The 61652-nt window shown below is 46.1% G+C and overlaps 2 protein-coding genes across 2 annotated transcripts; both read left to right on the forward strand.

Annotated features, from left to right (window-relative positions):
* Positions 1-13343: 13343 nt before the first annotated feature.
* Positions 13344-23458, forward strand: LOC116520535 (stonustoxin subunit alpha-like). Its single transcript, XM_032234779.1, has 3 exons — positions 13344-13389; positions 20972-21103; positions 21717-23458. Exons 1-3 carry the CDS (start codon positions 13344-13346, stop codon positions 23456-23458), a joined length of 1920 nt encoding a protein of 639 aa, XP_032090670.1.
* A 26728-nt stretch (positions 23459-50186) lies between these two features.
* LOC116520536 lies at positions 50187-57855 on the forward strand. Its single transcript, XM_032234780.1, has 3 exons — positions 50187-50283; positions 53634-53688; positions 54393-57855. Exons 1-3 carry the CDS (start codon positions 50187-50189, stop codon positions 57667-57669), a joined length of 3429 nt encoding a protein of 1142 aa, XP_032090671.1. The 3' UTR covers positions 57670-57855.
* Positions 57856-61652: the final 3797 nt, after the last annotated feature.

Genomic DNA, 61652 nt, shown 5'->3' on the forward strand with positions numbered 1-61652 from the left:
ACTGTAGAGGGTCTCCTTGAGTCTAGGGCAGCGAGTCATTCGATGGGAAAGTTGCCTCTGGGAAGGAATGACCCGGATTAGCTCTCGCTTCATCTCTCCTGCTTTGTCTCTCCTGCCTCTTTGCTTCTCCGTTCAGTCTTTGGGCGGCAGATCGAAAGCGGAAGCCAATGTGGGTCATTCCTTCCAAGAGGCAACTTTCCCATCGAATGACTCGCTGCCCTAAACTCAGGGAGACCCTCTGCAGTCCCTCTCATCTGGCCGGGATGCCGAGTGTGTTGGGCTGAAGGAAGGAGGGATATTCTCTCTCTCTCTCTCTCTCTCTCTCTCTCTCTCTTTCCCTCCCTCCCTCCCTCCCTCTCTCACTCTCTCTCTCTAGAAACATATATCATGTTTGCAATAATTTACCTTCTTTTCTAAATAGGCACAGTTCCCTTATCGGAACCCTTGCTCACTCACTCAAACACACACACACACACAGACACACACACACACACACACACACTCATGCACAAAACCATTTTTCTCCATTCCAATTCGGATCCTATAAATCAATTGCTCTGTGAAACATCTGTGAAAAAAATTCAGGTGCTCAGACATGAAAATGTGCCGCTCAAACACTATACTTTTCCGCACACACTGAAAAAAAATTAGAGGGAACATTGAGCTGCAGTTCACTTGTCAGCCACTAGGGTACATTGCAAGACTTGGAGATGTAGCCGTAGTTCACTTGTCAGCCACTAGGGTGCATTGCAAGACTTGGAGATGTAGCTGCAGTTCACTTGTTGGCCACTAGGTTGCGTTGCTTAACTTGGCGATGTAGATGCAGTACACTCGTCGGCCACTAGGGTGCGTTGCAAGACTTTGAAGAGATAGGTGCAGTTCACATGTCGGCCACTTGGGTGCGTTGCAAGACTTTGAAGATGTAGCCGCAGTTCACTTGTTGGCCACTAGGATGCCTTGCTTAACTTGGTGCTGTAGACCAGTGGTCCCCAACCTTTTTATCGCCGCGGACCAGTCAGACGAGCCTCCCTCGGCCTTCCGGACCGGCGGGTGGGAAGGCGGCCATCCTGGGCGCCCGTTCCGCAGGGCGGGGGGGGGGGCTTCCTTCACGCCAAGGCTGACAGCCCGCGAGGCCGCCCTGCCTCCTCCTCCTTGGCCGTCGGGGGAAGGGAGGGGGAACCGACCCCACGATCCGCTCGCTCGGGCAGCCCTTTTTCCTCACTGCAGTTTGGCGGGGGAAAAAGATGGCCCTGTGTCCTACTTCGGGCGGGCGGGCGGCTGGCGCGGCGGAGGCCGGCTGCTTCCGAGGGGGTGGGCCTCCGCGCCGCGCTCCATGAAGGGAAGAGGGGGAGAAGGCGGGCTGCGGCCGAAGGGCCCCCGAGAGCCCCGCCGGCCTGACACACAAAAAGCGCTGCGGCGGAGGGGAGGGGCGGGAGGCAGGTGACACTCCAGGAGGGGGGGCGAGTCTTACGTAAAGCCCCCCCTCCCCGCCTCGGCGGAGGAAAACATCTCCCACCTGGGTGGGGCTGCGTGCGAAGCGCCTCTCGGAACGGCAAAGCTCCCCAAGTTCCCCCGAAACGGCCGCGCTGCGCCCCTCCCCCCCGCAACCTTAGTTTCTCCTTGGGAGGAAAATGCAGCGCCGCCGCCCCCTCCTGCCCCCCCCTCGTCATTCCACGGGGCAGGCGGGCCGGGTGAGTCCACGGACAAAGTTTCGTCTCCCAGGCAGCCTCTGCCAGCAGCATCCCAAGTTCGGGCCGAGGCCGAGGCCGCCGCCACCGCCCCTTCCCTCACGGGGCGAGCAGAGCAAGAGGGCGGGGGGGGGAGATCGGGCCTCCCCTCGCCCCCCCAGCCCCGCACATCTGGGGCGGCGGGGGGGGCAGAGAAAGGGCGCGTTCATGAGGACTACAAAGTTGCAAATATGGCCCCCGGCCGCTGCAGCGATCATGGCCCCCGGCCGCTGCGCGGCCCGGTGCCAGGTACTCCACGGCCCGGCACCGGTCCGCGGACCGGGGGTTGGGGACCACTGCTGTAGACGCAGTACACTTGTCTGCTACTAGAGTGTATTGCAAGGCTTGAAGATGTAGCTGCAGGGTGGGCATAAAACCAGGGACTCAGCATCTCAGTCCTTCCTTCTCTTCTTCTCCACCAACATTGAAGCATCTGATCCCCCTTTTCTGTTCAGGGCTCAAGCCATGTGGTCCTGTCCACCAATAAACCATCTTTCCAAGCATCCTCCATGTCTCCAGGGTGTTTTCCCCCACTTGGAGCCGAACCCAAGAGGACATTTCTTTCATCAGAAGGAAAGAAGGAGAAAGGGAAAAAGGAATAGGAGGAAGGGAGGAATGAAGAAAAGAGAAATAAAGAGGTAGGTAGGAGGGAAGGACCGAAAGAGAGACGGAGGGAGGGAGGGTGGGAGGGAGAAAGGAGAGGGAAGGAAGGAAGGAAGGAAGGAAGGATGGAAGGAAGGAAGAGGAGGGAAAGACAGAAGGAAGGAAAAGGGGGGCGTCGGAAGGCTTGTAGACCGGGTCGCAGCATGATCGCATACTAACTTGAAGCCGGTAGACCGGGGTCTGTCTTCACAAGTGGTAGACCGGGTTCCACCATACCGGGTACTTTCATGGAGGCTGCTTGGAAAGATGGTTTATTGGTGGACAGGACCACATGGCTTAAGCCCTGAACAGAAAAGGGGGATCAGATGCTTCAATGTTGGTGGAGAAGAAGAGAAGGGAAGGCAAGGAAGGAAGAGAAGCTGAGTCCCTGGTTTTATGCCCTCCTTGCGGCTACATCTTCAAGTCTTGCAATGCACCCTAGTGGCCAACAAGTGTACTGCGTTTACATTGCCAAGTTAAGCAACGCATCCTAGTGGCCAACAAGTGAACTGCGCCTACATCGCCAAGTTAATCAATGCACCCTAGTGGCTGACAATTGAACTGCAGCTACATCTCCAAGTCTTGCGATGCACCCTAGTGGCTAACAAGTGAACTGCGGCTACATCTCCAAGTCTTGCGATGCACCCTAGTGGCCAACAAGTGTACTGCGTTTACATTGCCAAGTTAAGCAACGCATCCTAGTGGCCAACAAGTGAACTGCATCTACATCTTCATAGTCTTGCAATGCACCCTAGTGGCTGAGAAGTGAATTGCGGGTACATCTTCAAAGTCTTGCAACGCACCCTAGTGGCCAACAAGTGTACTGCATCTACATCACCAAGTTAAGCAACGCACCCTCGTGGCCAACAAGTGTACTGCGCTTACATCGCCAAGTTAATCAATGACCCTAGTGGCTGACAATTGAACTATGGCTACATCTTCAAGTCTTGCAAGGCACATTAGTGGCCAACAAGTACGCTGCGCCTGAATCTTCAAGCATTGCAACGCACCCTAGTGGCCGAGATGTGAACTGCGGCTACATCTTCAAGTCTTACAACGCACCCTAGTGGCCAACAAGTGAACTACACCTACATCTTCAAGTCTTGCAATGCACCCTAGTGGCTGACAAGTGAACTACGGCTACATCTCCAAGTTAATCAATGACCCTAGTGGCTGACAATTGAACTATGGCTACATCTTCAAGTCTTGCAATGCACCCTAGTGGCCAACAAGTGAACTGGGGCAACATTTTCAAGTCTTGCAGCGCACTCTAGTGGCCGACAAGTGAACTACACCTACATCTTCAAGTCTTACAACGCACCCTAGTGGCCGACAAGTGAACTATGGCTACATCTTCAAGTCTTGCAATGCACCCTAGTGGCCAACAAGTGAACTGCGGCAACATCTTCAAGTCTTGCAACGCACCCTAGTGGCCAACAAGTGAACTACACCTACATCTTCAAGTCTTGCAATGCACCCTAGTGGCCGACAAGTGAACTATGGCTACATCTTTAAGTCTTGCAATGCATCCTAGTGGCCGTCAAGGGCACTGCGCCTGCATCCCCAAAGTTTCTCAACGCCTTGGGTGAACTGGCCTTGACGCCATGTATGATGGGCCCCCCTGTATGACCGCTTTTGTCATAATGGGTGTCCCACTATATTATAGTTTTGGCAGCTCCCCAGCCTATTGACCTTAGCAGGGAGCCTCTTTTGTGAGAGTGAGAAGAATTGACGGAGAGAAGTTGCCTTGGAAGTTGAGGGAAGTTGATCCCTGGAAGGAGAGTCAGGACTGTCATGTGTCAAAAGTGGTGCATTGCAGGGATGTAAAAGAGAAAGGCCACAGGGCAGTTGTGAAAAATGTAAGGAGCCAATGTGTGACGGGTTGGCCCGGGGTATGAAGGGCACCTGTGAAAGTAGACCAATTTGAAGCAAAGTGGCCTTCCAGTTGTGGAGACACGACCCGGTCTACCAATTAGGGAGACAGGACCCGGTCTACCAATTACAAAGAAGGGACCCTGTCTACCAATGACACAGACAACTCCCGGTCTACCCCTTACGAGAAGGCTTAACATGGCGAGACCCGGTCTACCACGTGTGAAGACAGACCCCGGTCTACCAGCTTGGAGGCAGTACCGGGCAGGCATGATGCGACCCGGTCTACAAGTTCCCGACGTCCCCCTTTTCCTTTCCCTCCTCTTTCTTCCTTCCTTTCTTCCCTCCCATTCCTTTCTCCCTCCAACCCTCACTCCCTCCCTCCTACCTCCCTCTTTATTTCTCTTTTCTTCATTCCTCCCTTCCTCCTATTCCTTTTTCCCTTTCTCCGTCTTTCCTTCTGATGAAAGAAATGTCCTCTTGGGTTCGGCTCCAAGTGGGTGAAAAGACCCTGGAGACATGGAGGATGCTTGGAAAGATGGTTTATTGGTGGACAGGACCACGTGGCTTGAGCCCTGAACAGAAAAGGTGATCACATGCTTCAATGTTGGTGGAGAAGAAGAGAAGGAAGGACTGAGATGCTGAGTCCCTGGTTTTATGCCCTCCCTGCGGCTACATCTTCAAGTCTTGCAACGCGCCCTAGTGGCCAACATGTGAACTGCACCTATCTCTTCAAAGTCTTGCAACGCACCCTAGTGGCCGACGAGTGTATTGCATCTACATCACCAAGTTAAGCAAGTCTTAAGTCTTGCAAGGCACATTAGTAGCCAACAAGTACGCTGCGCCTGAATCTTCAAGCATTGCAACGCACCCTAGTGGCCGAGAAGTGAACTGCGGCTACATCTTCAAGTCTTGCAATGCACCCTAGTGGCCAACAAGTGAACTGGGGCAACATCTTCAAGTCTTGCAGCGCACTCTAGTGGCCGACAAGTGAACTACACCTACATCTTCAAGTCTTACAACGCACCCTAGTGGCCGACAAGTGAACTATGGCTACATCTTCAAGTCTTGCAACGCACCCTAGTGGCCAACAAGTGAACTGCGGCAACATCTTCAAGTCTTGCAACGCACCCTAGTGGCCAACAAGTGAACTACACCTATCTCTTCAAAGTCTTGCAACGCACCCTAGTGGCCGACGAGTGTATTGCATCTACATCACCAAGTTAAGCAACACACCCTAGTGGCCAACAAGTGAACTGCACCTATCTCTTCAAAGTCTTGCAACGCACCCTAGTGGCCGACGAGTGTATTGCATCTACATCACCAAGTTAAGCAACGCAACCTAGTGGCCAACAAGTGAACTGCGCCTACATCGCCAAGTTAATCAATGCACCCTAGTGGCTGACAATTGAACTATGGCTACATCTTCAAGTCTTGCAATGCACCCTAGTGGCCAACAAGTGAACTGCGGCAACATCTTCAAGTCTTGCAACGCACCCTAGTGGCCAACAAGTGAACTACACCTACATCTTCAAGTCTTGCAATGCACCCTAGTGGCTGACAAGTGAACTACAGCTACATCTCCAAGTCTTGCAATGCACCCTAGTGGCTGAGAAGTGAACTGCAGCTACATCTCCAAGTCTTGCAATGTACCCTAGTGACTGAGAAGTGAACTGCAGCTACATCTCCAAGTCTTGCAATGCACTCTAGTGGCCAACAAGTGAACTACACCTACATCTTCAAGTCTTGCAATGCACCCTAGTGGCTGACAAGTGAACTACGGCTACATCTCCAAGTCTTGCAATGCACCCTAGTGGCTGACAAGTGAACTGCAGCTACATCTCCAAGTCTTGCAATGCACCCTAGTGGCTGACAAGTGAACTATGGCTACATCTTCAAGTCTTGCAATGTACCCTAGTGACTGACAAGTGAACTATGGCTACATCTTCAAGTCTTGCAATGCACCCTAGTGGCTGACAAGTGAACTACGGCTACATCTCCAAGTCTTGCAATGCACCCTAGTGGCTGACAAGTGAACTACAGCTACATCTCCAAGTCTTGCAATGCACCCTAGTGGCTGACAAGTGAACTGCAGCTACATCTCCAAGTCTTGCAATGTACCCTAGTGACTGAGAAGTGAACTGCAGCTACATCTTCAAGTCTTGCAATGCACTCTAGTGGCCAACAAGTGAACTACACCTACATCTTCAAGTCTTGCAATGCACCCTAGTGGCTGACAAGTGAACTACGGCTACATCTCCAAGTCTTGCAATGCACCCTAGTGGCTGACAAGTGAACTGCAGCTACATCTCCAAGTCTTGCAATGCACCCTAGTGGCTGACAAGTGAACTATGGCTACATCTTCAAGTCTTACAACACTCCCTAGTGGCCAACAAGTGAATGGCGGCTACATCTTCAAGTCCTGCTATGAACAATAGTGGTGAACAAGTGCACTGCGCCTGCATCTCCAAGTTAAGCAACGCATCATAGTGGCCAAAAGTGAACTGCACCTACATCTTCATAGTCCTGTAACGCACCCTAGTGACTGAGAAGTGAATTATGGCTACATCTTCAAGTCTTGCAACGTACCCTAGTGGCCAACAAGTGTACTGCATCTACATCACCAAGTTAAGCAGCGCATCCTGGTGGCCAACAAGTGAACTGCACCTATCTCTTCAAATTCTTGCAACACACCCTAGTGGCCAACAAGTGTGCTGCATCTACACCACCAAGTTAAGCAATGCACCCTAGTGGCCAACAAGTGAACTGCGGCTACATCTTCAAGTCTTGCAATGCACTCTAGTGGCCGACAAGTGAACTGCACCTACAACTTCAAAGTCTTGCAACGCACACTAGTGGCCAACAAGTATGCTGTGCCTGCATCTTCAAGTGTTGCAACGCACCCTAGTGACCGACAAGTGCACTATGGCTACATCTTCAAGCCTTGCAATGCTCCTAATGGCCAACAAGTGAACGGGGGCTACATCTTCAAGTCTTGCTATGCACCACTGTTCCCTCTAAGGTGCGCGGGTGCACAGCCGCGCACGTGGCAAGAAAACCCCGCGCAGCAATTTCTAACTTCCGCGCAGGGGCCAGACAAAATCTAGGGTTAGCACCGGCGTGGGGATGGCAGCAGGAGCTTATACGGCACAGCTGGTCTCCTAGGACCTCCTCCACTAATTACCCTCAGTTGCCCCGTGTTCAACAAAGCAAACATGGGGAAGTCCTTTGCAGGCCCCTAGAACTGGCCGCCCGCAAAGGACCTCCCCAGACTTGTTTTGGTGAGTTGCCCATGGCAGTGGTGCCTCTCCCTCCACGTGGACACTTGAGCTGGCCCCCGCTTTATCCCTCCCCCTTCCTCCTCTGCCGTGCTTTTGAGGAGCCATGAGGCCGCGGAAGCTAATAGGAAGGTGGCAGAGGTGGAGGCGGTGGCAGGGGTAACCCGGAGACCAGCTGAGATGCTCCGAGCGGAGGGGGAGGGACCACCGCTGCTGCTATGGGTGGGGGCGCCAGCGGGAGCTTTGGCGGCTTCTCCTCAGCTGCAGTGCTGGGCAGCAAATGTGGTGGTGCTGTTGGCGGAGGAGGAGGAGGCAGCAGCAGTTATTCTAGTGGCAGCGGGGGCTCGTTGGCATCTTGAGCGGCAGCCCTGCCCCCTGTGAAAAAAACCAAAGATGGAGCAGATCCACGCCGATGACATCGCTGCAACATGACTGGAGGAGGAATTCTGGGAGTTGAAGTCCACAGTTCTTAAAGCTGTCAGGTTTGAAGACCCCTGGGGATTTTTCCCCCCTAAAGGGTCATGGGTGCAAGGATCTTGTAACTTGACAGCTTTAAGACTTCCATGCTTCAAATGCCAGAGTTTCTGAGCCAACCTTTTGGTTGCTAAGCAGGAGTGTTGTTAAGTGATACTGATATTATATAACACTTTTAATTAAGCGGGTACCTTGAATAAACATAACTTTGAGTTTCAAATAATACTGATTTCGTTGTTGTTTTAGGTGACATCTGTGAAAAAAATTCAGGTGCTCAGGCATGAAAATGTGCCGCTCAAACACTATGCTTTTCTGCTCACACTGAAAAAAAATTAGAGGGAACATTGTACTTGGCACTCTCTGCTTCTGCAGCTGCCTTCTCTGCCTGAGCTTTGGCTGCTGCAGCTGCCTTCTCTGCTTCCATGGTTGCCAACTTTTCTTTCAGCAGCTGCTCTTCTCTTGCTGTCTCTAGATCCACCTCTGCCATCTCAGCTTCTATTAGTGCTTCTCCAGCTGTAGATATCCGTGACCTTTGGCTGTAACGGGAAGATTGCTGCGAGACGCTGCTACCTGTTCGAGATCAAGTTGCTTTTGATTGGAAAGATGAGGCCTTTCTGGAGACGTGGGAGGAAGCTGCGTGTGAGTGTTGAGATGTTGTGTGTGAACGATGAGACCCCACAGATGCGGCCTTCTCTCCCTGTGTAACTATGGGACCAGATGAGGATGTCCTCTTAGAAGCGTGAGAGGGGGCTGCATGTGACCACTGAGATGGTGCTCGCGAACGATGAGACACTTCGGATCTGGCATTTGTCTCTGATGTGTCCTTGGGATTGGACGAGGATGCTTTCTTGGAAGCATGACAGAGAGCTACATATGACTGTTGAGATGCTTCAGACTCAGCCTTCTCATCTGGGGCTGTCTCCCTCTTCAGAATAGATTGCATAAGGTCTTTGCTGCATCAAAACTGCTTTTTACGTTCTTTGTTTAACATCTGAATGTGCAGCATTTCCTTCTGGAGTTCTTCATCATCATTTAGTTGTAACCGGATGTCTTTGAGGCGGTCTCCATAAGATCTCCATAGCTTGTAAATTTCGTCCATATCTTTACTCAATGAACAGAGGCGTTTGGGGGGGGGGGTAGATCGTCTTCGAGTTTGTCGCAGAGATGCTGCAACTGCTTCCAGCCACTTTCCCGCTTTCAATAAACCCCGTCCCATTCCTCTAAGAGGTTTAACTGCATAATCTGCGTAGGCTTTCTATGCTGTCTTAGGTCATAGGTTATTTGACCTGTTTCCACCTTTTCTGATAGTGGGACATCCAATTCTGAGTTTTAGATGACCAATTCTGAGTCTGTGCTGGGTTCAGGCATGGGTTTCGGCATGTCTGACCCTTCTGCCATGGTAAGGAAGATTCTATAACAAGGATTAACTCAGAAAATTTCTAGAATGTGTTATCAATTCTTTGAGTTCAATTCCCTTTTTGGACACTAGGGTGCGTTGCAAGACTTGAAGCTTCAGGCACAGCATACTTGTTGGCCACTAGGGTGCTGTTAGCCTCTGTTTTGCTGCTTGCTTTTCGGCCGCCATTGAAACGGGGAGGGAGGGCGTGGTATTTGGGTGGGGGGAAATGATCTGTGCAGGAGGACTGTTAATTGGGAGTTGTTTTCACCATCGTTTGCGCATGTGGAAGGAGGGGAGTTTCCCGCCAAGGCCAACTGTCCAGCATTCCAACCTGATGATGATGTTTGAAGATGTCTCCCACCTGACAGTTGTGGTGATATATGATTGGGCTGTGGACTGGGGTATCAAGGGGAGGGGAATGAATCATGTATTGATATCTGTTGCTTTGGCGCTCTTTTACTCAGATCCAGCTTTGCTTCACTTCTCATCGTTTATAATCAGTAAAAGTACACTTAATTCTGAAACATGGAGTTGAATGGTTTCTTTCTTGGTTATTAAGTGAAGGGGCTGTGACAGGTGCGTTGCAAGACTTGGAGATGTAGCTGAAGTTCACTTGTTGGCCACTAGGGTGCATTGCAAGACTTGGAGATGCAGGCACAGCGTACTTGTTGGCCACTAGGGTATAGCAATAGCAATATAGCAATAGCAGTAGACTTATATACCGCTTCATAGGGCTTTCAGCCCTCTCTAAGCGGTTTTACAGAGAGTCAGCATATTGCCCCCAACAATCTGGGTCCTCATTTTACCCACCTCGGAAGGATGGAAGGCTGAGTCAACCCTGAGCCGGTGAGATTTGAACCGTTGAACTGCTGATCTAGCAGTAGCCTGCAGTGCTGCATTTAACCACTGCGCCACCTTGGCTCAGGGTGCGTTGCAAGACTTCTATATGTAGCCGCAGTTCACTTGTCGGCCACTCGGGAGCATTGCAAGACTTAAAGATGCATGCACGGCATACTTGTTGGCCATTAGGGTGCATAGCAGGACTTGAAGATGTAGCCGCAGTTCACTTGTTGGCCACTAGGGTGCGTTGCAAGACTGGAAATGTAGCTTCAGTTCACTTGTTGGCCACTAGGGTGCCTTGCTTAACTTGGCGATGCAGGCGCAGTACACTTGTTGGCCACTAGGATGCATTGCAAGACTTCTAGATGTAGCCGCAGTTCACTTGTCAGCCACTAGGGTGCATTGCTTAACTTGGCGATGTAGGCACAGTACACTTGTCAGCCACTAGAGTGCGTTGCAACACTTGGAGATGCAGGTGCAGCGTACTTGTTGTCCACTAGGGTGCGTTGCAAGACTTGGAGATGTAGCCGCAGTTCACCTGTCCGCCACTAGGGCGCATTGCAAGACTTGGAGATGTAGCCGTAGGGAGGGCATAAAACCAGGGACTCAGCATCTCAGTCCTTCCTTCTCTTCTTCTCCACCAACATTGGAGCATGTGCACTGTTCCCTCTAAGGTGCGCGGCTGCGCGGCCGCACAAGTGGAAATAAACCCCCGCGCAGCAGTTTCTAACTGCCGTGCAGAGATTTCTACCAAAGCAAACGTGGGGAAGTCCTTTGCAGGTGGCTAAAACTGGCCGCCCGCAAAGAACCTCTCCAGACTTGTTTTGATGGGCTGCCCCTGGCAGTGGTGCCTCTCCCTCCACGCGGAGCGCCTGAGCTGGCCCCTGCGTTATCCCTCCCCCTTCCTCCTCTGCCGTGCTTTTGAGGAGCCATGAGGCCGCGGGAGCTAGTAGGAAAGCGGCAGAGGTGGAGCCGGCGGCAGGGGTAACCCAGAGCCCAGCTGAGGTGCTCCAAGCGGAGGAGGAGGCACCACCGCCGCTGCCATGGGCGGGGCCGCCAGTGGGAGCTTTGCTGGCTTCACCGGCAAAGGAGGAGAAGAAGCAAGAGGACTGGCGGCTTTGCAATGCAACCCCCTGGTCCCGCCGGCCGCGGATTTGATTCGGCGTAAGCGGGGGCCGAACACATGCTGAGCCGACTTTGTGCCGCTTCTTTGCTGTGAGGCGGAGTAATTCAACACCCCCCCAAAAGAACGTGTGTGTGTGTGTGTGTGTGTGTGTGTGTGATTCCGCTTGATGAGATGGTGGTAGAAAAAGTATACAAATTGCGAATTGGATCAAAATTGGTGGCCAAAGGAGTGGAGGGAAGGAAGGAAGGAAGGAAGGGAGGGAGGAAGGAAGCCCTGCCCCCTGTGAAAAAAACTGAAGATGGAGCAGTGAATGAATAAACCATAAAAGCAACAAACAGTTAATGCGTAAGTAAGCTGAGGAGCAAGTTCTCAACTAAGGAAGCAATATTAGAAAGAAATATAAAAAGCTCAATATGCCAAAACACTTATTTTAGTCTTCATTTAATTACTTGTATTGTAGTCTGATGTAACATCTTTTTAAAGTTAACGTTAGTTAGAAAATATAGGGTACAAAACTTAAATAATAAAAAAATTGTACATTCATTTTCATTTTCATTTTAATTTCATTTTACTTTATTTGTATGCCGCCCTTTTCCCTGAAAGGGACTTCTTTTGAAAAATAAATGCAATACTTGATTAATTTCATATCTTTATTTAAAATAGTTTTGGCATGGCATACAAATAATAAAATTCAATTCAAATTCAATTCAATATGATTTTATTGACTCAGTTGGAAAAGATGTGGATGTTGTATCTGATTCTGAGGTATATATATATTCTTAAGTAACATAACATATAGCATATTGTCCAAACTTGCTAGACTATTTAATTGATCTTACTACTTTAAAGGGGGAGAGTTTCGTGATAAATTATTTTATTACATTTATGTTGCATTTATATATTATATTTATTACATTTATATTCCACATTATATATTTGTATTGTTATTTTAGTGTTTATTGTCAATTTTGAAAGATATTATATTGATATATCAATACTGATTTTAATCATACTAAATAACAATTACTGCTATTATTTATCAGCATTACATATTTACAGTTTTTAATATCGAGTTAGTCATATTTTAGAATAATAGTGTTATCTTTTAATAGGATAATTGGCAAGATCTAATTCAAATGTGATGGGTTGCATTCCAAAGGAATGTGAGAGGACGGGTTGCCTGCAAAATGCCAGGACCCAGGACCCTGTTGGTGCCATGTCTCTCTCTAGCCAGTCTAACAATCTAAAAGCTGAGCAGAGAGCCTTTTTTTTTCCAGGGTGAGCGGAAAAGTATAGTGTTTGAGTGGCACTTTTCATGCCTGGCATTCCTCAGGCTGAAACCTCGCTCGCAATCGGCGCTTGACGCTTGGAAGGTTGCGCAAATGTCCAGCAGACGTGACAGCAGTTGAAACTGTTGCTCTCTTAGGTGCTCAGGCATGAAACTGTGCAGCTCAAACACTATACTTTTCCGCTCACCCTGAAAAAAAATTAGAGGGAACATTGGACAAGTCTAAAGCCTGTCATTTTCTGCAACAATTACTTTCGCCATTTGAATTGAACCTATTGTTTCTACCATCTTCACAAATTTCACTCTGAATTGCATGTTTTTTAATTGTGTAGTAATGAATTTCCATTTCAAGTTGTCAAAGGCCTTTTGGGCATCCCAAAAAAATCAGTGCAACTTGCTTCCTGGGATGTGCTTAATAATATTCTAGTGTGTTTATAATTATTTTCATATTATTTTTCAATTGTTGTTTTGGAAGAAATCCATTTTGGTCTGTGTGAATAGTTTCATTTAGTTTTTTAAATATCATTCCGCAATTATGGATGTAAATATTTTGTAGTCTGTTTTCAATAATGAAATGGGTCTGTAATTTTTTATTTGTTGGTGGTCTGAATCTTCTTTGGGTATAAGTGTTATGTATGCTTCCATCCATGTTTTCGGTAATTTAGCCTCTGTAAGGGCTTCATTGTACAAATCCAGCATGACTGTTTCTATGGGTTCCTGTATGTTCCTGTGGAGTTCAACAGGTATTTCCCATCTGGGCCCGGAGTCTTGTTATTTTTGTGTCTCTTCACTGCCTCCGATAATTCCATCATTGTCATTTTTCCATTTAACATTTCTCTTCATCTCCCCAATTTTTTAAAAATTCATCTTATTGAAGTATTGTTTTCATGACTGTATAATTTTTCAAAGAAACTTTGTATTATATGTTTTTTCTTCCCTCTGGTGTTGTCTGTTTCCCTTTTCATCTTGTAATTGATGTATTATTCTCTTCTCTTTTTCTTTTTTTCAGTTTGTGGGCTAACCATCTCCCCGGCTTCTTTGCATTTTCAAAAAAAAATTGTTTACCTTTTTTAAGTTTCTGAACTTAAACTCTCCTTGTGTCATCAAATTAAGCTTATGTTTTATCAAATCCTTCTTTTCCTTTATTTTGATTTTTTTCTGGATCGTTTTGCAGATCCGCTTCCAGTTTTTTTTAGTTCTTCCTCTAATAGTTCTTGTTTTTGTTTCTGTTTCTTGTTTTTTCTTGCCAAATATGCTATTGTCAGTCCTCGAATGTTTGCCTTTGTTGTATCCCACAAATTCTGTAATGTTTTTTCTTCTTCTTTTATTTACTTCAAAGAAGAGTTTCATTTCTTTTTCTACCATTGTTATGTATTCTTTACCTTTCAATATATTTTGGTTCATTGTCCATCTCTTTTTTTCTTCGGTCGTTTCCATATCACTTTTATAGGATTGTGATATGCCCAGGTGTTAATCATTATTTTAATCTCTTCTCTATTTTTTATTTTCTCTCTTTCGTTTTCTGGACGCCCTGAAAACAAAGCAGAAGACGAGGGTCTCCTTACAATTCCCAGGCTGAGCCTTGAACCCGGGACAGGACGGGCAGAGCAGAGGTCCAGCCTTTGGAGGAAGTGGGCTGCAGCTGATCCCTCTTGCCAGGCTCAGAGGGTCAGGCAGGTAAGGGGCTTCCCAGGGTCTCCTGATTTAAGGAAGACCCTCTGCTTCCTCCGTCCTTTCCCCCAGCCTCGCAGGCTGGAGCAGGCCCTGAAGAAGACCTTAAAGGATGGGGAGGAAAAGTCCCAATTTCAGGGAGGCTTTTTAGGGTGATGAGACTGGCAGATCCACTTGCTGCCCGGTATTCCAGATCCCTCCAACCAGGGGGACCCCACAGGACCCCCAAGTGGGCATTTCTCAGGGCCTCAGGGTGGAGTGGGGTGAGGGCAGAGCTCCTCCTGGGCCTGTGGTGGGAAGCAGGTCAGGGAGCAGGAGAGAGCAAGAGGCTGGTGGTCTCTGGGAAAAGCCAACGGAGGGATGGGACAACGGAGATCCTAATGATAGGGAAGTCAGTGGGGGAGGGGAGGGAGGCCAATGGGGGGAAATTAGTAGCTGAGATCCTAACATTGGGAAGGGGATCCTGAGATGCTTAGGATCCCGTCTTCCTTGTTAGGAAAGGCAACTTCAGATTAGGGAGGGCGAAACAGATGGCTTAGCAACAAGTGTGGCACAGAAGCACCTGTGTTGTTGTTGTGGGGGATGTTGCAGGTAACTTGGGGAGGGGGAGTTGCTGCTTTTTTGAAGCCTGCTGAATTCTCTTCTGGCAGCCAAATAAGGTGAGACCAGGAATCGAGAGCAGGGAAGGAACATCTTTTTCTGACACCCTCCCCCCAATTATCTTCTCCAATTCCATCTCCCCCACCCACAATTCCAAATTTTTGCCTTCCTAGAGAGACCCCACTTTTCCCTCTTTGCGTGAGATGAGGGTGAGGGGGATTTTCTCCCTGGTTCTAGTTTGCTTTTCTCCTCGGTTGGTTTCCAACAGTGGGTGGAAATTCATCAAGGGGAGAAAGAATTTGGGATTAAGGAGAAACTTCCGAACAGTGAGAACAATTAACCAGTGGAACCACTTGCCACCAGACGCCGTAGGTCCTGTCCCCTAAGGAGGTCCATCTGGTGGGGCCCAGAAGAAGGTCCTTCTCTGTGGTGGTTTCCTCCTTGTGGAACAACAACCCCATGGAGATTAGACTGCCCCCCACTTGGACCCTCTTCTGCAAGGCCCTGAAGACCCCGTTCTGCCCACAGGACTGGGGAACCCAGAGTGGGATGGAGCCCATCAAGCGGCTCATTTGATTGCTTGTTGTCACCAGGAGGCTGAAGGGTTTTTTATTCTTTTATATGAGGTTTCTTTTATGGTGGGAAAGTAGCCCAGATTCTCTGAGAGTCAGTGAGTGGCCATATAAATCTTCTAAAAAAAATTAAAATTATTAGTATTTTTTATTGTGCAATTTCATTTCTTATGTATAAAACTAGCTGAATACCCGTGCTCTGCTATGAAACTCTGTGAGTGGGCTTGATAAATCAACACTTACAGCTTGAAAATTAATGAGTAATTATCATATATAGCTATATTTTTTTTATTAGTTCATCATCCGTCCCTAAAAATATCTGGTCCAGTTCTGAAGGTTCTTTAGAAAATCCAAACATTTTGGGGTCTTTCTTGTACCTTGATTGTATTTGCATAAGTGGCCACCTAGCCAAATCAATTCCTTGATTTTTCAGCTCCTGTTTCGATTTTAATTCCCTTCTTCATTTAGGATATCTTTATATCTTGCCATTTTTTTCCAATTCAAGAACATTTGGATTAGTGCTTCCATCGTGGATAAACAGACGGGTATTTTCCTGCAATGTTTCTCCTTAATTCTTCTCCATGCTAAAAGCAGAGTATTTCTGATATAGAGTCTTTGGAAATACTTGTGAATTTTATTTTTCCCATACCACTTAAATGCCACCCCAATTGTAAACCATGTCCTTCTAAAGTCAATTGGAATTGGAATTGGAAAGTTTATTTATAGGCCGCCCTTTTCCCTGGGGGGACTCAGGGCGACTTACAATTCATGGGGAGGGGAATACAAACAGTGAGACATAAAACAATACATAATTAAGAATAAAACACAACATTCATCATTCGGGTGGGGACAGATTACAATCTAACCCCAGGCCTGATGGGATAGCCAGATCTTAAGGGCTGTGCGGAAGGTCTGGAGGGTGGTGAGGGTACGGATCTCCACGGGGAGATCGTTCCAAAGGGTCGGAGCTACTACTGAGAAGGCTCTCCTCCGCGTGGTAGCCAGTCGACACTGACTGGCAGATGGAATCCGGAGGAGGCCTAATCTGTGTGATCTAATTGGTCGCAAGGAGGTGATTGGCAGGAGGCGGTCTCTCAAGTACCCAGATTCTTTTCTTCCTCAAGTTAACCCATTATTTCACCTATATAAGCACTGAGGCGTGGGAGTACTGCTCCCAATCAGGTAACTCACATCCCTGTTCATTTTTAGTTTCCTGTAGCATTTTCAATTTTATTTTTGCTTTTTTTCCCCCTTGCAAAATAAACTTTATAATCAATTTGTTTAGATCCTCAAAGAACTTTTTTTCTAGTTTTGTCGAAATTGTTTGGAACAAAAATAATAACTTTGGCAAAATATTCATTTTTATTGTAGCTATTGAATCTCCCCGTGGAGATTCGCACCCTCACCACCGTCCAGGCCTTCCGCACGGCCCTCAAGATCTGGCTATCCCGTCAGGCCTGGGGATAGGACTTTACTCTCTCCCCGCCCGAATGTTGAGTGAATGTTGTGCTTTTATTGCTAATTTTTTTTTAAACTCACATTTTCTTTTATGTCTTGTCTTGCACTCCCCTCCCTCATTATTGTAAGCCGCCCTGAGTCCCCTCAGGGAAAAGGGCGGCCTATAAGTGTTTAATAAAACCATAAAAACCATAAAAACCATATTCTTCCAACCATTGAAAACTGTAGGTTTTTCCATTTCTCCAGTCTGACTTTATTTGAGAGGGCCCGCAATTTGGGGGTCCTCCTGGATTCACAGCTGACACTGGAACACCATTTGTCGGCTGTGACCAGGGGAGCCTTTGCCCAGGTTCGCCTGGTGCATCAATTGTGGCCCTACTTGGATCGGGAGGCACTTCAAACGGTCACTCACCCCCCTAGTCACCTCAAGGCTGGATTACTGCAACACACTCTACATGGGGCTACCCTTGAAAAGTATTCGGAGACTGCAACTAGTCCAGAATGCAGCCGCGTGAGCGATATTGGGTGTTCCTAGGTACACCCATGTTACACCTATCCTCCGTGAGCTGCATTGGCTACCTATTGGTCTCTGGACGCAATTCAAGGTGTTGGTTATAAACGTTAAAGCCCTACATAGCTTAGGGCCAGCATACATGCGAGACCGCCTACTGCCACATTCCTCCCAACGGCCGGTGAGATCCCACAGGGTGGGCCTCCTTCAGATGCCGTCAGCCAGACAATGTCGGCTGGCGGCTCCCCGGAGGAAGGCCTTCTCTGTGGCTGCTCTGACCCTGTGGAATGAGCTACCCCCAGAAATCCGGACCTTACCCATTCTCATGGCCTTCAGAAAAGCTGTTGAAACCTGGCTATTCCGGCAGGCCTGGGGCTGTTGACTGCATTGCTGAGGTCCAGCCCCGATAAAAACAAATGTATGTGTGTTGATTTTAACCTGTTTTTATTTTTTTATTTTTTTACTATTTCTTTTTTTCTTCGTTGTAAGCCACCCGGAGTCCTCCGGGATTGGGCGGCCTATAAATCGTATAAATAAACAAACAAACAAACAAATAAATAATAAAAATAAATAAATAAATAAATAAATTTGTTATATTAATTTAAAATAATTATCTTCTTCTCAGTGATTTTATTTTTCTGTTTATTTGTAAGATTCTTTACCAGCATCTTGGCCTTTTCTTGGTTTATTTTTAATCCTGCCACTTCAGCAAAATCTACTATTAGGATCCCGTTTAGATAGATATAGATAGATAGATAGATAGATAGATAGATAGATAGATGGATGGATGGATGGATGGATGGATGGATGGATGGATGGATGGATGGAAGGAAGGAAGGAAGGAAGGAAGGAAGGAAGGAAGGAAGGAAGGAAGGAAGGAAGGATGGATGGATGGATGGATGGAAGGATGGATGGATGGATGGATGGATGGATGGATGGATGGATGCATCCAAAGCACCACAAGGCAGGAGAAGAAACAATGGATGGAAACTTATCAAGGAGAGAAACAGTGAGGACAATTCCTAATAGTGAGGACAATTAACCAGTGGAACAGCTTGCCACCGGAAGCTGTGGGTGTTCCATCACTGGAGGTTTTAAAGAAGAGACTAAAACCTCCAGTGATGAAGCATCCACAACTTCTGGTGGCAAGCTGTTCCACTGATTAATTCAATCTATCCATTCATTATCTTTCCCCCATTCTTCTTTGCCTTCTTCTTTAAATTTCTGCTTCTCTGGGTTCAGAATTCTATTTAGGCTTGATTTTAATGATTTATGCGAGAAGCTGGAGCCATCTTAATCTTTTGCAGAAAAAAAGTGGGGGGAGAAAACTTCATATTTCCCAGTTCTTCATTTTGTTGTTATTTTTTTTCCTTGCTACTTTTCACCTCTCGTTAGTTATAGCTGCTCAAAATATTTTAATTGGAACAAGCCTGCATACAGCCAAACTCGGGTATGTTTCCTCTTCTCCTCCTGCTTTTCCAAGTTATGATTTATGGCAGTTGGTTAATTAGAATTTCCCACACAGGCAAGATTCGGTTATCGGTTGTCAGTGAGGAGATAGTGCTTTTTTCTTGATCTTTCTCCCTTGTTGCATTCCACCATTCATTAATTGGGGTTGCTTAAGATATGTTAGTTAAAAGAAACTCGGATGAAGCAAATCTTTACGCTTCTAGACTCCTTTAAAAACACAATCTTTTCAAGTGGAAAACCAAAGTGTTTGGGTGGGTTTGTCACTTCTCTGCTTTCTCCCTTTCAATCCGAATTCTTTCAAACAAATGGCTTTTGTGGGGGGCTGGTGTTTCAACCCTCCATTTTCCTTTTCTTTTTTTCTTTCTTTTTGCAAAAATCCCAATCTGACCATCAATATTATTTATGCTCTCAAGATTCTTTGCCTTTTCCAGGTTTTGATTTATGACTGTGGGTTAGATGAATTTTCTTACTGGTCTTTCAACTCTTCCACACCCTCCTGTTCAGTTGCTTTGGCTGGAAGCCAGCTTCTTCTGCAGCCATCTTGCCATGCTGCCACCCCACTCCGATTCAGAGGGCAAATCTCCGACCTGCGAGGGACCTGTTTCCTCCCCCTGGGTCTGATGAGACACTGCCCCTTCTCCCCCCCCCTCCAGGGTGGTTCTGATTTAAAAAAGATCTCGGAATTGGTTTGTCAGACAGGGTTCATGTGGGAGTCTTGAGAGCTCAGCCCCTCCCCCACATCTGTCCAGCTGGAGAACTTCCGGTCGACTCCCCAACAGGACTTTCTGGAGTAGGGTAGGGTAGGGTAGGGTGGGGTAGAATAGAATAGAACAGAACAGAACAGAACAGTACAGAGGTTTAGTATAGCATATAGAGAAGAGTTTAGAGTAGAGTAGAGTAGAATAGAACAGATTTTATAGCAGCATATGAAGTAGAGTTTAGAGTAGAGAAGAACAGAACAGGAGTTTATAGAGTAGAGTTTAGAGTAGAGCTTAGAGTAGAATAGAGTAGAATAGAACAGAGACGAGCAGAGCAGAAAAGAACAGAATAGAATATAACTGGAAGGGACCTTGGAGGTCTTCTAGTCCAACCCCCTGCTTAGGCAGGAAACCCTACACCAATTCAAACAAATGGTTATCCAATCTCTTTGTAAAAACTTCCAGTGTTGGGGCATTCACAACTTCTGGAGTCAAGTTGTTCCACTGATTAATTGTTCTAACTGTCAGGAAATTTCTCCTCAGTTCTAAGTTGCTTCTCTCCTTGATTAGTTTCCACCCATTGCTTCTTGTTCTACCCTCAGATGCCTTGGAGAATAGCTTGACTCCCTCTTCTTTGGGGCAGCCCCTGAGATATTGGAAGACTGCTAACATGTCTCCCCTAGTCCTTCTTTCTATTAAACTAGACATACCCAGTTCCTGCAAGTGTTCCTCATATGTTTTAGCCTCCGGTCCCCTAATCCTCTTTGTTGCTCTTCCCTGCACTCTTTCTAGAGTCTGTACATCTTTTCTACGTTGTGGTGACCAGAACTGAATGCCGTATTCCAAGTGTGGCCTTACCAAGGCCTTATAAAGTGGTATTAACCCTTCACGTGATCTTGATTCTCTCCCTCTGTTTATGCAGCCTAGAACTGTGTTGGCTTTTTTTGGCAGCTGCTGCACACGGCTGGCTCCTATTTAAATGATTGTCCACTAGGACTCCAAGATCCCTCTCACAGTTACTACTATTGAGCAACGTACCACCTGTACTGTACCATTTTGTTAGATAGCGCCCAATGTTCACTACTATTAAAAGGATGTAATTAAAATGATCTTTACCTGAGAAGTTGGCGATTTTGGCCACTCAAAGGCTTCTGCATTGCCACCAGTTGTGCTCTGGGACTGCTGCTCCTACCCCAAGGGTCTCTGTGGAGTGTTCCTTTCTCAGCCAACCCAGAACGTGGACCACGATCAGTGGGGGGAATGTGGCTTCTGCCCACATCCTGCATCTCCTCACAGTGTCAACTGTCAGTTTTTGCCTCTTCCAGATGTTTCTCCTCTCTTGTAGGGCAGCAGAAGCATCAGCAGCTGCAGGAGATGAGCATGGCCCTGGAAGAGGACATCAGAGAGATAGCCGCCCTGGGCCGCCCCTTCCAGCTGGGGATGTTGTACGACTGTCGCAAGGATGCACTCATCCCAGGTAGGAGAGGGAGGAGAGGATGATGGGTCTCTGGAAGGACAGAGGGAGGGAGAGAGACAGGCACTGCCATCAATGTGCAGCCTCAACCCAGGGACAGAGTTGAGCTCCTGGGTGCATAGCCTGCTAGTAGCAGCTAGCTAAATAGGACCTCCTAGCTGGGAATGCATATCCAACCCTTCACCAAGGATGCAGCCGGACTGGCATTGATTACCCAACATAGAATGGTTCCCCCCCCCCAGAAGCACCGAAATGGTTTGGGAAACAGCTAATAAAAGAAGTCTAGGGACCCCCATAGAATGGTGAACTCAGGGATAAACTTCTGAAGTTGTGGAGCAGGTGACTCTGAATGCTTCATGAAAACATAGTTTCCCCAGGGAGTTGCGGATCTTTCTTGAAATCAATAGATGCATAGCAATTCCCATCCCTCTCTACTCAGTCAAAAGCCTTTGAAATGTTGCCATGTTTCTCTGGTGATGATTGGACATAAATGGGGGAACCCTCCAGGGGGAAGATGTCTCTATTGCCCCTCCTCTCTGGAGCTTCTCTATCCAATAACTGGTATTTTCAAGGTCTGGTTTCAATTCATCCTCCTATTTTCTTGTGCTCCGTGCAGGTGCCACCCTTTGGGACTACAGCTCTCTTCAGAAGGACCTGACCATCAAGCCTCAGCCCAAGACTGAATCTGAAATCATTGCATCTGACAGCATTGATGATAAGGCCTCCGCCCTGAAAATCTCAGCCTCCCTCAAGGCCAGTTTCCTTGGGGGGCTGGTTGAAGTGGGAGGGTCAGCCCAGTATCTTCATGACACCAAGAAGTCCAAGAAACAGGCCAGAGTCACCCTTCATTACAAAGCCACCACCAAGTATGAACAGCTGACTATGAGCCACCTGGGAATCCAGAATGTCTCTTACCCAGCAGTCTTTGAGCAGGGAACAGCCACCCACGTGGTCACCGCCATCCTCTATGGAGCCCAGGCTTTCTTTGTTTTTGACCGAGAAGTTTCTTCAACGGAGACGGTGAAAGATATTCAAGGAAGTCTACAGCTTACAATCACAAAGGAAATATCTATCGGAGGAGAAGCAGAGGGCAAAATGAATGAGGAGGAGAAAGCGAATGCTCTGAGGTTTAGTTGCAAGTTCCACGGAGACTTTTCTTTGGAGAAAAATCCAGTGACTTTCCAAGATGCCATTAAGGTTTATGAAACTCTACCAAAAATGTTAGGGGAACATGGGGAGAAGGCTGTGCCTATGAGGGTCTGGCTCTATCCACTGAGCAAGCTGGACTCCAGAGCAGCTAAGATGGTCCGTGAGATCAGCCTAATGTTGATCTTTGATGCTGAAAAGATCTTGGAGGAACTCAATGAAATCCAGATGGAAAGCAATGATCTAGCCATTGATCCCATTGCTGAGAAATTCCCTGAGATCAAGAGGAAGATCCAGCAGTTCAAGGATCTGTTAAAGCAACACAGGCAGATTTTCCAGAAACAGCTGGGCAGAATGTTGCCTTCCATTCGGGGAGGAGGGCAGGAGGAAGGGACCCTGGTGGACCTCTTGATGTCTGTCACCCAGTCACCCTTCAACAGCCGAAGGCTCCATGAATTTCTGGACTCCAAGAAAAGAGAAATTAACCATGTCAACTCTTGCCTGACTATTCTAAATAATATGGAAGTGATCTCATCTGAGAACAAGCTGGAAAAAATAGTTCTTGACCCCCAGAATGAATATGTGGTCTCCTTTGTATTCACTTCTTTACATGAAAAGGAGCCATTTCTCTTGAATTTACAGGACTGGCTTCAGGAGCAATTCTCACAAGAATCGACTAAGTCCACAAAGTCCACTCCTGAGGTCAAGAAAGGCCTGGCCTGGTTTGAGGACAAGGAGGGGACCCACAATGATCTCCAAGCTGCCAAATCCATCAGGGACTTTTTCAATATCAATCAACCAAATGAGAAGGTTCGCTTTATTGTGTCCTCTCTCCCAGATGCGGACACCCCAGGAGCCTCCACTTACCTTTATGAAGATGGAGAGCTGGTCAGCAAGAACTTTGAGTTGCCCTCAAAACCTCTCCCTTTGCTGATCAGTGAACTGAGACACGACAGCATTCGGCTGAAGTTTCAGCCAGCTGAATATGGAAAGGCTGCAATCTCCAGCTATCTGGTAGAGTACAAGGTTGCAGGGGAAGAAAACTGGAAGACCATGAGGACAGAGGATGCCAGGGAGATGTTCCTGCTGAAAGATCTGTCTCCAAACACAGAGTACCAGTTCAAGTACGCTGCTTGTTGCAAGATAGGCCTTAGTAAATCCAGTGACCTGAGCTCACCCATAAAGACTAAGGTGACCAGATTTTCAGATTAGTAAAGAGGGACTCCTTTGACCGGAGGGGTGGGGGTGCTTGATTAAACATTTTATACGGAGCAACAAAAATATTCATACAATGCAAAAATAGTATTGCAATGTTTTTTTTTAATTTCAACATAACTACAATTTACAAATATAAATTGTAACTGTTGCCAAACATCAAAATTTTGATCGCGTGACCATGAGGATGCTGCAACGGTCGCTAAGTGTGAAAAATGGTCATCAGTCACTTTTTTCAATGCCATTGTAACTTTGGTCACTATACCACCTTTCTTGCCACAGTTCTTAAGTGAATCTTAAGTGAAGATGTTATATCTTAAGTGAATCTTAAGTCTTAAGTGAAGATGTTATACAGTAGAACCTCTGGTCACGAACGCTTCTGACCAAAATATTCACATTCTCCCCGCTGCTGATTTCCCCTTCTGCACCATTTTTTTTTGTAAGCGCCAAATTTCCAAAATTAGGTTTGATTCATGACCAAATCAGTTTGCGACCAAAGTTATGGAACGAATTATGGTTGTGACCAGAGGTTCTACTGTATTCATGCCTTTACATACTCTATATCACCTCAAAATGTTGCACAGCCTTCATAAGTTTTTAATACAGATAAAATTAAATACAACATCAAAACCATAAAAAAGTAAAATTAACCTGGCTGGAAAATCCTATGCCTGTCTTGCTATTATTACTGACACTCTTGCTGCAGTATTTGATGGCTAAAAGAAAAAAATATACTGTTAAAGTGTGTATTATGTTCACTCCCATGTCTTGTCTGCTGCGTTGATTTTGAATTCATTAAAAGAGCTTATTTTACATCAAATCCCTCTCATATTATTCTCCTATGTTCAATAAACCCTAAGAGACAGCATACTATACTGTACTGTACATCCCTGCTGCCCCAGGCATCATCTCACAAGAGTGATCCACATTCCTTTCCTTCACATACTGATGGGGATGAATTTTCCAAAACTGGCATTTGTGTTTTGTTGTACTAATCTAATGGATTAGATATACTGGGGGCAGGAGACAGAGGTCAGCAAATAGTAAAAAAACAAAAAAAAAAAAAAACTAAGTGGGATCATTGGGTCCTGTTTAACTAGGTCACATAAACATGGTAAATGCATTATTTATATCTGCAGGATGCATGAAAACAGGGTGTCAGCACCTCTCCATTTAGTAATTAGGAAAGAAGACCATGAGACTCCATTTGTGGAAAATCAAATGTACTTTTACTAATTAAAAATGGTTAGAGAGCGGTTGCATAGCAAAGTCTGGTTAATTAGGCGCGAAAGCAGTTGATATATAAAATAGCCCATTCCACACCCCCTGGCATCATAGGCCTAGTCCAATCATAAGTCCTTCAAGTGTCAGGGGTGAGATAACTTCAAAAGACATCACGAAGATGGAATGTCGGTGCCGTTAATCCAGGCGGGAAACATCCACGCATGCGTAGTCTGTCCATCCAAAGACCTCCAGAATCTTCCTCCAGCACAACAAGTAACCCCACCCAAATACTATGCCCTCCCTCCCCATTTCAATGGCAGCTGAAGCAACAGCAAAGCAGAAGCTGACACAGGGTTAATAGCGATGAATTATTAAATTGATGATGCCTATGAATATCACTTGTTTTGGTAACTGCTACTTGCTTTTAATTTACTTCACAATATTTAACTGAGCTAAATCATTGTAAAAGGAAATTCTACAGTTCCTAAAAGCAAAGTTCCTAAATCAGATTTTGAAATTCCCTGGTGTTTTAAGGAAAAGTTCTAAGGTTTATAATAATTTCATAGGAATAATATCCCCACAGGAGTCTCTGCCTCTTCCCCTGAAGAGCATACCGCATCGTGCAAAGCTTTAAGAAATTCCCCGGGGATCCCCATCCGGCTTTTAGCCAGAAAAAGTTTTTTTTTCCTTCTCTCAAGTCGCGCAACAGTTCTCAGCAAAGCGCCTCGAAGTTACAGGTTGTTTTAAATCGCCTTTCAGCCGCTTGTCTGCGGACAGGACCGGCAGCCTATTTCTGCGGAGCCTCAATTTTGCTCTTACATATCCCGTGTTTACAAGATTTTCTCCGGAGCTGATCACACTGATCCAACCTGACAGCAAGCTCCACCGAGCTCAAGGAGGGATACCCCAGCGCCTAATACTTGCAGGACAAACCAGTGAAATCCCAGACACGACTTTCCACTGCAAAAAAAACCATTCCCCAAAGCCAGAGCACCGGGAAACCTTTCGCAACAGGCAGCAAACAACTAAATACTTTCACTCCTCGGAGCGTTCGCAACTTCACTCCTTCCAATTTCTCGGCCCAGGAGTCTCGCCGGGCTCCGCCTACCCCGGGCCCCCATCGGTCCAGCGGGCCGAAGAACGCGAGAGGGGTGCGGTTGGGAGGCAAAAGCGCCGAAGAAGGACTTTCTAGACTAATTTGCAGACCGAGCGTCCTTCGGCCTGTTTGTTATTGCAACATAGGCTGCCCTATGTTTAAGGTGACCAGATTTTCAGATTGGTAAAGAGGGACACCGTTCTCTTTTTGGGGTAAGGAGGAGAAAGGACAAAAAGGAGAAAGAGGGAGAAATGGCTGCAGGGAGAGCGGCGCCTGAGAGAAGCGGGCAAAAAAAGAAAAGAAAAGAAAAACCTTCCGATGGCTGAGCATCTTGGCCCGGGACCGAGCCTCCTCCTCACCGCGCTGCCTGCAGAAAAACAGTGTGCGTCAGCACGCGCACATGCAGAAGGGGAGGGAGCCGACCAGAGAGAGGGAAACCACTGCCCTCTAAAGGCCACATCGGGAACAACACTTCAGAGAAATAAAAACTTTTTTTAACGGCATCCTTTTTAAAATTGTTTTCTTTCTTTTGGAAAATCGGGACTTTTTGAACATGCTGCGGGGCACGGGACAAATCATTAAAAATCGTGATTGTCCCGCTGAAAGTGGGACGTCTGATCATCTTACCTATGTTGGCAAGGGCGGTTTCTGTGCTAGGGGGACATTGGCTTTCCCTGCTTTGCATCGCAACCCTAGCGTGACACAGCTCGGTGATGAGCAGCCGGGGACAATTATCGGACGGGGGAGTGGCTGGAGCGAACGAGCGAGCGTGCTCCGTCCCGGTGGGTGCGTGAGCGGAGCACTTTTCCAGCGCTCCTGTGCCTGGAGAGCTCTGTCTGCATAGGAGCAAATGTAACAGCAATAACAAATGTGAAAAGAAAGGAAACAAAAGGATTAAAAAACAGAAGTCACACAAAAGCACAAAAAAGCCCTTATCATTTAAAGATCATATCACTTAAAGATTGAGCAATGACACAAAACATAAAAACATTTCTATCCAATATCTCTATCTAAAAAGGCACTCATTTTTCCAGAGATATTAATTTATTACAAATTACTTCCTTGATATAATAAAAATATAGACAAACTCAACTGCCAGCTCGGCTACTGACTCGAGGAGCGAGGGGAGGGATGCTGCAACGCAGTTGGGAGGCAGGTACGTTAGCAGCAGACCCACTTGACCCTTGAGGTCCAACTTTATCAGCAGGGACTCACACCCGACAAGCTCCGGAGCAGGGACCCTACGAGGTAACAGAGACTCCCGGATGACAATAGCCACACCGCCACCCCTTCCCTGGGCTCTCGGCTGATGAAGCACCTGAAATCCCTCTGGGCACATCTCTACGAGGGGGACTCCTCCTTCTGTGCCCAGCCAGGTTTCAGTAATACATGCCAGGTCTGCCCTCTCGTCAACAATTAAGTCCCGGACGAGGGGAGCCTTGTGAACAACAGACCTGGCATTTAGCGACAGCAGCCTGAGACCAGGGTCCTGAGTACTCGCGCCATCTGGTCTTGGAGTGGGACTCATAGGGCCGGAAGGAGGGATCTCTGTAATGTAGCGAACCCTCCTTCCCCGGTAATGGCTAGCCCTAAAGTCCCCGCCATGTCTGCCCCTCCCTGTAATGACCGTAATGCTCCGACCCACTCCCATAGCAGTAGTCCCCCCAACCGCCCCACTGACCCCCGCCTTCCCCAGCAGGCCCTCCGAGTCAAACATTCTCATTTATCCACCCTAACAATCCCCACGAATATTTAAAAAAACATATAAAAATACAATAGTAATAGAACAGTAAAAGTGGGCTCATTCATTCAGCACAGACAAACCTCATGCACTCATCATACCAGATAAAAATTGCGCGGTTGTGCGGATTGGTGAAGGCTTATATAAAAGGTCTTAAAAGTTTGGCCTTCGTGTTAGCAGAGTCTGATAGGAGTCCAGTAAAAATAAATATGGTCCGGAAATGTAATGTAATGGTCCAGAGAGAAGTACTAGTGATGGCCACTGGAGGGAGACCAAGTGCTCAACACACTGCCTCTCTGATGTAATAGTGGCTGGCGATGATGATGATACTTGATAGTCTACAGAAAAAGTGCTAGCGGTGGCCACTAGAGGGGGCCCGAATTCACAGCCAACACAGCACTCTCGAAGCAGTGGTAATCGCAATGGTGGCAGCTGATGATAATGGCTGCCACAGGGAGCCTGTAGCTGAGTTCTTGAAGCTTTACTTTTACACCAGGGCAGATGGACAAGCCGTTTAGAAACCTGCTGGAACAGCGGCAAGATCGGAGAGAAACGCCGCTTCAAAATGCAGGGGGGGGGGGTATCAGTAAAGCTATAGCGGAAGCAGGAAACCCGTTCCTCTGCCTCCCGGTCCCAGTCCCAGTCCAGTCCTAACATCTCTCCTGGATCTCCCACCTCTTCTTCGGGGCATAAGCCGACCCCACAATGTTGTCCCGTTAGTAAGGGGGTTCGGCACCCTTCCAAACCACGGTGCCGTAGCCTCCGCCTCTCGCACCCAGCCGTCACCGCCGCTTCCCAGCTGATCAAAAAAGCCGATGTAACAAACCAAGCCAGGGAGGATATCGTCGTTCTAGAGCTGTCCCTGGGGCCGCCTAGAGGCGACCCCCTCCTAAAAACGACCACCTCCCTGGAAGGGCTGAAGGCTGGCGCCCAAAAAGAACCCCCCGGTTACCATATTAGGGGTCTTGGGCGCCGCAGTTAGTGTCGTCTCATCTTCAGGCATTCAGAGCGGCGGAATCCGGCAGCCATTCTATTCTCACGCAGGGAAAGGGAGGGGGCCTTCCCAGGGCCAAGGGTTCAGGAGAGCCGCTTGCTGGTTGCCTTTACTAAAGTCTTGCCCTACCTGGTGAACAGGATGACGCCGTGCTCCAGGGGGCTGTTGCTCACTTTCTGCCAGCTCTCCCAGATCAGCTTCTGATCCGCGCTGGAAAGTCAGCCGCGCTCCATTTTTCTCCCAGAGCGAAGTGCCAAAGGGGAGCAGCAGTGCCGTTTCGGGAGAAAGCTCCACTCGCCGCTCAAAGGCTCGGGCTGCCCCCGGAGGAACAGGTGGCGCGGATCCGGATCCCCGAGCAAATAATAAACAAATCCACACGTGGGGCTTGACGGAGCTTTGAAAGCCGCTTTCTCGCCCGGAGCTTCCCTTCACATCTCTGGAACGGCTTGGCTCCTTTCCTTTTTTTTTTTAGGACGCCCCTCCATTGGGAGGAGGAGGAGGAGAGGCTCCTTCCCTGCCCAGAGAAGGAGCCCGAGCACTCCGGGGAAACGCCATGTTGTTTCTCGGAGCCACCACAGAGAGAGGACCCCAGATCCCGCGCCTCCTCGCCTGGCTCTTCCTGATCTCCGATCGGGAACGCGGCCCTGCCCTGCCCCCGTCTCGCCCAAACGGGCACAAGGACGCGAGCGCCTCTCCTCGACGGCAGCACCTTCCCAGCCTCCAGTGGCAACAACCTGGCCACGGGCGCTCTTAAAGGCACAGAGCCCTCTTTCAGTCCCGTCGAAAACAATAGCCCCCAACATATGCCAACTCTGTGTTGTGGGGGGGGGTGTCTCTCTGTCCCTGGTGTTGCACTCGTCCCGAATTAGGGGAGGTCTTTTGACTACTTTTACTTTATTTTATTTATCCAGCATTTGAGAGGCTGCCACAAAGAGGAGGGGGTCGATTTATTTTCCGAAGTACCAGAGGGCGGGACGGGCTGCCGCTGGAGTTTACCTTCTTGGCAATCGGCCTGCCTTCTGCCCTCCCGCATTCCCCACCTAGGCAACCCTGATCAATCCCCCCTCCCCATCTGCTGCAACGATTGATTACTCCTCGAAAGGCTGCCCTATGTTGGCAAGCGTGGTTTCTGTGCTAGGTGGACTTTAGCTTTCCCTGCTTTGCATCGCAACCCTAGCGTGACACAGCTTGGTGATGAGCAGCCGGGGACAATTATCGGACGGGGGAGTGGCTGGAGTGAGCGAGCGAGCGTGCTCCGTCCCGGTGGGTGCATGAGTGGAGCACTTTTCCAGCGCTTCTGTGCCTGGAGAGCTCCGTCTGCATATGAGCCCGGGATCCGCCACTTGAGCTCCCTTGCTCCGCCCTGCCACCCGCCTTCCCTATCTAGGCCTCCTCCAGCAGAAGTAGCAGAATTGAGTCGAGCGCCGCTCTGCCTTCCTCCGCGCTCTTCCCGCCTGGATGCCCAAAGCCTCCCAGCCCGCCTGGGGCGAGTCAGATGCAGTGCAGCGGGCGGAGATCCCACCACCAACTGCCCGCTCACTCGCCCCGCCCATCACTTACTCTGAGTTCGGAGAAGAAGCGGCGGCCCCAGGTGGCTCTTTTCGCAGAGGCTTTCCCACGGCTTGTCCGTAAGTGGGGCTGGAAAGGCAAGCTCGCTCCCCCGCCCATCCGCCCGCTCACTCGCTATGCTACCCTGCCCATTCGAGCGGCAGCGGATGGGCGGGGGAGCAAGTCGAAGAAGGCGCCAAAATCAAGCGGGATCTTTTGGGAATGGCCCGGGACGCGGGAAAAATTATGAGAAGGCGTGCCTGTCCCACCAAATGCGGGACGTCTGGTCACCTTACACATCACTGGAGGAAGAAGATGCAGAAAATGTAGCTCACCAGTTCCTTCAGGAAAGCTTCCTAGTGGAAAGGAACAGAAATGCTCCATGTTACACAGAAGACATGATGAAAGCCAACAAAAGACACAACTTCTTATTGTTTCCCTTTCCATCAGAGACCAAAATGTCTCTCTGATTAAGAGGCTGCTCCCAGCTCTGCCATAGGCCTCAGCTCTTCTGTTTGGTGTTCTAATCCAGCCCTCGCCATGTGACCTCTGAAGAACCCAAGTCAGAGATAGATAGCTGAGTCCTCCTCAGCCAATTCCTTCTCTCAGGAACCCAGTTTCTCCTCTCGGATGACAGGACTTCCTTCAAGGGCATTGGAAGATCCTATCCCCCCCCAATCAACAGGCCCCACAGTCTAATTCTCTACCACCTGGACAACTGTCCCTTTGGAAACACGGACTCTTTGGGGCTTCTGCATCTGTCAGTCTTTCAAGGTCGACCAGACCGGGAAGCCAATAACACAAGAAATATTAGAGTTTGACTTTACTGATATGGGTTATAGTAGCAGAATCTGGAAAGCATCATCCCTTCACTCCCTTTGGCACCAAAGAGCATCAAGGCAGGGCAGCCTTGAGGTTCCTTCTCACCTTTACCTGTTCTCCTGGGATGGAACTTTGGTTTTCTATCAGCTGCCACATATTTTCTGCAAGGCCCTCTCTGTAATCCTCTACACTAGGAGTCCCCAACTCACAGGCCGTGGACTGGCAGAGGGCCGTGGCCCACCAGGAACCAGGCTGCACAAGTGAACAAAGCTCCATCCGTTTACATGCAGGATCCAGGAAGTGTGTGAAACCATGGCCACCTTGTCTGTGGAAAAAACTCCCTCCATGGAGTCAGTCCCTGGTGTCCAAAAGGTTGGGGATTGTTGCTGTGCATCACCTTCCAGGGGCAACGCCTGGATTCAGGACGGGAGGGGCGGAGCATTTCTGTTTCAATTTAATTAAATCCCCTCCTGTTTTACAAAAGAGGCTGTGTCTTTTTTTGGGGGGGTGGAGATCAGGGGGACTTGTGAGACTCAGCATAACCAGCTCTATGTTGCAATGTACTGAAAAGAAGTGTGTATGTATGTAAATGGCCTGAAAAACATCCTGAAAACAGCTCAAAAATGCCCAAAAGAAAAAAAAAAACCCACAGGCAAAAAAACAGGTGGGGGCGGGGCCAGCCAGTGGTATCCTCACCCTGGGCCATGTTCAGTTCCTCCATGTCACTGACTCTTCTGCTGACCTGCAAGAGACAAAAACCATCCATAGGAGCCGTGGCTGACCGATGTCTCTCTGGGTCGTGCTGGGGACATTTCAAACCCCTTCTTGAAGCCCCTTCCCCAGGTTTTTCCCCCTCTCTCCAACACTGAAAGCAGTTCCAAGAAAGGGCCATTGGGTACACAGCCCAAAGACCACCCTTGTAAAGAGTTTGGGGAAGGGGATTTCTGTCCTCCTTTCCCTTTCCTGGAGCCCCCCCCCCCCAGCACTGGGTTGTCTGCCATGCTCTGCCTCCACCCCCCCACCGGCATATGCAAGAGGCTTTCAGGGAAGGAGGGAGGAGAGCAAAGCCCCAATTCCTACCATTCTCCCCCCCCCCACTTCCCCTTGCACAGAGGGCAAACCCTGATCCCTCCAGGGGTCTTTGACATCTTACTGGAAAAATTCCTGGGGGAGGGGGCTTGGGGGGAGGAGGGAGATGGGATTGAGAGTGGCAAGGGTGTGCGGGCTTCAGAAGGAGGTGTCCCATCCCTTCACCCCAATCCTGGATCTCCCCTCCTTTGCCTGCCTGGAGAGGCCTCCTCAGGAGCTTTGTGAAAAAATGCCAGCCCCCTCCCCAAATGACCTGGCCCATCCCCCTCGCCCCCACCCCCAATGACACAAGTGCTTCTGGCTCACCCTTGTCCCAACTTGCACTGTTTTAAAAAGTGGCACCGTGTGAAACAACAACAGCTTTCAAGATGAGACCGGACTGTCCTCTGTCAGAAAGGGCCTAGGGTCTCCTGCTTGGGTGCTGGGGGGTTGGACTAGATGGCCTCCAAGGTCCCTTCCAAATCTGTGATTCTGTTCGGTTCTGCTCTTCTCTCTAAGCCTTCCCTCCTCTGCCTCTGCTAACACGGAAGAAAGACCGATCCAGTGGTCCTAATGTTAGCATCTCGGCTGTTCATTTGGCTGTTCAGAATTGGAAGGGACTTTGGAGGTCATCTAGTCCAGCCCACCCACTCCCCCCAAGCAGGAGACCCCCCACCTATTTCTTTTTTTTTTTAACAGAACTTTTTTATTTTTCTTTAAAAAAAACACAAATATGTCATCATTTGTCAATCATTAAGACATTGAAGTACAATTTTTTTTTGATGTGTGTACCCCTCCCTCCCTCCACCCCCCACCCCCCCTCCTCCTCCCCCCCCGACTTCCCAGAACCCGTACACGGTATGGATTTTTAACTAACACAGTCTAAAATCTATTGAGAAAAAAGAAATAAAGAAATTAATGACATTCTGCATTGACCTTAGCTTCTTCTTACTGAACTGACTTGTAACAGTTTAAATCATTTCTGATCTTAAGCATAAGCTAACTGGAATTTCTTGGTCCCGTATTTATTTTGTATATAGTCAATCCATTTTTTCCAGTCTCGTTTATATCTCTCATTTGAATGATCTTTGAGATATGCCGATATTTTAGCCATTTCAGCTAAGTTTGTCACTTTCAATGTCCATTCTTGGATTGTAGGCAAGTCTTCCTTCTTCCAGTATTGCGCCACCAACAGTCTTGCTGCAGTTATTAGGTGCAGAATCAAGTTTGTCTCTACCACTGTAAAGTCAGTACATATACCTAGTAAAAATAACTGAGGACTAAACTTTATCCTTCTTTTAAAGATATTTTGCATAATCCACCATATTTTTATCCAAAATGCCTTAACCTTTTGGCAGGTCCACCATATATGATAATATGTAGCATCGAGAGAACCACACCTCCAACATTTAGGCTGTACATTCGGATACATAGAAGCCAGCTTTTTAGGATCTAAATGCCATCTATAAAACATCTTGTAAAAATTTTCTCTCAGATTTTGAGCTTGTGTAAATTTCACATTTCTTACCCAGATTCTTTCCCATGCATCCAACATTATTGGTTCCTCAATATTTTGAGCCCATTTTATCATACAATCTTTAACTAATTCTGTTTCCGAATCCATCTGTATTAATACATTATATATCCTCTTTATATGCATTAAGCTTTGATCTCTTATTTGTTTAAGCAGATTATCCTCAACTTGAATAAAACCAATTTTTTGATCTATTTTCCACCTAGCCTGTAATTGCCCATACTGGAACCATGTTTGAACTACCTTCTCCTCTTTTAATACCTCTAAAGATTTTAATTGTAATACCCCCCTTTCCGAGGTAAGAAGCTGTCTGTAGGTAATTCTGTCCTGTTTTTGTGCTGTATTCATATTTTCAATTGCGTGTCTAGGAATTGCCCACATGGGTATCTTGTCATTTAATTTATATTGGTATTTCTTCCAGACCCGCAATAAAGCATTTCTTAAAATATGACTTTTAAAGTTCTTATCCAATTTTTTGTTGAATAACAGGTAAGCATGCCAACCAAATACCAGATCATGTCCCTCAATGTTCAATATTCTATCATTGGTTAAGTGAATCCAATCACTAATTACAGATAATACCACTGCATCATAATATAGTTTTAAATTAGGTAGTTTCAATCCTCCTCTCTCACGTACATCTTGCATTATTTTCATCTTTACCCTCGGCTTCTTTCCTGCCCACACAAATTTGTTGATACCCTTCTGCCATTCTAGAAGGTTCGCATCTTTTTTAAGTATAGGTAACATTTGGAAGAGAAATAAAAATTTTGGTAAAATGTTCATTTTCACTGCCGCTATCCTACCCAGCAAAGATAAGTGCAATTTCTCCCATTTTTTCATCTCTGTCTGTATGCTATGCCAAAGTGGTTCATAATTATGCTTATATAATTTCCCATTTGAAGTTAAAATGTTAACTCCAAGATATTTGACTTTTTTAACTACCTCACATCCTAGCATCACTCCTAATTCTTCCTTTTGTTTAATATTCATATTTATAGCTAATATTTTGGTTTTTCCTAAGTTTATTTTAAAGCCCGACACTTGACCATATTGATTAATCATATTCATTAAAACCATACTAGATTCCTGCTGTTGTTCCAATATTATGACCAAATCATCCACAAAAGCGCGGACTCTATATTCTTGCTGCCTAATCTTGATCCCTTTTAAACCATCCAAGCCCCGTATTTTATTCAACAATACTTCCAAAGTTATAATAAACAATAATGGGGACAAAGGACAGCCCTGTCTTGTACCTTTTCCAATTTGAAAAGAGTCTGTTAGACTTCCATTGACTATGATTTGTGCTGTTTGCTGTTGGTATATTGCTTTAATTGACTGTAAAAAATTATCTCCTATCTGCATTTTTTGCAGTATCTTCAACAGAAATTGCCAGTTAACTCGATCAAAGGCCTTCTCAGCATCCAAAAATATAAACGCAGCAGGGATCTGGTTGTTCTTTCCCAAATATTCTAATGCATTAATAATTAATCTAACATTACTTTTCATCTGCCTCCCTTGTATAAAACCTGTTTGGTCCGTATGTATCAATTGTTGAGTGACCAACATTAACCTATTTGCTAATATTTTAGTAAAAATTTTATAATCTACATTCAGTAATGAAATAGGTCTATAATTTTTGGGTTGAGTAGTATCTTGATCTTCTTTGGGTATCAAAGATATAAACGCTGTCTTCCAAGATGGAGGGACTTTACCTTCCGTTTGAATCATATTAAATAATTCTCTAAGAGGTTCTACCATTTCTAACTGTAAGTTTTTATAGTAAACCGCTGTCAAGCCATCTGTACCTGGTGCTTTCCCTGACTTTAATTGCTTAATTACCTGCAGGATTTCCCCCGAGGTTATTGGTTGATTCAATTTTTGCCTGTGTTCTTCTCTAATTGAAGGTATTTTCTCTTTGTCTAAATATTTGTCTATGTCTAAACCATTAATTTTATCCCCTTTATACAGTTCTGTAAAAAATTCCCAGAAAGCCTTTTGAATCTCTTCCTGTTGAAACACCTCCTTCCCTCTGTAAATCAGTTTAGATATATTTCGAGTTTTCCTTTTTTTCCTAATCTGATAAGCTAACCATCTGCCAGGTTTGTTTGCTTTACAAAAAGTATTGTGTTTTGCATATAATAGATTAGTAGCTACCTGGTCAGAGATCAACATGTCAAATTGAGATTTTAATATGTTAATAGCTTCCTTAACCTTTGTATCGTCTGGGTTCATTGTTAACTCCAGCTCTTTTCTCTTAATTTCCTCTTCCAGTTCTGTTCGTTTTAACCCTTGCTTATTTCTATGTGTTTATTTATATTCATCAAACTCCTCTCATATACGCTTTGCTTGCGTCCCATACAAATTCCATAGATGTACCCTTATTCATATTCAAAACAAAATATTCAGATAGTAATTTTTTACAATCATTAATATACTTTTCATATCTAAATAAGTTTTCATTCAATCTCCAAGACCTTCTTGCCTGCACTACCCTTCCCAACTCCATCCAAACTGGGTTGTGGTCCGAAAGGACCCTAGCCGCAATCTTTGTTTTCTTGACCCTAGAAAGCAAATCATTAGTGGTTAGAATAAAATCAATCCTTGAGAGGGATTGATGCCTGTCCGAGAAGAAAGTGAAGTCACATTCCTCTGCATTTCTTTCTCGCCAAATATCTCTCAATTCAAAATCATCCATAATGTCAAAGAAAGATTTGGGTAACTTTGCTCGCATCTTGGTATTTAGGCGGGAAATCTTCTTATCTCTCTTAGTGTCTATCACTCCATTCCAGTCACCCAATAGTATACAGGAACTATAGTCCCACTGTACTAATTTAGCATGAAGATTTCTATAGAATCTATCTTGCTGTTGATTGGGAGCATAAATTCCCAAAAGTAATGTCTTTTTCCCTTCTAAGATTAAGTCTAAAGCAATATATCTTCCGAAGGGATCTCCTTCTATTAATTCAGCTTTCATATCTTTTCTTAAGTATACAACTATACCATTCTTCTTTTCCATAGCAGAAGCTGCAAAATGTTGACCAAGTTTTGAGTTGATCAAATATTTTTGATCAGTTGACTTGATATGAGTTTCTTGCAAACAAATTACATCGTTCTTAAACTGTTTGAGATAATGAAATATTTTCTTCCTCTTCTGTGGAGAGTTCAGTCCGTTGACATTCCATGTTAAAATCTTAGTTGTCATCTTTGGTTGGTTGAAGCATTTTTAGAGCTTCCTGCACGGCCTGTTTAACCTTAGGTCTAGCTCCTCCCATTGCTTCCAGATTTGTTGTTGTAGATCCTTGATCGATGGCCGATGATTGTTGATGCTGTTGCTTTTTAGCTTGTTTCTCCATACGTCTAGTAGTCATGCGGCTAGGTCTTGGTTCCATAGCACCTTGCACTTCTAGAGAAGAAAGATGCTCCATCTTGTCTGGTGGTTGTGTAGTTTGCTGTCTATCCTGTCCTTCTTGTGGTCTTTCTCTAGGTCCAGATGGTGCAGGGTGTCCGGCCTTCAATATATTATAATAAAAATCTCGGGCTTTCCATACAGAGTTGAGGCGGTACCTTTGCTTATCAAATGTAAATATGATGCCAAATGGTGCATCCCATCTATACTGTATCTGACGATTTCTGAGTTCTTCGACCACAAAGCGTAATCTCTCCTGGCTCTTAACATTTGAGGTGGTATCTCTTTCAAAACAGCCAGGTCTTGACCGCCAATTTGAAGCTTAGTGTTATAAGACGCTTGCAGTACCATATTTCTAAGCTCTCTTGTAGTAAAATATATAACGATGTCTCGAGGAAGCTGCTTCTGCTTTGCCAGCCAGGAGTTAACGCGGTAAGCTTTGTCAATTTGCCAGCCTAGGTTGGTCCCTGGTCTTCCCATCAGGCGGTCAAAAGCTTCCGATAGGATCTGTTTCAGGTTCTCCTGTTTCTCCTCACGCAGCCCCCTTACTCTTAATGCGAACTCCATTTGTCGGTACTGTATCATAATAATTTCTTTTTCAGCATTTTCCACTTTTTGTTCCACCACCTCTGTTTTCAATGTCAAGTTAGCATTGGCATCATTAAGAACCTCTAGAGTATCTTCCACTCCAGAAATATGTTCTGTTAATACAGTTACAAGACTCAGCATGTCGTCTCTAATTTTATCAACCTTAGCCTCAAATTTCTCATACAGCTCCTGTTTAAGTCCTTTTATTTCACTTTTAATTTCTTCTTTCATTTCTTCTTTCATTTCTTTTATTTCCTCTTTTCTCTCCTCTCTATTATCTCTAAACTTATCTTCCATTTTAATTGTCTGTGCATTAAGAGCCTCGCTTAGATTACTCAGGAAAAATTCTTTCGTTAACACATCCCCAGCAGGGGGCGTAGGAAGCGGAGGCTGCAGCTTTGTGCCAGGCACTGAGGATGTGCCCCTGGAAGTAGAGGGTGATGACTTCAAGTTAATATTTGGTTTTGAGGCCATTTCAAAATTTATCTGCCTGCAGTTAATAAAACTCTTTTGCCTGAATATGCAGCTTTAAGTAAAGAGGCTTTTATTTTGAAGTTTAAGGCTTGGCAAAACTTTCAGTGAGTAAACATTGTAATAGCAATAGCAATAGCAGTAAACTTATATACCGCTTCATAGGCCTTTCAGGCCTCTCTAAGCGGTTTACAGAGAGTCAGCATATTGCCCCCAACAATCTGGGTCCTCATTTTACCCACCTCGGAAGGATGGAAGGCTGAGTCAACCCTGAGCCGGTGAGATTTGAACCGCTGACCTGCTGATCTAGCAGTAGCCTGCAGTGCTGCATTTAACCACTGCGCCACCTTGGCTCATAACAAGACCATTCAGCAGATTCATCACCATTTAACTTCCAAATAAGCAAGGTTAATGAAGGAGTAAAATTCTTCTATTGTGAAACCAAAACAAATGATAAGCAATCTCTTTTGTTTTGAATTCTTGTGAGGATTAGCAAAAAGTGTTCGTTATTACCGGAGAAACCAGCCTGCTCGGTGCCATTTTAGAAGCCTCTGAGTAAATAATTTTTCGGAGGAGAAAAAGAAAAGAAGCTAAAATGTTGATAAGCAATTATTGTCCACAGTAAACGGATCCAGCTCGTGATAAGAATAAATCAAACAAAACTTTGAGCAGAGTGGGAGAGACCTACTTTGTCCTGCACAAGGCAGTTTGAAGTTCCCAGCACGGACAGCCGTTCTGCCTTGGGCTAGCCCCCCTTTCCTTGCAAGCACAAAAGCTGCAAAAATCGAAGAGCATTTGCCAGCAAAACAGTTTCTTCTTTCCTTCTTGCCTGAAGGATAAGAAAACCTGAGGCTTCCGGGGAGTGGCCTGTCGCCGGTTGGCAGCTTAACAGAGCTGCCCCCAGAACTCAGGATCGTTATCTACTCAATATCAAGAAGATAACTCTTTTTTCAGACAAGAAAAAAGCAGTGAGGAATCTCAGTTGGTAAGAATCTTCTTTGAAGTTCACAGTTTGTTTCTTTGTGAGCTGTGGACGGAGGGGGAGGATCAACCCAAAGCTGAGTCATTCAACTCCGACCTGAACTTCGCAGCTGTTACTCACAGCACTAGACAGGATCCCCTCCCCCTCAGGACAATCTTTAGAAAAGAGACTATTAAAAATCAATACGAGCAAAGACCAACTTGTGAACTTTAAAACCCTTCTCTATCTGAAATACCAGCTTCAATGTTATAAAAACCTCTTTTGTTTAATTGTCTTCAAAATGGCGTTTACAGCTTCTGCATTTGTTATCTCCGGCTTCCTGCTACAGAATTAAAGAAATAATCTCTTATAATTTAATTAGAGCTACTCCCTAAAAGCTTTCAAGACTCTTTGTTGATTCAGAGACATTCCAAACATTCCAAACGGACTTTCTCTTTTGAAATCCTCCGTAAAACCCCTTGAAAAAAAAAAAAAAAGAAGGAAAAAAAAGGGGGGGGGAGGAATTTCTTTTTCTCCACATAGCACAGTGGATTAGTAATTTAGAATAAATAATTAAAATCAAAATATAATGGCATCCAAATCAACCTCTGTTAAATTACCTCCGAAAACGTCTCCCATACCTGGCACAAAGTTGCAGCCCCCACCATTTATGCCCCCTAGTGGAGATGTACTAACAAAAGAATTTTTTCTGGAAATGTTCAAAGAATCCAGAGAACAGAACTTAGAAATGTTTAAAGAATTCAGAGAACAGAATCTAGAAATGATTAAAGATTTCAAAGATGAAATAAGGAATGAGATGGAAGTTCTATATGACAAATTCGATACCAGGGTCACTAAAATGAATGATAATATGATGGGAATTGTAAATGTGATAACAGAATATATTTCTGGAATGGAAGATAATTTAGAAACTCTCAATGAAGCTAAAACTAACCTGATATCCAAAACTGAAGTGGTGGAACAAAAAATTGATAATGCTGAAAAACAAATTATTATGATACAGTATAAGCAGATGGAGCTTGCATTAAGAGTGAGGGGGCTGCGTGAAGAAAAGCAGGAGAACTTAAAGCAAATGTTTTCTGAAGCTTTTGACTGTCTGGTGGGAAAACCGGGATCCAATTTTGATTGGCAGATTGACAGGATTTTTCGTGTTAACTCATGGGCGGCAAAACAAAGGCAACTTCCCCGAGACGTGGTAATATACTTTGTTACAAGAGAATCTAGAAATATGATACTACAAGAGTCCTACAATACTAAGCTTCAAATTGGTGGACAGGACCTGATTGTTTTGAAAGAAATACCGCCTCAGATGCTAAGAGCCAGAAGAGATTATGCTTTTCTGGTGGAAGAGCTCAGAAGGCGTCAGATACAGTACAGATGGGATGCCCCATTCGGTATTATAGTTACAATGGACAAACAAAGATATCGTCTCAGCTCTGTATGGAAAGCTCGTGATTTTTATCATAAGATTCTGAAGATGGGATACCCTGAACCTTCGGGATATGGTGAAAAACCACGAGACAAACAAGATAAACAGCAAACCACACAACCATTAGATAAAATGTATCATCTCCCTCTTCCGGAAGGGCAAGGAGTCAAGGAAAAAAGATCCAACCGTAAGACCACCAGACAAACGGATAAACAAGCTACTATGCAACAATCTCAACAATCATTGGCCACTGACCAAGGAGCTACTGCAACAAGCTCAGAAGCTGTGGGAGGAGCCAAACCAAAGGTGAGACAGGCCTTGCGGGAGGCTCTAAAAAAGCTTCAGGCAACCAAAAATGACAACTAAGATTTTGACATGGAATGTTAACGGACTGAACTCTCCACAGAAAAGAAAGAAAATATTTCATTATCTTAAACAGTTTAAGAATGACATAATTTGCTTGCAAGAAACTCATATCAAATCAACCGATCAAAAATATTTGTTTAACCCCAAACTGGGCCAACATTTTGCGACCTCAGCCATGGAAAAGAAAAATGGCATAGTAGTATATTTAAGAAAAGACATTAAAACTGAGCTAATTGAAGCAGATCCCTTTGGAAGATATATTGCATTAGATTTAATCTTAGAAGGGAAAAAGACGTTACTTTTGGGAATTTATGCTCCTAATCAACAACAAGATGGATTTTATAGAAATCTCCATGCTAAATTAGTACAGTGGGATTTTGAGTCTTGTATATTAATGGGTGACTGGAATGGCGTGATTGACTCCAAAAGAGATAAGAAGACAGCTCGCCCGAACACCAAATTTCGAGCTAAGTTACCCAAACCCTTTTTTGACATGCTGGACGACTTTGAATTGCGAGACGCTTGGCGCGAGAGGCATGCAGAAGAATATGACTTTACCTTTTTTTCCAATAGACATCAATCTCTTTCAAGGATTGATTTTATACTAATTACAAATGATTTACTTTGTAGGGTGAAGAAGACAAAGATTATGGCGAGAGTTCTTTCAGACCATAATCCAGTCTGGATGGAATTGGGAAGGGTAGCCCAGGCAAGAAGGTCTTGGAGGTTGAATGAAAACTTATTTAGATATGAAAAGTATGTTAATGATTGTAAAAAATTGCTATCGGAATATTTTGTCTTCAATATGAACAAGGGTACATCTTTGGAATATGTATGGGATGCAAGCAAAGCGTATATGAGAGGAGTATTAATGAATATAAATAAAATACATAGATACAAACAAGGGCAAAAACGAAAAGAATTGGAAGAGGAAATTAAAGGGAAAGAGTCAGAACTAACATTGAATCCAGGAGATAAAAAAATTAGGGAAACAATTGCTATATTAAAATCTCAGTTTGATATGCTGATCTCTGACCAGGTAGCTACTAGTTTATTATATGCTAAACATAATACTTTCTGCAATGCAAATAAACCCGGTAGGTGGTTGGCTTATCAGATTAGAAAAAAAAGGAAAGCTCGAAATGTATCCAAATTGTGTTACAGAGGGAAGGAAGTGTTTCAACAGGAAGAGATTCAAAAGGTATTTCGGGAATTTTTTACAGAGTTGTATAAAGGGGACAAAATTAAGGACGGAGATATAGACAAATACCTAGATAAAGAGAAAATCCCCCTAGTCAGAGAAGAACATAGGCATAAGCTGAACCAACCTATAACCTCTGGGGAAATTTTGCAGGCAATTAAACAATTAAAGTTAGGGAAAGCACCAGGCACAGATGGTCTAACAGCTGTTTATTATAAATATCTACAGTTAGAAGTGGTAGAACCCCTCAGAGAACTATTCAATAAAATTCAATCGGGAGGGAAAGTGCCTCCCTCGTGGAAGACTGCGTTCATATCGTTGATACCCAAAGAAGATCAAGACCTTACCCAACCAAAAAATTACAGACCTATTTCATTACTCAATGTAGATTATAAAATTTTTACTAAAATATTAGCAAATAGGCTAATGGGGGTAACTCAGCAACTGATACATACCGATCAAACTGGTTTTATACAGGGCAGACAGATGAAGGATAACGTTAGATTAATTATCAACGCTTTAGAATACTTGGGAAAGAACAATCAAATCCCGGCCGCATTCATATTTTTGGATGCGGAGAAAGCCTTTGATCGAGTTAATTGGCAATTCCTGCTGAAGACATTGCAAAAAATGCAGATAGGAGATGGCTTTTTACGGTCAATTGGTGCAATATATCAGCAGCAAACAGCCCAGATCATTGTCAATGGAAGTCTGACAGACTCCTTTCAAATTGAAAAAGGTACAAGACAGGGCTGTCCTCTGTCCCCATTATTGTTTATTATAACTTTGGAAATACTGTTGAATAAGATACGGGGCCTGGGCGGTCTAAAAGGGATCAAAATTAGACAGCAAGAATATAGAGTTTGTGCATTTGCGGATGATCTGGTTATAATATTGGAACAACCGCAGGAAACTAGTAGGGTATTATTGAATACGATCAATCAATATGGTCAAGTCTCGGGATTTAAAATAAATCTAGGAAAAACCAAAATAATAGCTATAAATATGACTATCAAACAGAAGGAAGAACTGGGGGCGACGCTAAGATGTGAGGTAGTTAAAAAAGTTAAATATCTTGGAGTTAATATTTCAATTTCAAATGGGAAATTATACAAGTATAATTATGAATCACTTTGGCATAGTACACAGCTGGAGTTGAAAAGGTGGGAAAAACTGCATTTGTCCTTGCTGGGTAGAATAGCGGCAGTAAAAATGAACATTTTACCAAAATTTTTATTTCTTTTTCAAATGTTACCAATACTTAAAAGAGATGCGAATCTTTTAGAATGGCAGAAGGGTATCAACAAATTTGTGTGGGCAGGAAAGAAGCCGAGGGTAAAGATGAAAATAATGCAAGATGCACGTGAAAGAGGAGGATTGAAATTACCTAACTTAAAATTATACTATGACGCAGTGGCATTATCTGCAATTAGTGACTGGATTCATCTAACTAATGACAGAATTTTGAATATCGAGGGATATGATTTGTTATATGGTTGGCATGCTTACCTGTTATTTAACAAAAAAACGGATAAGAAATTTAAAAATCACATCTTAAGAAATGCTTTATTGCGGGTTTGGAAAAAATATCAACATAAACTAAATGATAAAGTGCCCATGTGGGCAATTCCTAGACATGCAATTGAAAATATGAATGTAGAACAAAAACACGATAGAACCACCTATAGACAACTTCTTATCTCAGAAAGAGGGGTGATGGAACTAAAATCTTTAGAGGTACTTAAAGAAGAGAAGGTAGTTCAAACGTGGTTTCAGTATGGTCAACTACAAGCTAGGTGGAAAACAGATCAAAAAACTGGCTTTGTAAAAGTTGAGGATAATTTGTTTAAACAAATAAGAGATCAAAGCTCAATGCATATAAAGAGGATATATAATGTATTAGTACAGATGGATTCTGAAACGGAACTGATTAAGGATTGTATGATAAAATGGGCTCAGAATGTCGAGGAACCAATAATGCTTGAAACATGGGAAAGAATTTGGATAAGAAATGTGAAATTTACACAAGCACAAAACTTGAGAGAAAATTTTTATAAGATGTTTTATAGATGGCACCTAGATCCTAAAAAGCTTGCCTCTATGTATCCAAATGTTCAACCTAAATGTTGGAGATGTGGTTCTTGTGATGCTACATATTTTCATATATGGTGGACATGTCGTAATGTTAAGGCATTCTGGATAAAAATATGGTGGATCCTGCAAAACATCTTTAAAAGAAGGATAAAATTTACCCCCCAGTTGTTTTTACTGGGTATATGTGTTGATTTCACAGTAGCAGAGACTAATTTGATCCTGTATTTAATAACGGCAGCAAGACTCTTGGTGGCGCAGTGTTGGAAGAAGAAAGATTTACCCACAATTCAAGAATGGACTTTGAAAGTTATGAACTTAGCCGAAATGGCCAAAATCTCAGCATATCTCAAAGAACATTCAAACGAGAGATACAAAAGAGACTGGAAAAAGTGGATTGATTACATAAAAAGTAAATATGGGACTAAGAAACTCCAGATAGCGTATGCTTAGTATCAGTAATAATTTAAATTGTTTAAAATTTGGGTAACAGTAAGAAGCTGAGTTCAATGTAGAGATATTTCAGTCTGTGATTGTTCAAAAATTATACCACGTATGGTCTTTGGGAAGTCGGGGGGAGGGAAGGGAGGTGGGGATTTAGGGGGAGGGGGGAGGGGGGAAATACAATATGTGTTAAATTCCATGATTGTATTTGTATACTGTGGCTTTTCAATGTTAGTGCGAAAATAGAACAAACCGAATATACTGGAAGGTAATAGATACCGAAGGAAAGAGTCGAGTGAAAGAAGAAGGAGGGTGGAGAGGGTGAGAGAGAGGAGAAGGGAGGGAGGGAATGGAGAGGGAGTGATAGGGTTAAGGTTAGAAAGAAGGGGAGGGGAAGTAGGCGTAGAGGGGTGTGTGAGAAGGAAGAATGAAAGTTGGAGGGGGTTGAAAGAGGGTGTATGGCAGGTCAAGGTGGTATACTGGGTTTGTATTGTAGAGGGCATTTTCTATATAAGTGAGGGCCGTGTTTATTATTCAATGTTATATGCCCTGATCAAGCACAGTGAATATGTGATTGTATAGAATGAAAACATAATAATATATATATATAAAGAAAACCTGATAAGACGTCAGATGGAAGATCCTCTAAACAGGTACGTAGCCAGGAATTCGGAGGCAGCTGATTTTTTGCTGCCTCCACCAGCAAGCTCCTCCCAGGAAGTCCCCCTACCTATTTCTGACAGGTGGCAGTCCAGTCTCTTCTTGAAAGCTTCCTGTGATGAAGCACCTGCAACGTTTTGAAGGCAACATCTGTTCCTCTCCATCTCCCACCTCCCTTCTCTGCTTGCCTTTCCTCAAGGAGGGTCTCAGCTCTCCCACCCACCCATTTGCATTCCCCCCCCAAAGGAAGGACCACTCATCCTCGGGTCAAAGGGGAGCTCCTTGGCCTGCTTCTCACCATAGGCTCAGGAGATGCCCTTCCTTTGCTCCACTCTGCTCCGCTGCTCCTAACTCGCTGTTTCTGGGGAGGGGTCTCACCTGGTTGGAGAGGTCAGGAATCCTCGGCGGAGGGTGGATCTGCTGCTCTCCTTCGCTGCTTCTCTGCCCGATCTCTCCTCCTTTTAACTGCTGGCAATGGGAACGGAGCCCAAGGGTTGCACGGCTGTGGGAAGCCGCCAAACATTCTTGCTTGTAAGATGGCATCGCTCCAAGTCTTGTGCAGTTTCACTTTCTTCAAAGGGTTTCCTTTAAAAAAATATAGGGGGGAGGACAACACTGACTCTCCACCTTTTAAGACCTGCTTCTCCTTCCTTTAATCGTGGTCCACTTTGGGGTCCTGGGGGGAGAGGAAGGGGGGGCTTCCCTTGAAAGATGTCAGACTGGGGGAACGGAGCGTTCCTGGCTGAAGAAGACCAAGGACGTCCTAATTCTTACAGCTTTTGGGGTCCCCTGTGCTGTTTGTGTGTGTGTGTGTGTGTGTCTGTGTGTGTGTGTACAGATGGTGGACCTGGAGAAAGTGTGTGTGTGCGTGTAACGAAGATGAACCTGGAAGGGGGGGGTGTCTTCATTACACTGATAGCACTCGCTGGCCACGTTAGCGTTCTTTCCACTTCCAGCATCCTGGTTATCCCTCAGGGCACTCGGGTGGGTCTGAGGGGGGGGGGGGCTGTCACCAGCTGCACCTCGGACTCCAGAGGGTTTCTCCCGAAATAGGCAAGTGAGCTCCTGAGATTTTTGAACTCAGATCATGGGAGAAATCACTGTGATTTTTAGGAGTATCTGCAGGAGGTGGTCAAAAGTTGAGAGGGTCCCACCATAGAGCAGTTGAACCTCCCTCTGTCTTGTAGGCATCTACTCTGTTGTGTTTGGTCCACATTCTGCTTCCAGCCCCGAGCATGGATTTCACACCAGGACAATGAGAAGGTCCGGGACTCCCATTTTCTTAAGGCGCTTCCGTAGCTTGAGAAGATCCAAACAATCCAAGGCTTTCTAGATCTTGATGTCCTTTGGATCTTCTTGGCTTGCTCGGAGATCCAGCAGGAACCTCTTTTTCCTTAATTGGCCAGTCACCAGTGATCTCCTCAAGGCCAGGGAGACAGAATGGTATGACCATGTCATCCCTCCATGCACCCATCCGTCCATCTGTCCATCCATCTGTCCGTCTGTCCATGCATGCCTCCATCCATCAAGTAGCCACCTATCCATCCATTCATCATCCATCCATCCGCCCATCCAACTGTGTATCCACCCCTCCCTCTCTAGGCACAGGTTGAATTGAATTGAATTGAATAGGTTTATTTATAGGCCGCCCTTTTCCCTGAGGGGACTCAGGGCGGCTAACAACTCCTAGGAAGGCGGATACAGACAATAACATATAACATTACATATAATTAAAAAGTAAACAACATTCATCCAACATTCGGGTGGGGGCAGATCAATCTCTACCCCCAGGCCTGGCAGGATAGCCAGTTCTTGAGGGCTGCGCGGAAGGTCTGAAGGGTGGTGAGGGTATGGATCCCCACGGGGAGCTCGTTCCAGAGGGTCGGAGCTACCACTGAAAAGGCTCTCCTCTGCGTAGTGGCCAGCCGGCACTGAAGTGAGCCGCCCAGAGTCCCTATGGGAGTGGGCGGCATACAAATCCTAATAAACTTGAAACTCTATCCCTCCCCCATACCTCCCTCCCTCCCTCTCCATGTATCCATCATCCCCTTCCCTCCATCTCTCCCCCCTGTATCCCTCCCTTCAACCCTCCCTACCCCCATCCATCATGTATCCATCAATTCATGCCCCAACCCCGAAGGGTCGATTGCAGAACATTGTCCTGTGTGTATGTGTCTGTGCATGCGCGCTCTGAAGGCTACTTTGAAACTTGCCGACTCTGAAGATGTTAAATCTCTTTTTTTTAATTAAAAGTTTTAATGAGTTTTACAAATATATACCTTCTCTCCTCCCCCCCCCCCCCCCGATCCCAAAACCTCCCAGAACAAATACAGGGTATAAACATTTAGCAATCTTATACTAAAATAAACTAACTAACTTTAGAGTCATCCCTCGCTTGTACTTTAACTCCCCTTTTTTAAAGCTAACTTTAGATAAGTTGTAACATTCCTTGCTCGTTCATTCATAAGCTATCTGAAGTTTCTCCCATATTTATTTTGAATATAATAAATCCATCTTCTCCACTCCACCTTGTATTTCTCGTCTGAGTGATCCTTAAGATATGCTGATATTTTAGCCATCTCTGCTAAGTTTGTTACTTTTAACCTCCATTCTTGAATAGTAGGCAATTCTTCCTTCTTCCAGTACTGCGCCACCAACAATCTTGCTGCCGTTGCTAAGTTCAGAATCAAATTAGTCTCTATAACCGTACAGTCTGTGATTATACCTAACAAGAATAACTTTATTCCCCCCAAAGAAAGCCAATATCTCATTTGATGCTGACCCCTTCCTCTGCTGCCTCCCCCCCCTCCACGCCGAGGTAAATCTTTGTCCCACAGAGGCCGCACCTGTTTGAGGTAAATCTTTGTCCCGCAGAGGCCGCACCTGTTCGCTGACCCCTCGGTCAAGGCAGCTTTCTTGCATAACAACCAGCCCTGCTTTCGCTTTCCAGGATCTGCCCAGATTTCTCAGAATTGCTTCAGCCGAATAAGAGGTTCCACTTCCTTTTTCAACTTCCCCTCAGGGGGAGGAGAAAGGCCAGGAGCCGAAGCTGAGCTGGTCCCTTCCAACTCTCGGATCCTCTGATTCTAAAGCCGAGGAAGAAGAAAGATCGTCTAGTCCAGCAGTCACCAACGGCTGGTCAGTGGTGAGTTTCAATTTTTTTTAGAACCTCTTCTGTAGGTGTGGCCTGCTTTGTGGGAGTGGCTTGCTGGCCATGTGACCGGGTGGGAGTGGCTTGCTGGCCATGTGACTGGGGCGTGGCCAACTTGTAAAATGTGGTGAAACTCACTTAACAACGCTCTTGCTTAGCAACCAAAATGTTGGCTCAGAAACTCTGGCATTTGAAGTATGCAAGTCTTAAAGCTGTCAAGTTACAAGACCTTTGCACCCCTAACCCTTTAGGAAAAAAACCCCAGGGGTGTTCAAACTTTACAGCTTTAAGACGTGTGGACTTCAACTCCCAGAATTCCTCCTGCAGTCATGTTGGCTCAGGAACTCTGGCACTGAAGTGTGCAAGTCTTAAAGCTGTCAAGTTACAAGACCCTTGCGCCCCTAACCCTTTAGGAAAAAACCCCAGGGGTGTTCAAACTTGACTTGTGGACTTCAACTCCCAGAATTCCTCCTCTCGCTCATCTTGATGTGGGGACGGGCGGGGGGAGGGAGCTGGACCCAGCTCTAAACGGCACTGTAGATTTGTGGAACCTCTTCTATGGAAGAGGCTAGAACTGGCAGGAACCCACCCCTGCCGCTGGTCCACGAGAAAATTTTGGTGGTCTTTTTATATTGCACTAAATCAGGAGTCCTCAAACTACGGCCCCTGGGACGGAGTCTCCCCCTTCGGGGTCTTTTTCTCCACAAACACAATATCAAGACAGCCTCCGGCACTTACCACAAAATAGCCAATCTCTTAAGAATCCCCAAAGACAAGATCCAGCTAGAAAACCAAGGAGTCTACGAAATACCATGCAAAATCTGAAATGGGTGGGTGGGTTAGCTGAGACCCTCAGGATCCCGTCTTCCTTGTTAGCAGAGGAGACTGGAGGCAGAGGAAGGAGGGGAAGAGAACAGCAGGTGGCTTAGTAACAAGTGTGGCACAGAAGCACCTGTGCTGTTTCAGGTCATTTGGGGAGAGGGGAGTCTTGACTGAAGCTCCCAAGATGTGGGGAACTTGCAGAAAGCAGGAAGGAGGAAGTATGCAGTTGTGTTCATTTGATTGTGTGTGTGTGTGTTTGTGTGCCAGAGAGAGAGAGAGACAAAGAGGGAGAGAGATGCGGGAGGGAGGGAGAAAAGGAGAGAGAAAAAGAGAGGGAGAGAGAGAGAAAGGGGGGGAGGGAGGGAGAGACAAAGAGAGAGAGAAGAGAGAGTGCAAGGGAGAGAGAGAGAAAAAGAGAAAAAAGAGAGGGAGAGAAAGAAGTAAAGGCTGAGGGAGGGAGAGACAAAGAGAGAGGGAAGAGACAGTGTGAGGGAGAGAGAAAGAGAGAGAGGAGGGAGAGAGAGGGAGTGAAAGAGAGAGGGAGAGAGACAGAAAGAGTGGGGGAGGGAGAAAGAAAGAAAGAAAGAGGGAGGGATAAAGAGAGAGAAAAAAAGAGGGAGGGAGAGAGAGAACCTAGCTGGTTTTCATGCCTAAGTGGGGACAGGATGAGGGAATTCCAATCCGGATTTTACCCCTCCATTCTGTGCAAAAAAAACTCAGATGTGCTACTGGTCCTCTCCAGGAATCCTTATTCTCAGCAGAAGGAAATAAGCTCCCTGGATTTCCTCCCCTCCCCCAAAGCCCCTGCCGACATTCCGCAGGAGTCTTTTCCCGATGGGGAAACTGAGTCACCATCCTGCCCTGCCCTCTCCTGCTGAAGAGAGGGACAGTGCCTGGAAGTGGACTTTCCTTGGCTCTCTGGATGTTGCAGAGGGGGAGACTCTTGGGGAAGGGGCTTCGGGATGGAGTGGGAAGGGTCCCCAGCACAACCCGTAGAGACATCGGTCAGTCGTGGCCTCCTGTGGATGGTTCTCCTCTCTTGCAGGGAACCAGAAGCCTCAGCGAAACTCAGGAGCCCAGCATGGCCCACACCGAGGGCACCATTGAGACCCCAGCCCTGGGCCGCCCCTTCCAGCTGGGGATGCTGTACGACTGCCGCACGGACACCCTGATCCCAGGTAGGAGCCGGAAGAGAAGGGGGCGGATGGGCATCTCCTGCGGGAAACTCAGGAGGGAAGAAGGCTGGAGCTGCCATCAATGCACAGGCTCAGCCTGAGACATTTCAGGAGAAATATCCCTGCTGCCCTAAGAGGAGGTTGCAATTTCATCAGCTGAAGAATCAGAATAGGGCTGGAAGGGACTGTTGAAAGAAATGTCCTTCTGCGTTCAGCTCCAAGTGGGGAAAAAGAACCAAGATCCAGCTGTGATCAGGAGAAGGATCCCATAAATGCACGCATACACACATCTCCCATGCTTTGCCATGCTTTAAATTAAATTTTAGAGAATTAAAATTTAGAGATACTCACCTTTTTTCCAGGCAACCTTTGAGCTCAAACTCAAAACCCCTTTAGATCCAATGGATAAGGCCAAGATAAAGTCCACCCACAGACTCAATGGGGTCTGTGCCAGCATGGGAGGCTTACCTGAGGGAGGGAGAGAGAAAGAGAGAGGGAAGAGACAGTGTGAGGGAGAGAGAAAGAGAGAGAGGAGGGAGAGAAAGGGAGTGAAAGAGAGAGGGAGAGAGACAGAAAGAGTGGGGGAGGGAGAATATATCCATTAGTTAGGCCAGCTTGGAGTCCCATCTGTGGGTCGCCAATTGTTGGAAGAAATGTCCTTCTGGGTTCGGCTCCAAGTGGGGAAGAAGACACTGGAGACATGGAGGCTGCTTGGAAAGATGGTTTATTGGTGGACAGGACCACATGGCTTGAGCCCTGAACAGAAAAGGGGATCACATGCTTCAATGTTGGTGGAGAAGAAGAGAAGATCTGAGGGAGAGGCTTGCTAGGCTTTTTATAACCTGTTCAGTCCCACCTCTCTGTTTCCTGTTCCTGTGTCAGAAATGTATTCTGATTGGTTGTCAGACTCCCATAAGGCCATGCAGGGGCAACTCTCTGGGCTGTGTTTTGAATCCAGGTATGGATGAGTTCTCGGATGCCATGTGGTCAGTTGGGTAAAGTTCGTTAATCCCTTCCCCATGGAATTGCAATGGAGAAGTCTTTATTATGTAAAGTGGACTAGCTTGGCCGAGGTGGCGCAGTGGTTAAATGCAGTACTGCAAGCTACTTCAGGTGACTGCAGTTCTGCAGTTCGGCTGTTCAAATCTCACTGGTTCAGGGTTGACTCAGCCTTCCATCCTTCCGAGGTGGGTGAAATGAGGACCCGGATTGTTGTTGGGGGCGATAGGCTGACTCTCTGTAAACCGCTTAGAGAGGGCTGAAAGCCCCTATGAAGCGGTATATAAGTCTAACTGCTATTGCTATTCTTAATGGCCCATTGACAAAGTGGGGATGGGCAGGAAGCTACAGGCAACTATTCTGTCTTTTAAAACATGTTTCTTTCTTTTCACATCCAGAGAAATATTCTGCCTTTTCAATATTTCCTAGGATATTTCATTTTTCTGGGAGAGGGTGGATGATAACTTCCCACAGACCCCTTGGAGGTCTTCTAGTCCAGCTCCACCACTCAAGCAGGAGACCTTAGAGCATTCGGGACAAGTGGCTGTCCGGTCTCTTCTTAAAAGCCTCCCTTGATGAAGCAGCCACAACTCCTGGTGGCAGGCAGTTCCACTGCTTGATTGTCCTCCCTGTTAGGAAGTTTCTCCTTCATTCCTGGTTGCTTCTCTCTTTGGGGCAGCCCCTCAAGTACTGGAATATGCTATCAGCCCCCCCCCCCCCAGTTCTTCTTTTCTCTAGACTGGCCAAACCCTGAGACCGTTCTTCATATTAGTCTCCAGGCTGTCAGGGTTCCAGACAGCATCCGGAAGGAAATCAGAGTCCGAGGCAAAGGATTCCTCAAAGTCCCAATTGATGGAGAGATCCATGTTGGCACATCTGGGAAAACCCAAACCTTCCCGGTTTTCCCCACCCGGTTGAAAGTTCAAGATCCTGCCCCCCCCCCCCAAGCCCATCCCACGGTCCAATCTCCCACTGCCACGCTGGCAGCTTCCACCCATCCAGTTCCTGTCAGGTGCAGAGACGAAGGATGACCTTGGCTTTCTAGAAAGAATTTTTTATGGCTACATAGCATCCAGTGATGTGCGGTGAGGTTTATGGCCAGTGAGGCAAGTGGGCAAAAGCCGACCTATGTCTGCCAGCGCCGGGGCTTCGGCAGAGCTTTCGGTAAGCCACGCCAAAGCCCTGGCGCAGCTTTCCGCCAGCGCGGTGGCATGGCTTTAAAAAATAAAAAATAAAGTGCCAGCCCGCGCGCCAGCAGAGGCAGGTAAAACACACACACACACACACACAAACACAAATTACTTATAATAATACAAGTTACAATTACTTTCAAATTGCAATAATTTTGAATTCCTCCCCCCTCCTTCCGACCCACATACCTTTTCCAGCTGTTTCACAGAGGATTTCAATTCTCCTCTTGCCTGCCATGATGAAAATGTAAAAATGTAAAAGGAAAAAGGCAAGAGCTGCTGAGGTCAGGCTGGGGTAGCTGCTGCCAGAGTCCCCAATGGATGACTCTGCTTAACTGTTTAAAAAAGCCTCTAAAAAAAAAACTGTCCTCTACAGGAGGAGGCAAGAGAACCACCTGCCTCATCTACATAAGGAATTTTTTGGCTTTTAACCCTTGCTTAACTCTGCTCGAGTGATCATAAAGTCAGACTAAATGAGGCACGTGGTTCTCCCACCTCCTCCTGTAGAGGGCGCTTTTTTAGAGGCTTTTTTAAACATTTAAGCACTAAGCAGAGTCATCCACTGTGACTATGGCAGCAAGTAGCTCAGCCTTTTTCCTTTTACATTTTTCTTTTTCTTTCCATGATGACAGTGGTGAGGCTCTGCCTCCCCTGCCTCCCCTGACTGCACATCACTGCGCAGTACCACTAAAATTGCTCTGTGCATGGGCAGAAGCAAAAAGGAAGATGGCTGCACCTGTGATTCCCCTGGGAGAATGGCACGTGGCAGGCCTGGATCACTTCCGGTTCCAGTGACCCAGGCCGCCACGTTACTACTGGTTTGGCTGGACCGTTCCAAACCGGTAGGAACGCACCTCTGGATAGGGCCCATTGTCCAAGTCTGTCAAGATCTTTTTGGATGCTGAGCTTATCTTCTGCTGTCTTGGCTATTTCTACCAGTTTAGTGTCATCTGCAAACTTGATGAGTTCTCCTTCCATTTCCTCATCTGAGTCATCTGTGAAGATATTTAAGAGTCCTGGGCTTAGGCCAGAGCCTTGTGGTCCACCACTGCTTATTTCTCTCCATGTGAATATAGTACCACTAAGGACGACTCATTGAGCATGGTTTGTCAGCCAGCTACAAATCCATCTGGTGGTGATGTTGTCTATTCCATATTTTTCTAGCTTACCAAGATGTAAATTGTGGTCTTACTTTGTCAAATGCCTTAGTGAAATCTAAGTATGGAATGTGCACAGCATTTAATTGATCATGTTGAAATAGGATAAATGAAAGTGTTAAAAGAGAAAAAAATGGGAATAAAATCAAATTAACACAGGGAGCTTTTACACGTTTGCACCCAAATGTTTGGATTTAAAAATAAAACAAAAGGATTGGAAAAGGGAAAGGGGAAGGAAAAGGGAAGGGAACTCATGGCATTTTAAAATTCAGATTCAGCACACTGTTATACAGCATTTTGGCACCTCCTGTCTGCTCAGTAGCCTTTCTCAGAACTGGTAAGCAGAGAGATGGACTTTCAAAGAGAAAAATTGGTCTCAAATTTAGATGAGGGAATAGGAGGTGATGGGTGGGACCTTCTGCCTGCAATGCAGATCCAGCCCTTGGCCAAGCATTCAAAAGGACTACCAAACATGGGATGGGTCTCCTGCCCAAAAGCAAAGACGCTGAAATGCTTAGAGAAATTGGCTTCAAAACTGGTTTGGAAAAAGGAGCTGATATTCCAACCAGGGTGTTGGATGTAATTGTCAAGTTGTGTTGCAGGTGCCTCTGAACGCCTGATGAAAGACATGGTTTCTCTAGGCCAGGGGTATTAAACTCAAGACAGTGATTTGGTTGGATCTGGCCCACAGCGCTCGCATCCACCTCCCCCCCCACACAGCCTGATGCAGCCCTCAATGAAATTGAGTTTGACTCCCCTGCTCTAGGAAGTTGGAGATCTGTCCTGAAATCAACAGGTGCATAGAAATTCCAAGCCATCTTTACTCAGTCGAAAGCTTTTGCAGATACTGGAGTTTTTGCAAAACAGGTAGAAGAGAACAAATATCCAGAGGAAATGGTGTCTCTATTGTCCCACATCTGTGCAACTCGTCTATCCAACTGCAGATGTTTTGGAAGACGGTGTTCAATTCATGTCTCTGTTTTCTTCTGTTCCATGCAGGGGTCACCCTTTGGGACTACAGTTCACTTCAGAAGGACCTGACCACCAAGCCTCAGCCCAAGACTGAATCTGAAATCATTGCATCTGACAGCATAGATGACAAGGCCTCTGCCCTGGACATCTCAGCCTCCCTCAAGGCCAGTTTCCTGGGAGGGCTGGTTGAAGTGGGAGGGTCAGCCAAGTATCTCCATGACACCAAGAAGTCTGAGCAACAGGCCAGAGTCACCCTTCAGTACAAAACCACCACCAAGTATGAACAGCTGACAATGAGCCACCTGGGAATCCAGAATATCTCTTACCCAGCCGTCTTTGAGCAGGGCACAGCCACCCACGTGGTGACCGCCATCCTCTATGGAGCCCAGGCCTTTTTTGTCTTTGACCGAGAAGTTTCTTCAACAGAGACGGTGAAAGATATTCAAGGAAGTCTCCACCTTACAATCATAAAGGAAATATCTATCGGAGGAAAAGCAGAGGTCAAACTGAATGAGGAGGAGGAAGCGAATGCTCTGAGGTTTAGTTGCAAGTTCCACGGAGACTTTTCTTTGGAGAAAAATCCAGTGACTTTCCAAGATGCCATTAAGGTTTATGAAACTCTACCAAAAATGTTAGGGGAACATGGGGAGAAGGCTGTGCCTATGAGGGTCTGGCTCTACCCACTGACCAAGTTGGACAGCAGAGCAGCTAAGATGGTCCGGGAAATCAGCCTAACATTGATCTTTGATGCTGAAAAGATCTTGGAGGAACTCAATGAAATCCAGATGCAAAGCAACGATCTAGCCAAGAATCTCATTGCTGAGACCTTCCCTGAGATCAAGAGGAAGATCCAGCAGTTTAAGGATCTGTTAAAACAACACGGGCAGATTTTCCAGAAACAGCTGGCCAGAGTGTTGCCTTCCATCCGGGGAGGAGGGCAGGAGGAAGGGACCCTGGTGGACCTCTTGATGTCCATCAAACAGTCATCCTTCAACAGCCAAAAACTCCATGAATTTCTGGACACCAAGAAAAGAGAAATGAACTTTGTCAAATCATATCTGACTATTCTAGATGATATGGAAGTGATCTCATCTCAGAACAACCTGGAAGAAATAATTCTGGACCCCAAGAATGTATATGTGGCTTCTTTTATATTCACCTCTTTATATAAAAAGGAGGCATTTCTATTGAGCTTACAGGACTGGCTTCAGGAGCAATTCTCGCAAGAATCAGGTAAGCCCACAAGGTCCATTCCTGGGCAGGAGGAAGACACGGCCTGGTTTGAGGACAAGGAGAGGACCCGTAATGCTCGCCAAGCTGCCAAATCCATCAAAGACTTTTTCAACGTCAACCAATCCAAGGAGAATGTCCGCTTTGTTGTGTCCTCTCTCCCAGATGCGGACACCCCAGGAGCCTCTATATACCTTTATGAAGATGGAGAGCTGGTCAGCAAGAACTTTGAGTTGCCCTCAAAACCTCTCCCTTTCCTGGTCGGTGAACTCAGACATGACAGCATTCAGCTGAAGTTTCAGCCAGCGGAATATGGAAAGGCTGCAATCTCCAGCTATCTGGTAGAGTACAAGGTTGCAGGGGAAGAAAAACGGAAGACCGTGAGGACAGAGGACACCAGGGAGATGTTCCTGCTGAAAGATCTGCCTCCAAACACAGAATACCAGTTCAAGTACACTGCTTGTTGCAAGGTAGGCCTTAGTAAATCCAGTGACCTGAGCCCACCCATAAAGACCCTTCCCACCAGCCCTCCTGAGAAATTGAGAATGGTCACTGCAGCATCTTCTGTCATCTCTGTGGCCTGGATGAGTCCCAGCATTGTTGCCTCAGGAGTTGTGGTCAAGGAGTACAAGGTGGAGTACAGAACGGTGGAGGCTGCAGCTGGGAAGAACCAATGGACTGAAAAAAGGACTGGGAGAAAAACAGAATTTTACCCTATTGAAGGTTTGCAGCCCCAGACAGCATTCAGGATACGGGTGTGTGCCGTGTGTGACAATGGAGCTCTGAGTGTCCCCAGTGAGGAGGTGGAGGTCTCCACATCATTGGAGGAAGAAGATGCAGAGAACATAGCTTGCCAGTTCCTTCAGAAAAGCTCCCTCGTGGAGGAAAAACAGCCATTAGTGTTCGCCCTTCCTCTGGAGAAAGTCTCATCAGATGCCTCCACTTCCTGTCTCATGTACCAGCTTGGAAAGGAGAACCCGGAAGTGCCCAACAAAGTGATCCTGGTGATGGGAGCATCAGGGAGTGGGAAAACCACTCTGATCAATGGGATGATCAATTATATTCTGGGTGTCCAGTGGGAAGATAATTTCAGATTCAAACTCATTCATGAAACCATTCAGAGAAGCAAAGCTGGAAGCAGGACGTCTGAAGTCACAGCCTACGTGGTGAACCATCAGAAGGGCTTCCGAATTCCCTATTCTCTCACAATCATTGACACTCCAGGATTTGGAGGCCCAAGAGACGCAGAGCAAGACAACCTGGTTGAGAAGAAGATCCTGGAGTTTTTCTCCACCCCAGGGGTCAATGACCATATTGATGCCATCTGCTTGGTGGCCCAGGCCTTCCTTGCCCCTCCAACCCATGCCCAGAAATGCATCTTTGATTATATGCTCTCCATGTTGGGAAAAGACATGAAGGATAATGTACAACTCCTTATCACCTTTTCAGATGGGGGGACCCCACCTGTCCTGGAGGCCCTCAAGGAGGCTGACTTGCCATGTGCTCAGGATGAGTCAGGAATCTCTCTGCACTTCAGATTCAACCATTCAGCCCTCTTTGTTCATGAAAAATATGGAGGAATCTGTAATGTTGCTTCTGAAATGTTCTGGAAAATGAGCACTGAGAGCATGAAGGATTTTTTTGACTCATTAAAGATGCTGGAAACCAAAAGTTTAACCCTGATCATGGAGAGCCTCAAGAAACGACAGGAGCTGAAAGCTGCTCTTAGAAGACCTCCCTCTCTTAAGGTTGACCCAGTCCAACCAAAATGTTTTCTGATCACTATTGATTCAGAAACCATTCAGAAGGATTCAGTCTCCAGGTACCTGGTGGAATATTGATTTTTAGGAGTGGAGAATTGGAAAAGAATCCATATGAAAGATCCTAAGGATCAATTCACCCTGAAAAATGTCAACCTAAATCGTCTGTACCAATTCCGATGTGCAGCTGTGACTCAAGAAGGGCTCGGTCCATGGAGTGAGGTGATCTCTTGCATCTGTCCTACAGGAAGGCCTGCTGAGGTAACTTGCTGGTTTTGGTGGTGGTGGTGGTGGTGGTGGTGGAGGAGGAGGAGGAGGATGACAAAGTGGAGCTAGTAAAATAGTTGATGTCAGTGTCCCATCCAGCACCCTAATAAAAGCAGGAGCCTCAAACCATTTAGTGAGAAAATCCAGATGTTTATTAGGAGCGCCATGCCAGCTCTGTCTTCACCCAGTTCACGCCTTGCCTCTGACCCTGTTTTCCCTTCCTCCCAAGGTGTGGCATCAGTTGCATTCCCCAATGAAGCACTTTTGTGGGTCGTAGAAGTCACTCCCTCCAGCCGTTGTGGGTCACTGTGGCCTTGATTTCGGGCAGCTAGGATGTGTTTTGTTTCGACTGGGGTGTCAATTCCTGGGTGCAGCTGTGAGGAGCAATTTCCTATGGCAACTTGGGAGCAGACCAGGAAAGCTTCACAAGTTGACATTCGGCCTCCCTCACTCCTGGAAGGCAACCTGTGCAAGGCAAACATAATTTGAGTACAGGTGTATCTTTTAAGGGGGTGGTTCCCCCCCAGCCTTCGTTGGGTTCTTTTTGTGGAATCTGGCTATGAGGCGAGGGTAGCCCCTCCCCTTGATCACCTATTAGAGTTGCCCCCTGTGTTACCCACAGTCATGGATGCCCTGCAGCTCACAATTGGTTTGGCTCCCTATTACTACTGGGTCTGGGGGCTCACAGGGTGGTGGTCAGAGGGTCAACCCAACCACTGGTTTTAGGAGGCTGCTGTGGAACACCAGATGTATTCTCTCCAGCAGCTGGGACAGTTTTAATTGCACTATAGGAAATGGCCCCATGAATTTAGGTCCCAGCTTCTTGCTGGGGGTCTTTAGCCTTAAGCATTTGTTGGAGAGGTAGACTTTCTCCCCCACCTGGAACGGCCATTGTGGGACTCAGTGTAGGTCTTCAGGAAAGCCTCTGGAGCCTGGGGTGGAGAAATTAACCTGAGGGAAAGGTAGAGATATTAGCCTGAGGGACAGTTGGAGAAATTAACCTGGGGAAAAGGTGGAGAAATTAACCTGAGGGAAAGGTGGAGAAATTAGCCTGAGGGAAAGGTGGAGAAATTAACCTGAGGGAACGGTGGAGAAATTAGCCTGAGGGAAAGGTGGAGAAATTAACCTGAGGGAAAGGTGGAGGAATTAGCCTGAGGGAAAGGTGGAGGAATTAGCCTGAGGGAAAGGTGGAGAAATTAACCTGAGGGAAAGGTGGAGAAATTAACCTGAGGGAAAGGTGGAGAAATTAGCCTGAGGGAAAGGTGGAGAAATTAACCTGAGGGAAAGGTGGAGAAATTAACCTGAGGGAAAGGTGGAGAAATTAACCTGAGGGAAAGGTGGAGAAATTAGCCTGAGGGAAAGGTGGAGAAATTAACCTGAGGGAAAGGTGGAGAAATTAACCTGAGGGAAAGGTAGAGAAATTAGCCTGAGGGAAAGGTGGAGAAATTAACCTGGGGAAAAGGTGGAGAAATTAACCTGAGGGAAAGGTGGAGAAATTAGCCTGAGGGAAAGGTGGAGAAATTAGCCTGAGGGAAAGGTGGAGAAATTAACCTGGGGAAAAGGTGGAGAAAGTAGACTGAGGGAAAGGTGGAGAAATTAACCTGAGGGAAAGGTGGAGGAATTAGCCTGAGGGAAAGGTGGAGAAATTAACCTGAGGGAAAGGTGGAGAAATTAACCTGAGGGAAAGGTGGAGAAATTAGCCTGAGGGAAAGGTGGAGAAATTAACCTGAGGGAAAGGTGGAGAAATTAACCTGAGGGAAAGGTGGAGAAATTATCCTGAGGGAAAGGTGGAGAAATTAACCTGAGGGAAAGGTGGAGAAATTAACCTGAGGGAAAGGTGGAGAAATTAGCCTGAGGGAAAGGTGGAGAAATTAACCTAAGGGAAAGGTGGAGAAATTAGCCTGAGGGAAAGGTGGAGAAATTAACCTGGGGAAAAGGTGGAGAAAGTAGACTGAGGGAAAGGTGGAGAAATTAACCTGAGGGAAAGGTGGAGGAATTAGCCTGAGGGAAAGGTGGAGAAATTAACCTGAGGGAAAGGTGGAGAAATTAACCTGAGGGAAAGGTGGAGAAATTAGCCTGAGGGAAAGGTGGAGAAATTAACCTGAGGGAAAGGTGGAGAAATTAACCTGAGGGAAAGGTGGAGAAATTATCCTGAGGGAAAGGTGGAGAAATTAACCTGAGGGAAAGGTGGAGAAATTAACCTGAGGGAAAGGTGGAGAAATTAGCCTGAGGGAAAGGTGGAGAAATTAACCTAAGGGAAAGGTGGAGAAATTAGCCTGAGGGAAAGGTGGAGAAATTAACCTGGGGAAAAGGTGGAGAAATTAACCTGAGGGAAAGGTGGAGAAATTAGCCTGAGGGAAAGGTGGAGAAATTAACCTGAGGGAAAGGTGGAGAAATTAGCCTGAGGGAAAGGTGGAGAAATTAACCTGAGGGAAAGGTGGAGAAATTAGCCTGAGGGAAAGGTGGAGAAATTAACCTGGGGAAAAGGTGGAGAAAGTAGACTGAGGGAAAGGTAGAGATATTCTTCGCCACCAGCGGCCCTTCCCTCCAGCCTTCGCCCAAAGCCCCCCACCAGGAGCCTGAATCAGACCCCAAGTTGGAATTTTGGCCCCCCACTGACCCTCCCCAAAAGACCCCAAAGAGGGAGTCTCTCTGCAGCAACACAAGCGTCCATTGCACGTATCCATCCCAGGGGCCGGAGTTTGAGGACATCTGAGGGGGGCCTCCTCTTGGGATGTTTCTAACTGCTGTGACTGGGGTCGGAGCTGGGTCATCTTGCTCAGTTCCACGCTCGCCCCCCTCCAGCTTCTCCCAGGTCGAACAAAGCCTCTGTATACGTCTCCTCTGTTTTATGGAGATCGGCTTCTCTCTCCAGTCTATTCTCCCAGGCCCCTTCAAAGAGTTTCATCGCCTGGGACATCATAAGATTCTCCTCTTCAGAGTCATGCCAGTCAAAGGTTCTTCGGGGTCATCTTTCTGTCCCACTCCCCATGTCCATCTGAGCCGAATGGATCGAATGGATCGTTCTTCCAAGTGCAGGCCAGCCATTCGCTCTGTCTCTAAAGGGCAGGAGGATGCAGCTGCTCCCATATCTTCTTCTTGATCGCTGCCTTGGTGGGACATCCTTTAGGTTTTGGGTGCACCCCCCTCGGAAGGTGTCAGCTCCGGGATGGGTGCGAGAAGAGCACCATTTCAAATGGAAAGAGGAGGCGTGGGTCAGGGGTGAAATGTTAGTTTGCCCGAACCGATAGTAAAAAATACTAAAAAAAGTAAACAAAACAAAAAGTTCTGTCCATCGCACGTTGCACAGCTGAGCTTCGGAACGGTTTTTTTTTTAAAAACTTTTTAAGCATCGTTTTTACTTAAGGTGACCAGATTTTCAGATTGGTAAAGAGGGACACCTTTGAACGGAGGGGGGGGGGGGGCTTGATTAAAAAATTTATATGGAAAAATTATGGACTGTGCCGAAATGGATAAATTAACGAAAGAAATACAGCTGGGTGATCTCTTCGGTGCCCCGCGCTTTCCTGCCTCCTTCCATCACGAACGGGTCACAGACAGTGGTCACATTGAGGAAATAGGGATTTTATAGTATCCTTTCCCTGGAATGGGGAGGAATTGGGGATTTCATAGTATCCTTCCCCTGGAGTGGGGAGGAAATAGGGATTTCATAGTATCCTTCCCCTGGAGTGAGATTGAGATTTGAGATTTATTAATATTTGTAGGCCGCCCTTTTCCCTGAGGGGACTCAGGGCGGCTCACATAAAATAGGGGAAGGGGAGATACAGACATTAAGA

Source organism: Thamnophis elegans, chromosome Z (assembly GCF_009769535.1).
Source record: "Thamnophis elegans isolate rThaEle1 chromosome Z, rThaEle1.pri, whole genome shotgun sequence".
NCBI classification, from domain to species: domain Eukaryota; kingdom Metazoa; phylum Chordata; class Lepidosauria; order Squamata; family Colubridae; genus Thamnophis; species Thamnophis elegans.

What these genes read in the sequence shown, in the direction of transcription:
- LOC116520535 (XM_032234779.1), top strand. Translation starts at nt 13,344, where the DNA reads ATGACTGTTTCTATGGGTTCCTGTATGTTCCTGTGGAGTTCAACAG. An exon ending in GTTCCTGTGGAGTTCAACAG is followed by an intron (nt 13,390 to 20,971) that starts GTATTTCCCATC and finishes CCTCTCTTGTAG; the next exon opens with GGCAGCAGAAGCATCAGCAG. An exon ending in CAAGGATGCACTCATCCCAG is followed by an intron (nt 21,104 to 21,716) that starts GTAGGAGAGGGA and finishes TGCTCCGTGCAG; the next exon opens with GTGCCACCCTTTGGGACTAC.
- LOC116520536 (XM_032234780.1), top strand. Translation starts at nt 50,187, where the DNA reads ATGGCCCACACCGAGGGCACCATTGAGACCCCAGCCCTGGGCCGCCCC. An exon ending in CACGGACACCCTGATCCCAG is followed by an intron (nt 50,284 to 53,633) that starts GTAGGAGCCGGA and finishes ATATTTTTCTAG; the next exon opens with CTTACCAAGATGTAAATTGT. An exon ending in AATGCCTTAGTGAAATCTAA is followed by an intron (nt 53,689 to 54,392) that starts GTATGGAATGTG and finishes CCCCTGCTCTAG; the next exon opens with GAAGTTGGAGATCTGTCCTG.